The 72,089-nt window shown below is 44.4% G+C and overlaps 1 protein-coding gene across 2 annotated transcripts; it reads left to right on the forward strand.

Annotated features, from left to right (window-relative positions):
- The first annotated feature begins 4,083 nt into the window (after positions 1–4,083).
- Positions 4,084–35,907, forward strand: LOC122919684 (ankyrin repeat and SOCS box protein 12-like). Of its 2 annotated transcripts, none has more exons than XM_044268858.1 (3): positions 4,084–4,858; positions 26,531–26,712; positions 35,803–35,907. In XM_044268858.1, the coding sequence occupies exons 1-3, from the start codon at positions 4,240–4,242 to the stop codon at positions 35,812–35,814; spliced, it is 813 nt and encodes a 270-aa protein (XP_044124793.1). In that variant the 5' UTR covers positions 4,084–4,239; the 3' UTR covers positions 35,815–35,907. The 2 variants fall into 2 exon arrangements, with proteins under 2 accessions (XP_044124793.1, XP_044124792.1); XM_044268857.1 differs by lacking the exon at positions 35,803–35,907 and adding an exon at positions 26,801–27,521.
- Positions 35,908–72,089: the final 36,182 nt, after the last annotated feature.

The following is a 72,089-nucleotide window of genomic DNA, read 5'->3' on the forward strand; positions in this document are numbered from 1 at the left end:
CTGGGAGCCGGATCAAGGTGCTGAGGAGGAGTCAAAATCAGAGCAGGAGGCTGAAGGTGGCAGCAAGAAAAAGCCACGTACCTCCCAAAGAACAGCCAGGGCCATGTCTGCTTCAGGATCTGGTGATGCTGCTGACAATATGGGGGGGTTTCAAAATGTGCCAGATCTAAGCCGAGCTTGGGGACCTCTAGTTCTTTGTGAGCAACTCCTGTATGAAATGTTTTTGCTCCACAAGGCAGGCACACAACACAGCCACGTACAACATCTGCAGGACTAAAATAAACCATGGGCATTCCAATGCAATTATAGGTACAAGAGCTCTATTGCAGCACATGAGGCAGCATCATCAATTCCTCTGGGAAAATACAACTGGCCAGCATTTCCAATCAGAACAAGTCTCTCCTTCCTCTCCTGGTCCCCTTTGTGGTAGCCAATCCCCAAGCAATACAGTGCTCTTGTCATTATCATCATCACCTTCTTCTTCTCCTGCTAAGGCCCCTCCTTGTCCTCCGCTACATCATGTGACATCTATAACGGAACATTTGGCCATGAAAAAAAACATTTCTCCAACAGCAATTAACTTGTTTATAAGCTCAACCCCCACCTGGTTACATTGCTGGTGGTCCAGCTGCTATCATACCATTATAGTAGTGACTTGTACTCTCACATGGCGAAGAAGGGTCACTCCTTGCAATTCTCACTGTGCAGCAACTTGCACTTCACAGTGGACACCTGGAGCAGCTGTCTCGGGCAGGGACAGTACTTGTCTTTCACTGCCCATTAGGTCAAAGTTTTGTGAGGCAGCACCCCAGCAGCATGGCCAGGTCCTTTTGAACCCCCTCCTTCACCACAATTTTATTGGGCTGGCTCCCACAGAAGGCACTTATCTGCCTCCTCCTCCCTAGACACTCTCCTGTCTCCAACAGCAGCAGGGCACAGCGTCACTCCAACTCCCTCTTCTTCCTTTCACATGTGTGGAGTTAAGTGTTGCCATGCCATGTTGGAGCTGATCAGCATAGGCGAAAGAAGCCACACAGGCGAGCAGTACATCAAGCAGCCAACATCCCACTGGCTGTCACCCCGCCAACTCCAACTGGGCAAGGTGTTCAGAGTCAACGGCCACAGCATCGTGGCCACCCTGACCTGCGGGAACTAACACAAGCGATCTGCATGGCTTTTTAAAAAGAGTACATTGGGTTCCGCAAGGTGCTGTCAATGTCCAAGAGACTGTCCTTCTTTTCAGCCATTCTCACATGGCAAGGAACGCTCTCCTGGACTTGCAGTAACAGTATGGTCTGCAGCTACACTACATAATCTGCAAAGTTTCAACTCATTGGAATTCAAGACTGCACATGCTAGAGCATCTGTATGGAGTGCGGAAAGCCGTTAACGATTCTATTATGCACCAGATTGCCTCAGCATAGAGCAATTGTCCCTCACCCCCCTCTTATGTATCTTAGAAGAGACTTTGATGCTTATGCAACAGGTGGCGACAGAGGAGAAAGAACAGCTAACGCATCTTGCAGTGCCCCTTTTAACTGATGGTGACCCACATTGAGAAAATCCCATAGGGAGGATGAAGATGAGGTGCTACCACTGGAGGAGGAGGAGGTAGAGAAGTCGGAGTTGGAGTAGCAAGTGGATCATGATGATGACAGTGACACCGGCCACGAAACCTAATCGCCTCAGTGGGAGCGGAGTTGGAAATAACTGGTTCCTCTGGCACGCTGGCCAGAATGGCGACATGTATGTTCACTTGTTTACTACCATAACAGGTGTATCATTGACATCAAGCAGTCTGATGATTACTGGATAGTCATGCTTTTAGACCCTCACTTTTAAAGCAAAATGAGGGAACGTTTTCCTCACTGCAAAAGGGAGGCCAAATTACGTTATAACCAGGAAACACTGTGTAGGTAGCTTGTCGCACCTTTCGGCGATCATACACCTGCCACCAGTGTGTCTCAAGAAAGGGAGGCCCATCTCCATCCCCTGCAGAGTCACCCCCCTACCCCTGCCACAAGCAGAAGAAGCCTTAGCAGCAGTCAATTCAGTCTCCTCAACATAGGCTTTTTCATACGCCATCCCAGGATGAGACCAATCAGCAAACCAATGCCTTCCATCTCAGCACTCAAGTTCAGGCTTACCTACACTCTGGCTATAAAATACATTAAATCCCTAAGGGACACATGACCCAGCGGCGACGTACCACTTGGGAACATCTCACCACTGAGGACAGTGAATGGCTGCCGTGGTGCACATAACCCCATCCAGAAGATAAACTGTAGAAACAAGAAGCAGCAGAGACTGGAGCCGCAATGCTAGAACCAGTAGGCTCCGACAAAGTAAGTACAGTTATTTTTTTTCAGCCCATGCCTAGACTCCTCTAAAGTTTTTTAGATCTTGGAAAACCCCTTTATGACTATCACTTTATGCAATGGAGATACCCTCCACTTTGATACCATATACAGTACCTTACTTGGTGTTTGGAAAGGGATTGTCCAAAATGATCTGTCAATTTTGACATTGTATTTGTATGTTTCACTCTCAGATCAGTTTGCTTATACTTACAAAGTTGAGCGAACCTGCCTTTTTCCAGGTTCAAGTTCGGGATCTGGGTTTAAGTGAAATACGTAATGCATTCCGTTTTCGTGAAATCCATAAAGTAATTCAATGCCTTTAGAGGCATTCCGTTTTGCATGCTGTCATAATACAAGCCCTCCGTTCTATTGCAGGCTAGCAGCAGTGGCCTCTGCGTGCTATGCGGCGGGGGGAGGTAATGCAGACTGCTGCAGGCTCCGGGCCTAGCGTTGTGTGATGAAGGGCAGGCGCAAGGTGAATGCCTGCACAGGATGGATGATGTCTGTGAGCTAGGCAGGCTCACTCCTGGCTACTACAGCTCCAGAGATCCAAATGCCCCATATAAAAGGCGTTTGGGTGAGCGAAACCTTGAGGCACAGAATGGACATGGTGTGCCATTGACTTCAGCCCTGCAAAATAACACACCAGGTTATGGGCAGGATTCCTCTTCGAAGGCTCCAAGACATTGCCTCTATGATGGATCTAGACGGCTTGAATGGATCACATGATATGGAAAGACCAGAGCCAAGTTCTCAATCTTACTTTTATAATACAAGTGTTGGGATTCGAACCCATGACCAGCCACATCCCAGGCAGTAGCCCTGCTTACTAGGCTACCATCCTCTCTGGACATTCCTCCCTGAAACCTATTATGTAACCTCAGTCTTGCCAAGCCTTGCTCATCACCCTTGATTCCCCACACCTGGTACTTCCCTATATAAGTCCAGCCCCTTGCACTCTAGCTTGCTGATTATTGAGCTCCTGAGCCTTGATCAAGCTTCTCCTCATCTGTTGCTGTTACTACTGGTGGAAGTCCACTGCTGACCAGGAATTGCCTACCGACTACTCTTCTGCCTTATCCCTACCAACTGAACTGCTACCACCGTTGCCATCCGGATTGTCTGACCACGCTTACTACCTGCCTGCGGTCCTTGCCACTGGGCTCCACTCCTACCTCCAGCCAGCGGTCCTCTGACACAGGTGAGCCTGTAGGACTGTTACAACAAGTGTATGGCCAGCAGAACAAAACCCTCTGGGCTTGTGTATTATGCGACATGGCGGCATTGAATTACGTGATGGATTCCACGAGAACAGATTCCATTACGTAATTCACTTAAACCTTGAACCCGAAGTCGAACCTGCCAAAAGACAGGTTCGCTCAACTCTACTTATACTATATGAAACATAATAATTCTTTAAATTCTTATTTTTATATTACAGTCATAATATATTTGACTGCTACATTGACCCATTGAATGAGATTTAGACTCACTGCAGTTTTCTTGATATAGCTTTACCCCCATAGCATGCCCTACCTCTCAAAAACTAAAATAAATATTACAAATATTTTGTCTATTTCGTTCCAAAGAAATTCTAAGGCCATAGACAGCAGCTGCTTTTGCAACTGCTCTTTTGCTTCTGCCCAGCCCATTAGTTCGTGTCTGTCACGTGGCTGTGATGTCACCTAAGGTCCTTTCAGCTGTAAGAATCAGACAGCGCAGGGTAAACACTCAGGAAATAACTCAGAGGATTGCTGGAAGGAATGAAGGAGACTATGCTTTCATCTGACGAGCACACAGACTTGTAACCTATGTTATTTTGTATCGTGCATATATAATATTTCGTCATTTACATTCTGTCTCTATATAAAGAGTCACCATGTTAGATTTTTTCAGATCTAGAAAGGAGAAGGCGCTGCGTCATAAAGTCCAGGAAGCTATTAAAGGAAATAATCGAGAAGAACTCTGTATGTTATTGTCTGAGAATAAAGCTTGCAAACTAATCAGGAAAACTGATGGGATTTTCCTACATGGATGTCTACTTAATGCTGTAGGAGCAAATCGTTCTGAATGTATTGAAGAGTTGTTAAAAGCTGGAGTCAAACCATGTTATGAACAAAGGCGTAACACTCTAATGCATGCAATTTTTACAGAGCAGGTCAGTATCCTCAGGCTGCTGTTAGAGTATGGAGCAAATCCTGATGCTGGCCTCAGACTGAAACAACCTTTGTACTATGCAGCAAATTTTGCAGATCTGACTTGTTTTCGAATGTTGCTACTTTATGGCGCTGATCCAGATTACAACTGTTCACATCGTGATTTCTTAAACAGTTATCCAGATTTCCCATCACTATTAGGGATGTGTCTTGCCAACAACTATGAGGTCCAATTTGTGGAGCTGCTCATCCAGTTTGGTGCTAATATGTACTTACCTGATATACAGAAAACCCGGATCCAAGTTGATAATGATGCAGCAAAACTTCTGGACAGAGAAATGGGTAAAGACATCTCCTTCTTCTAAACAATTGATATTATGAAGTCCTGTATTTCTTTTCTATAAATATCTTCACTTTGCTTTATTCTTACCATTTCTTCCGATGGGTGCCAATCTCTCAGATAATCAAAATCCTTTCTACAAAATCATTAATTTTCTCTAAGGCTGGGTCCACATCACGTTTTTGCCATTCATTTAACGTATGCAAAAAACATATACGTTAACGGATGCCCCAGACGGATGCCCTACAGTGGCATCCGTACACCATTAGAAAAAAAAACAGTATACGTTAAAAAAAATGTTTTTTTACTGGAGTCTGCAGGATAGAAAAGAGTGGTGTGCTACACTTTTGTATCCTATTTTTCCCTGACATACACGTTAAACAGATGGCAAAAATGTGATGTGGACCCACCCTAAGAGCAACCTCTGCAAGCTCCTTCTTTTTCAGCTGTAAGATGGAAACAATTACACTATACTGCACACCTGGACAATGTCTCAATAATGTACAAAGTATATATGAGCTGAAGTAGAAATTGGAGAACTATCCCAACTAGGGATGGGCGAGTGTGTACTAAACTAATCATATTTGTCACAAATATCACAACATTTCTTCTGCCCAACCAATCTGAAGTTTTGGTGATTTGCTTTGGATGAATTGAGTGAAGCAACACCTCCTATTTTACTATTAAAATTCAGTACACTAGCGAGGAAACAGGGCATGTAGGATGAAGACAGGGGATCAGATGATCCTTACCAGCGGGCTTGTCCACAGTGCTTGGCAGTCAGCCTGGCAGCCTTTCAGAGGGCAGGATATTGGCTGATCTATTAAGCTGTGTGCTAGGTGTGAAGTGCAAACGCCATTGTGAGCACAACCACTGATGTGAGAGGATATGTCTGCCATGTTTCTGACTGACACCAATTACAGACACAAGCCAGACATGTTAGTGTCTTTCTGTGATAGTGTAGGGATTGAAAAGAAGATATATTTAGATAGTTAGATTTTTTTTGGGGTAGAAAGTCAGGTTTTATCATTAGGAGAGCATAGGAACAGTTAGTGTAATGGGACTGATTGTCTTAAGTTGTTTGTCTTGCATTACCTGAACAAAGATCCTGCCCGAAGATCATTTTTTCTGTGCATGAACCAACCTTTTAGTACAATAACCTGTTACAATCCTTCTACAGTTCATAAGTGTATTATAGGCATATTCTAAGCACCACCAGGAGCTGTTTATCATTGAGCACAGAGAGGCTGACATTATGGACTGGATGGCTCACTCATGTTGTCCATGTTCATACATCCTAACTTTTGAAATGCACAAAGAGGGACAATATGTGCAATGTGCTATACACTCCGATTCAAATATTTTAATAATAGGCCACACCTCTAACCCTGCCCAAAACATATCTTTACACATCCAATCCCACCCAGTTGCCCCCACATAGGAATCATTCCCCCTTTATGCCCCATCACAGTAGTTATGCCCACATGTGCGCCTTCACAGGTAATGCCCAGATATGCCTTCTTCATAGTAGTTATGACTAGATATGCCTCCTTCACAGTAGTTATGCCCAGATGTGTGCCCCCTTCATAGGAAAAAAATAAAAATAAACTGTAAATATTCACCTAGTTTCTCCGATGATCTATACTTCCCAGCAGCAGGCAGGATACACATCGCGCTGCTGGCCATGTAGGAGTAGTCCACAAGATGACTCCTGGCCTCCCCTGCCCCTCCTACACAGACCAGCAGTGTGGAGTGCCAGCTGCTGAAAGGAATGGTGAAGTGGGGAATGGATAGCTCTCAGCTTGAACATTAAAATCAGCTGTCGGGGGCGTGGCCGGATGCCGGGAGGAGAGGTCGCATAGTGCCTGAGCTCCGGCTGTGGAACTCCGACAGCGGCACAAAGCAGCTATATTTCTAAGATTTGAAGATACTTACCTACCCCAGAACGGACCTCGCTCCAGTACCCCTTCCGATGATGACCAGAGGAAGGAAGAAAGGTTCGCAGCCTCAGAAAATGACGGCATTCTTCCATCCAGCTCCTGGGTCTTCACAAGATGGCGCCGGTTCCCGCCACACGGAGGGAGCGCCCTGCCCGTCCTCTGCAGCGGCGCTCAGTCAGCGTTCACCAGGGTCTCCCTCTTCAGCAGGATCCGACTCTCCTTCCTCACAGGAACCTAAAAAACAAAAGAGGGTGAGTGAACAGCAGCCATACAGTCCTCCCCTTGATACTTACCCTGCGTCACCAGGCATAGATCCTGGATTAACAGTCAATGCAATGCAGGACATGCTGTCAGATCTAAAACGATCTATTCATGGCGACTTTAAAGAGACAATCTCTGTTATTCATGCAGACATAGTCGCTATAGGAGAAAGAACTGCACATTTGGAAGAAAAAATGGAGGAATTTGTCTCAGCGCATAACTCACTAGTTGATAATCATAATGCGGTTGAAGATGACATAGCCACCATGAAACTTAAAATCGCTGATCTGGAGGATCGCTCCAGAAGAAACAACATTAGATTCAGAGGCATTCCTGAAAGTGTTCTGGACTCTCAGTTGCAGGACTTTATTGCGGACCTCATAGTGGCATATCTGCCAGACACTCCAGGGCCAGAGTTGATAATAGACCGGGTTCACCGGGTTCCCAAACCCAAAGCTCTTCCAGCCTCTATTCCCAGAGATGTTCTTGCCAGAATACACTTTTATCACCTAAAAGACTCCCTAATGAGAGAAGCTCAAAAAAAGAGGACGGATATCCCTGAAAGATTTTGTAATGTCCTCCTATTCACTGACTTATCACCAGCGACACTGAGCAGGAGACGCGAGTTCCAAGTGTACACCAAAGCATTAAGGGACAACAATATTCCTTACAAATGGGGTTTCCCTGTCAAGCTGATTGTGAGATACCAAAATTCATCAAATGTCCTAGTTTCTCCACAGGAAGCGTCAGTAGCTTTTGCCAAATGGAACATCTCTGTGCCACCGGAGGGCGCCAAAGCCAAAGATAAAGACAAAGAAAGAGACAAAGCAATGAACTCTCCTTCTAATAGACCTTCCTCTGACAGAAGCCACCTTAACCTGACTCCAGAATGGACCAAAGTGGGAAGAAATCCTCCGTGAAACTTGTGCGGGACACTTTCTTTGATACCATAAGTATCCTTCCATGTTATATTTGTTTGGCTATACTACTATTATGCTATTCTTATGGGGTTCCACACCCTGATGCTCTACCTCTGAGAACACATATTACATCTCTGTGTTCACATTCCCTAATCCACTGTTTTCCTAACGCCTCCCATACTAAGTGAGATACATCACTACTTGTGGTCACTGTTAGACCATTGTTATGTTTCTGTTATTTATTAATCCTTTTTTTTTTCCATGTTTTATCTTATTGTTTTATAAGGTTACACAAAAAAGGTCTACCTCAAACAAAGGAAGTCAAAGATTCAAATCTACGTTCCCCTCAATTTCTTTACGGTAACATAAGTGTACTTCACTATTTCACTCACACACTAATTATTAATCATCTCAGGTTAGAAATATTAGCATATTGTATGAGAAATCAATATGGCTAGCAAAGGTATAAAAATCTTCTCTGCAAATGTTAAAGGTCTTAATAGCCCATTTAAGCGGTCAGCATGTTGGAATGAGGTGAGGAAACAAGGAGCTGACATCATCTGTATTCAAGAGTCCCACCTTAATAAGGAAGACTCCTACAGATTTTCTCACCCCTCCTTTCCACACATCTTTTTCTCATCAGCTTCAAATAAAAGAAAAGGTGTGATTATAGGTTTCAAAAATTCTGTTGCCTTCCAGTGTCATAATACAATAATTGATGAAGAGGGCAGATACATCATCATTATATGCGATATAAACAACTCTAGATACACAATAGTTAATTTATATGCCCCTAATGCTGATCAGATCAATTTTATCAAACGTACTGTCAAAATAGCTCAGGATTCTAAGCAAGGCTCTCTATTGATTTGTGGCGACTTCAATATGTGTCCTGACTCCTCAATTGATAGGCTGCCTTCTCCTCTTCCCTCTCAAAAGAATTCACACCTCAGAGATTTCTTATTCCAAGAGGGTCTTCTGGATATATGGAGGGTTCACCATGCTAATGAAAAAGATTTTACTTTCTTCTCACACCCACACAATACTTACTCTAGAATTGACCTCTTTGTATCAGATAAATGGCTCCTTCAAAAAGTGTTAGAAGTGTCAATCTCTAATATAACGTGGTCTGACCATGCGTTTATCACTCTTATTCTGGATGATAAATATAGTAATAGAATATATTCCCCATGGAGACTCAATAACTCCTTACTCCAAAATTCTTCTATTCGTACAGAAGTAGAAAATTCATTAAAAGAATATTTTAAATCCAATGACAATAAGCTGGTTTCAGATATTACATTATGGAGTGCGCACAAGGCATTTATAAGGGGTGTTCTGTTGAAACATGCGGCTATCCAAAAGAGGAATAGACGGAAAACTCTTGATAAATTACTAGCTGATATCAAAAACCTAGAGGATTCTTCTAAGATTTCGTTAGACCCTAAAATTATCAGCAAATTAAAAACAGCCAGACACCATTTATATCTCCATTTACACGAAAAACATGAATTCCATTTGCGTAAAGTCAATTCAGACCACTACTCTCAAGGTAATAAAGCGTCAAAGATTTTAGCTAATAGAATTAAAAAAAGAGAAATTAAATCAAGAATCCCCTTCTTATATGACAGTCAAGACCAAAAATTATATAATCCCAAGCATATAGCAGAGGAATTCGCCAAATATTATGAAAATTTATATAATCTGGAGAAAGCGCCTGACATTGTCCAACCGACTACTGAATATATTAATGATTTCCTTACTAGTATATCACTTCCTTCCATAACTCCAGCCCAAAATCATTCCCTTAACTCTAAAATCACACATCAGGAAATTTCTGAAGCAATACACTCCCTAAAAAACAATAAATCTCCTGGTCCGGACGGACTTACAAATGAATACTATAAAATTTTCTCGCACATCCTAAACCCCTTTCTGAATAGATCCTTCAACTTAATAGCAGAACAGGAGTCGATCCCCAAAGATATGTTAAACGCACTGATAATTACGCTCCCCAAACCTGGTAAATCTGCAGACAAGCCGGCTAACTTCAGGCCTATATCGCTACTAAACTCAGATATAAAGATTTTTGCGAAAATTCTGGCAAAAAGATTATCTGGTATCCTTCCTACATTAATAGCTAATGACCAAATTGGTTTTGTCCCCAACAGGCAATCATCAGATGGCACTAGGAGATTCATAGATCTTTTAGATATAGCACACTCTACACGGACGCCTTCTTTGCTCCTCTCCTTGGACGCGGAGAAGGCGTTTGATAGGATACATTGGAAATACATTCATGCAACCTTGAAAAAATTTGGATTTGGTGATTTTTTCCTGTCTGCGGTAATGTCCTTATACTCCAACCCTAGCGCCTCTATTTACTCATCTAGTTTCTTATCTGCTCCATTCAATATTAAGAATGGAACTAGACAAGGGTGCCCCATGTCCCCTTTAATATTTGCCCTTGCAATGGAACCCTTTGCGCAACATATCAGATCCTCCCCTCTCATTAAAGGGTTAACGGTGGGGAACACAGATCATCGCATAGGTCTTTTTGCAGATGATGTGCTAATCTTAACATCAAACCCTGCAACTGCATTAAATGCTATTAACAATATAATTACTAAATTTGGCAAAGCGTCTTTCTATAAAGTTAATATCAACAAGTCCCAAATTCTTGACCTGGGTTTATCCAGAACTACCAAAAACTTAATCTCCAACTCATACAAATACCCCTGGGCTGCAGAATCATTGACATACCTAGGCATCCAGCTTGCATTCCCTACTAGTAAACTATTCAAAGTTAATTTTTGGCCACTATATAATAAGATAAGTGACTCCTTAAACAACCTAAGAATGGACTCTCTTTCATGGTTAGGGAGAATAGCAGCAATTAAAATGATATTACCCAAAATTATTTATATGTTTCGTAATATACCAATTGCCATTCCCAAAGGATACTTATCAAAACTACAAACCTTACTCAACCGACATATATGGGGGAAATTTAAACCCAGAGTGAAAGGTCTCATCCTTCAAAGATCACTTAAAACAGGCGGACTTAACACCCCTTCTATTAAACACTACTATGCCTCTTCCATACTTGATCAAATGAGATACTTGATTAAAAATGATACCTCTAAAAGATGGGTTGTACTGGAGAAAAATATAATGGGTGCCCATGACTTAAACTTATGGCTCTCAGCCACAGCGGTCTTTGGTATTAAACATGCCTCTTCACTATCAACCCTGAATGCAATCTTTAGCATCTGGTATGTCATTGCTAGAACAGAAAAATTAGTTACTTCCTCAATCTCTTCCCTACCTCTAGAAATATGTGAATTAGCCATACCAGACCTTCGGATTGGTAACTGGATATCCTCCGGTATTACAGATATTGGTCAATTGAGAATTAATGAAGTTTTTGTTGACTTTGCTTATCTTCATAGAGAATTCAGCATTCCCAACTCAGATTTCTATAAATACCTTAGAATAAGACATCTACTTCAATCCCCAAGAAATTTTCAATTTACCTCACAAAACCATTCGCTAATGGACTGGATCAATATGACACATAGACTGGATAAAGGTATCACGAAAGGATATCAATTACTGAAAGATTCTAGCACAAATCCATTACAACACATCATGGACTTGTGGAACTCTGAGTTGGGCTCTGTTCTCACAGAAGCGGAATGGGGGGAAACCTTCACCTCTGTATCTAAGCTCTCCAAATGCTCAGACCATTTAGAAGGAGCGAGGAAAATTCTATACAGATGGTACAGAACCCCAATGTACTTGAATAAAATATTTCCTGAAATGTCGCAAGCATGTTGGAGATGCGGTAATGCCCCTGGTACATACCTACACATGTGGTGGGACTGCCCAGCAGTTAAGTGTTTATGGATCTCAATTTTTGAATTAATATCTCATCTAGCAGGCTCCCAAATCACTCTCTCTCCTAAGATGGCTCTTTTATCTGTAGGCCTAATTGAACTCCCTCAACATTATAGATCCATTGTTAGTCATCTAATATTTGTTACCCGCCTAAAAATTGCTGCCTGCTGGAAAGCCGGTGATCTCCCCAATATCAAGAGAATTCTTAGATCACTAGACAATTGCTGTTTATACGAAGGAATTTGGGCTTCCTCTAGGAATTCGAAACTTACCTTTCTTAAAAACTGGGATATGTGGCTGAATGATAATAAGTGCAAGATACCCCCCAATGCGTCTATTAGGCTATAACGCTCTAATCGTGTTGTGTTACTTGTATTCTAATATTCTGTTATGTGAAGTACCTGCGATGTCATTTCTTATTGCTGGTATCAGTTTATCTGTCTTATGAAGTGTAATTTCTAATTTTCTAAAAGAAGTTTCACAAGTGCCTAAAAATACCTCTGCTAAGAATGTATTCATGTGATTGTATTCATGCAATTGTAACCTATTTTTGTTATTTTATGTAAACCTTAATAAAAATCTATTGTTCAAAAAAAAAAAATCAGCTGTCTCTGCGTCCTATGGACACAGAGACAGCTGAGAGCTGGACATACCTTAGCCATTTTGGAAACACGGGACAGCCACCAAATCCGGGACTGTCCCATCAGATCTGCGTAATTTGAGAGGTATGGGTGTTACCTCTGAGTCTGACACTGTACCTTAAAGTCAGGGTTCAGCACATTCCGCCATCTTCTCCTTCTTGCAGTCCCAGAGAAGCTTTTCACTTGCATTATCTCAGTCTTCACTGGCCTCTTCTAGTGGAGCAGCCAGTAATAAAATTGGTGATGATGATTGTGGGTTGGACAGGACTTGGAAGCCGGATCAGAGGAGAAGGTACAATTAAAACCTCCCAAAAAACTGCAGGGCCAGATATGCTTTTATTGTGGTCATCTTGGGAACTGTTGATGTTGGTGATATGTAACATCCGTGAGTTTTGCTACAGAAACTCCCAGGCTTCGGACCAGCCAGCAATGCAGACGGCAATTGGACCCCGTGATGACCACCAGGAGGCACCGGAACCGGCCGCGACATCAGGTAGGAGCAGCTGAGCTCCCTGAGGCCCAGGCCCGGTCCGTACCTGCCCCTGCACCGCTCCCTGAGGGTCCCGATACCCCAAACAGGCCTAGGCCTGCTCCGCCAAGGACACCTACTGGTACGGCGGAGGCGACTGGAACTTCCACTCCGCCGCCCAGAACCAATACCGCCAGAGCGGGACGCTTGAACCCGGAGGTCCCCACAGTGATCCCTGAACTCCGTGCGGCCTCAAATCTACAGGTGGGGCAAATAAATAACTTAGTAATGACTTTCAATCTCAGAGTACAGGGGCACATCTTACCCAGAGAGGTCCGTAAGGTGTCCCTCATCATGCCGGTTGGCACGGCAGAGGCAGCCAAAGCTCCCACTCCGCTGCCCAGAGAGAGCGCTCCTTCCCTGCCATCACCACCACTGGCGATACTGTTGCCAGAGCCACTACAGCCAGGAGTTCTGAGTCCTTCTGCCCGGGCAGGAGTTCCCGATGTACAGCAGCTCACCGTAGCTTTGACCAGCCTCACTACCCAAACAGTACCAGAAACAGTACCCACAAGAGGTCAGTGCAGCTCCATCACAGCAGCCAGCCTGAGCTACAAGATTCAGGAGCGCGTTCTTGTGTTCCTCAACAGTTCCTGCAGTGATGAAGAAATCACCTGGCAGGATAACCTTGCCCAATGGAAAGCCCGCAGGTGGAGTAAATTACAGGACTTTCTAAAAAGAAAAGAAGAACAGAAAAAGGTACAGAGGATGGTTAGTGATGAAGCCTCCAAGTCTTCTTCTCAGCCGCCTGCTGAAGACAGCACACCTGATATGACTCTATCAGAACCAGCGCCGAATCCGGAGCTCTTTGCTATGAAAAACCAAGGGTCGCTCCTTTATTGCTGTCCAGGAAACCTGACACCTACGAGGAAAAAGCCAAGGGTTACAGAGGATTTTCCAGAGAAAGGTGATCCTGCAATTCCAAGTTCTGCCACAGAAAGCCACCAGGAGATTGCAGAAGAAGTTTCTGCTCGAGTTACAGCTGCCAAAAGCACCAGACAGTCTAAAGAAGAACTTTTGCGTCCTCAAATATGGGACCCAGGAGGATGTTTTCCAGACTTTCCTGTGAGGAAAACTACCCACTGTAGCAATTACCCACTACCTTGTGTGGATTACAATTAACTCTATTGTTGCCCATTGGATTACAAGTGACTTTTGTTTATTTCCTGTGGATTACAAGTGACTTATGGACTTATTGTTCCTGTCCGCAGTTAAGCACTTCAAGGAAAAAGACTCATATTTGAGTGTATTATTGCATTGACATTTGCATAATATTTTTGCACTAATTGTACCAGTTTACAAGTTATGCAACGTTCAAGTAACATGCCCATTGTGTGTATTCTCTCCTAGGTGCCGCAATGTGACCTTCCTGCACTATTTGTGACAATTGCACTTAACATTGCACTTAACCTAAAATGTAGCAACTTACTCTTGTATGCCTTATTTGACAGCTCATGTTTTTTAAACGGACTGCCTTTATGCAGACACTTAATACTAATGGCCTATACCTGGATTCATATATCCCGGGTACCCAGGGTAGGACCAAGTGGTAAGTCCCGGCAGGTCCAGTAACTACACGAGTAACCCCGCTGCATGGGAATGGCTAGGGTAATAAGGTACCCCTCCTTCCCGTTTGTTTTATGTTCAGGATTGCTCCCATCCTGAGGTGTTTTATTTCCAGGAGTTCCATAGGATCACTATGTCCTCCTACTGTGACATTGCCAGAAGTGCATGGAGACGCTAAATACCTCCCCTTCTGAGCCTTTGCCTAAGGTACGGGACCTCAAACCTTAGAGCCACAATTTAGCTATCCTTAGTCACCATAGTGATCGTGCTATAAGCCAAATTTCTCAGGCTTTGGTGCAGGAAAGGGAATACAGGATAAAACCACCCTTTCATTTGCGGGCATTCCATTACACCATGGTGGGATTACGGAGTAAAGACATCCCCATGCTTTCTTTGGTGTTTACAGCGCTTAGAACACTTGAAAGTCAGTCAGTAATGTTTGCTTAGTGCAGTATTTGGTTCACTGGTTATACCCAGAGAGGGAAACTGTGTGTTGGACACCCAACTCATGTGGGCAGGAACCTGGGGATAGCCGTTTTATGTTTGTCTATGTATGTCATATGTGTAATTCATGCAGCACTTTGTACTTTATTGGGTACCCCAGAGCTGATTCCTCTCCCTCCTAAGCATAAGCCGAGGGCGGCTTAACTCGAAGTAAGGGGGAATGTAACATCCCAGAGTTATGTTATGAAACTCTTTTACCCCACTACAACCTGTTAGATGTATCTGCATTGTCATCCTGTGTAATTTAACGTCACATCCTCACTAATGTGCATTAAAACCCTTGTTAAATGTAAATTGCTATAATTTTCATGTACACCAGCAGGTGGCAGCAATGTGTTAGCAGGGCCTTAGTAACAGTTTAGCATATCTAGACTGGAATAGTGCATTCCAGTTTAGCACCCCCTCTGTGAGGAGGTGTGGAATGTTCTCACATCCTGCCTCATCGGGAGGAAAGGAAGTTAGAGTTAGTGTGCCAGCCACCCCGGCTAGGGGAAGGCTGTGCTGGTAGGAGCTCCCAGTTCTAGGGATCCCAACCCAGGATACCAGGTTGAGCCTCAGCTGGTTGACAAGCAAGCAGCCACTTCTAGAACTCCAGGAAGAGCCATTCCCTGTGAGCGAACTGTGACTACTATCCAGAGACCAGGAGAAGCCAAATTCCTCCTCAGCTAGTCAGTCCCCAACACAGCAGAAGATAGACAGAGCAGAAGACAGATTCCTGCCATATTCTCCAGGCACATGATAGGAGCAGAAGAGATATTGATCCCGGCCATACATTGCCAATACCTGCTGGGACCCAAGGCTATTGCTGAATCTCATATGGATTCAAGCTGCATCCAGTAAAGGCAAGTTGAATTATATTACAAGTCTGGATCTCATTTACTGCTACTAAATCCCTCAACTACTCCTACTAGCAACACACTCATTTATTGCAAGTGAGCCAGGATCCAGGAGTCCAGCCATACCAAGGTAGGAGACACCGTTGACACTATACCTACTACTACACAGAGACATTATACCACTCTGGCATTCCTCACCTGGTACGTGAGTTGCAATACCTTAAAGGGCCCTGTGACAGTACCCTGCACACGCTGCAATTGGCGTCACAAATGAAAACTATAGTCTTTTATACCCATATCCGGACTCACTGCATATTTTGTCGTCCGCGTAACCGTACCACGGTCCTGCTCATTGCAGACACTATGGGCAAAGTCTTGAATTGTGCTGGTGTGGAAAGGCTCACCTACCTTAAAGGTGCCACTTTCTTCCAGATTCTGAGTGTCATGGCTGCTTCAGGCTACATTGCAATGAGTATGAGGTGTTTTCTCTGCTCATAAATGTTCATGGTCTGTAGCAGTAAGATCTGGCCACTAGGAGGGCTCGGGAGGGCCAAAGAGCTTGGGCCCACTGGGAAATTTCCCAGTAGGGTTTATTGTGAGTCCACCCATGGCTACTAGAACCAAATGCTGTGCTCATTCTGCAGCTGGGGTTTTGGTAAAATAAGCCTGAGTTGCAAATTGGCCTTACAGCAACGGGCCAAGCATGGAAGCTTAAAATTGAGTGCCTGGCTATGGTCCAGTAGCAGCCGTCACCGTGGCTATGATGATCAGAAGGCGGCCACAAGAGAAGGAGACATAGTCCATAGTGCAGCTGAGGATCCAGCAGATGAGATGACTGCATTAGCGACTGGCTGCAGTGACTCAGAGTGCAAGGTCCAAGTATGGCAACAGGTGCTTACCCACTTATATAGAATAAAAATCGGACTGCACTCCAAATGAATCTTCAATGAAACAGTGTGTTCTTATTCACCCATATGGTGGCAAAGAGCAGTTGAGTCCATAAATATTGGGACATCGACAGAATTCTAACAATTTTGGCTCTATACACCACCACAATGGATTTCAAAATGAAACAAACAAGATGTGCTTTAACTGCAGACTGTCAGCTTTAATTTGAGTGTATGTACATCAAAATCAGGTGAACGGTGTAGGAATCACAACAGTTTGCATATGTGCCTCCCACTTGTTAAGGAACCAAAAGTAATGGGACAATTGGCTTCTCATCTGTTAAATGGCCAGGTGTGTGTTATTCCCTCATTATCCCAATTACAATGAGCAGATAAAAGGTCTAGAGTTCATTTCAAGTGTGCTATTTGCATTTGGAATCTGTTGCTGTCAACTCTCAAGATGAGATCCAAAGAGCTGTCACTATGAGTGAAGCAAGCCATCATTAGGGTGAAAAAACAAACCCATTAGAGAGATATCAAAAACATTAAGCCTGGCCAAAACAACTGTTTGGAACATTCTTAAAAAGAAGGAACGCACCAGTGAGCTCAGCAACACCAAAAGACCCAGAAGACCACGGAAAACAACTGTGGTGGATGACCGAAGAATTCTTCTCCTGGTGGAGAAAACACCCTTCACAACAGTTGGCCAGATCAAGAACACTCTCCAAGAGGTAGGTGTATGTGTCTCAAAGTCAACAATCAAGAGAAGACTTCACCAGAGTGAATACAGTGGGTTCACCACAAGATGTAAACCATTGGTGAGCCTCAAAAACAGGAAGGTCAGATTAGAGTTTGCCAAACGACATCTAAAAAAGCCTTCAGTTCTGGAACAACATCCTATGGACAGATGAGACCAAGATCAACTTGTACCAGAGTGATGGGAAGAGAAGAGTATGGAGAAGGAAAGGAACTGCTCATGATCCTAAGCATACCACCTCATCAGTGAAGCCTGGTGGTGGCAGTGTCATGGCGTGGGCATGTAAGGCTGCCAATGGAACAGGTTCTCTTGTATTTATTGATGATGTGACTGCTTACAAAAGCAGCAGGATGAATTCTGAAGTGTTTTGGGCAATATTATCTGCTCATATTTAGCCAAATGCTTCAGAACTCATTGGACGGCGCTTCACAGTGCAGATGGACCATGACCCAAAGCATACGGCAAAAGCAACCAAAGAGCTTTTTAAGGGAAAGAAGAGGAATGTTATGCAATGGCCAAGTCAATCACCTGGCCTGAATCCGATTGAGCATGCATTTCACTTGCTGAAGACTGAACTGAAGGGAAAATGCCCCAAGAACAAGCAGGAACTGAAGACAGTTTCAGTAGAGGCCTGGCAGAGCATGGTGATGGTCTGGTGATGTCTATGCGTTCCAGACTTCATGCTGTAATTGACTGCAAAGGATTTGCAACCAAGTATTAAAAATTGAAAGTTTGATTTATGATTATTATTCTGTCCCATTACTTTTGGTCCCTTAACAAGTGGGAGGCACATATGCAAACTGTTGTAATTCCTACACCGTTCACCTGATTTGGATGTAAATACCCTCAAATTAAAGCTGACAGTCTGCAGTTAAAGCACATCTTGTTCGTTTCATTTCAAATCCATTGTGGTGGTGTATAGAGCCAAAAATGTTACAATTGTGTCGATGTCCCAATATTTATGGACCTGACTGCTCTTTGCCACCATATGGGTGAATAAAAACACATTGTTTCATTGAAGATTCATTTGGAGTGCAGTCCGATTTTTATTTTATATAAGTGGGTAAGCACCTGTTGCCATACTTGGACCTTGCACCCGCTTTTTCCCATTTACCTTTTTTTTGGGTGGTGCTGCTGGTGTTTTTTTTTCTATATATATTATATATATATATATATATATATATATATATAAATGAGTTTCTGTCTGTCTGTCCCAACATCTGTCTGTCTGTTCTTTATGCGTGACCAAACGACAGAAACGATCTTCACCAAATCCAGGTGTCCAGGAAGGTTTTAGACCGGGTCTTAGCTCTCTAGGACGTACTGTTCCTGAAATATTCCCAAAAAATGACCTGCATTAGCCAATACAAGCCTGCAAGTCTTTTACTCATATCCCAACTGCCATACACATGGTCACATGTCCCTTATCAACCAATAGAAGCTCGCAGGACCTTAGTCTCTACACACACACAATTTTAGGGTCCATTCACACATCCGCAATTCTGTTCCGCATTTTGCGGAATGGAATTGCAGACCTATTCATTTCTATGGGGCCGCACGATGTGCGGCCCGGATCCGGAAATGTGGATCCGAACTGTGGAGATGTCTGTGCAGGGAGCGGTCAGACATTCACTGCGCCTGCGCCGAATACAGACGCGCACGGCGCGAGAATTCGTCCGCTGGCTGAGATGGAGGATGGCATTCTAGAGGAGATGGGCGGGCTTGACGGACGAGCGGGGCGGCATACAGTGTGAGTAGACCGAGCCTCTAAGTGCTGAAAAGACGCTTATATAGCACCTAGAGGCTCATTAGCATATCAATAAAAGTTCGTATTTTAGTGAAACGGATCCACACAAAGGTCTGAAAATAGCATTGTTAGGTAGATCAGACACTAGCAGATCGCTAGTGTCTGAGAGCTAATTAGGTCAAAATGAGGTGGTAAAAACCCTTTAAAGGGGCAGGCACTGTGAAAGGGGGGGCACTGTGAAGGTCATTGTTAAAGGGGGGCCCTGTGGAGGTCATTGTTAAAGGGGGGCCCTGTGGAGGTCAATGTTAAAGGGGCGGTCACTGTGGAGGTCAATGTTAGAGGGGCAGGCACTGTAGAGGTCACTATTATGGGGGAAACTGTCGATATCTTTTTATAACACACGGAAACATAAAATGAAATAGATGAAATATACCCGTGCGAAGCCGGGTCCTTCTGCTAGTCTGTCTCTTTTTTTATATGCAAACAAATGACTTAACCTATCTTCACCAAACTTGGCACACAGGTATATCAGGTGTCCAGGAAGGTTTCCCTGTACCGTTCCTGAGATATTCCCAAAAAATGACATGCATTAGTCAATACAAGCCTGCAAGTGTTTCTCTTCATATGCCAACTGCCATACACACAGTCACATGTCCCTTATCAGCCAATAGAAGCTCGCAGGTCCTACTCCAGGTTTCCATAACAACTGATCACAGGTTTTAGCAGTTCGCAGGTCCTTAAATAATCAATAATATGACGTGTACCAGCCAGTAAAAGTTCACATTTAATTTACCAGGTTTTCACACAGGATAGGATATTAGATACACAGCTCAGCAGACAGTATCACACAGGATAGGATATTAGATACACAGCTCAGCAGACAGTATCACACAGGATAGGATTAGATACACAGCTCAGCAGACAGTATCACACAGGATAGGATTAGATACACGGCTCAGCAGACAGTATCACACAGGATAGGATTAGATACACAGCTCAGCAGACAGTATCACACAGGATAGGATTAGATACACAGCTCAGCAGACAGTATCACACAACATAAGATTAGATACATAGTTCGGTTCAGACCCGAATCGGTTTGGACACAATTAAATTGGCCCCAATTGCCCTGGTTATTGGTATATAACACCATCTAAGTCTCTTATGAATATTTAGGAAAACTTTATTTCTTTTCGTAAATGTTTTATGTATTTTTGCTTTTTCCCTCCCCCTAACCCAAGCTCTTGAATGCAATGACATCAATAGTAAATCATGTCTGAGTGACATTGACATACATAGCCATGGGTAAACCCACATTTAACATACAGCGTGTTTAAAAACACACAATGCTATCACGTATTATACTTTTCCATATTCCAGGAGTTTAAACACACACAGTGTTATGGAATAAAAACATTTATTAAGTAGTTTGTTGAGGGAGCAAGTGTCCAAAAATTATGCCTTGGCAGGGCCAGAATGCCGGCCCATAAGACATGCACAAGTATTAATTTTTAGTAGAAAAATTGGCTTGTTTTGAATGAGCCTAAAAAAATTATCTCTTTTAATTGGGAGCAGTACAGTGTAGATGTGGAAAGGGTATGGTATTAGAGAGACATGACTGCAATAGTAGTGGCAGCATAAGCAGCAAAGCATAGAATATACAAGGCAGTAGATCGGCTGCCTATGGGTTGTAGTAATTGTAGTGGTTGCACTAGTAGTAGTAATAGTAGTAATAATGGTAATGTTGCAGAAGCATAGCAATAATAGAGGTGGCAGTTGGGGAAAAGCAGCATGGAGCAGCAGCTGAGGTGGCAGCAGCATGATAGAGGCAGCAGCAGCCTTACAGAACATGATGGTAGGTAGGCAGTAGTATTAGCATGATGGAGGCAGCGGCACCTACTGTAAAGAACATGATGGTAGGCAGACATGATTGCAGATCTATTAATCGGCCTCATTCAGAGAAGTGTAAAAATCCTCCCCAATCCAGACTTGGTTAATTTTGACTCTTAGTGATGTTTTGGACACTGACAGTCAATGGGGACACAATATGGCTCAATCTTCAAACGGATCCGTCCCCCATTGACTTTCAATGTAAAGTCTGGACGGATCCGTTCAGGCTACTTTCACACTTAGAATTTTTTTTACAATATAATGCAGACGGATCCGTTCTGAACGGATCCACCGTCTGCATTATATGAGCGAATCCGTCTCAGACGGATCCGCTCTGAACGCAAGTGTGAAAGTAGCCTTAACCCTTGATGTGCCGCGGTCATCGCTGATCGCAGCACATGCGATGTCCTCGCGGGTATCGGAGCTGCCATCGGGTCCCCGTGCTGCATTACACTGTATTACACATACCGCCAATGCATTCCAATAGAGAAGTATTGGAATGCATTGTAAAGGGGATCAGAGCCCCAAAAGTTGAAGTCCCAGAGTGGGACAAAACACAAAGTGAAATTTAAAAAAAAAAAATAAAGTTTTCCCTAAACAATTTAAAGTTTCAAGTAAAAAAATTATAAAACTATCCTTTTGCCAAAATAAAGGGAAAAAAATTGTTAAAAATAGGGGGAAAAAGAAAAGTACACATATTAGGTATCGCCGTGTCTGTATCGACCGGCTCTATAAAACTAACACATGGCCTAAACCCTAAGGTGAACACTGTGCTAAATAAACCATTTTTTGGTCATCTTACATCATTAAAACTGCAACACCAAGCGATCAAAAAGGCGTATACCACCCAAAATAGTACCAATCTAACCATCACCTCATCCCGAAAAAATTTGCCTCTACCAAGGACAAGGGTTAAACCACTCACTGTCTCATTTGATTTGTACTGTGCATCCGGTCTGGTTGGACAGGCTTTTGTCTTTTGACTACTCTCTCGTTTTGGTACTGTGTTGTCCGCCTGGTTCTGATCCTTTTTTGTACAACTATCCCTTTGTGTTCTTTTGTCTTTTGGTGTCTGTCTGTCTCTGCGCCTTAGTACTGTAGCATAGGGACCATGGAACAGTTGTGGTCTTGCTACCTAGGACTAGAACTGTAAGGCCCCTTTCACACAGGCGAGTATTCCATGCGGATGCGATGCGTGAGCTGAACGCATTGCACCCGCACTGAATACCGACCCATTCATTTCTATGGGGCTGTTCACATGAGCGGTGATTTTCACGCATCACTTATGCGGTGCGTGAAAATCGCAGCATGCTCTATTTTGTGCGTTTTTCACGTAACGCAGGCCCCATAGAAATGAATGGGATGCGGTGCGATTTTCACGCACGGTTGCTAGGAGACAATCGGGATGGAGACCCGATCAATATTATTTTCCCTTATAACATGGTTATAAGGGAAAATAATACAATCTACAGAACACTGATCCCAAGCCCGAACTTCTGTGAAGAAGTTCGGGTTTGGGTACCAAACATGCGCGATTTTTTCCACGCGAGTGCAAAACGCATTACAATGTTTTGCACTCGTGCAGAAAAATCGCGGGTGTTCCCGCAACGCCCGTGTGAAAGGGGCCTAAGTAGGTAGGGAAAGCGGACTGGGTTCCAGGTGCACTGGTTATGTCTGTCCCTATCTACAAATGTTACACCAGTATATGCATGCCTAGGGGTTATTGTACATTGTGGTTTTGTTGCAGTTATTGCCATGAATTGCAGTAAAACTGCAGTAAAGCCACAATGTACAATAACCCCCCCCCACCCCCCCGCTATCCTAGCACGGCATTGATGTTACCACCTAACATTGCCTAATTAGAGATGCACCCCTGCTCCTCCTTCTGCCCTACCCGCCCCTACTATTACCCCTACACAGCCACACAGCTACTACCTTGCGACTACTACTACTACCCCTGCACAGCCTCATATTTACTGCCTTGTCTGTTCCATGATGTTCTTCTACTATTGCTGTCACTATTCCCCGTATGCAGCTTACTCCTTCCACATCCATGTTGTACTGCTGCTGCTGCTGCTTCCAAAAAAGGAATATTTTTTGGTAGCTTGTTTACAACAAGCTACTGCTTTTTTTTATACTACAGTGTGTGTGAATAAACAAGGGCAGGCATCTACCCCTGTTAAAGCATACATTTTTTTCATTCAAAACAAGCCGATGTTTTTGTCCGATAACACTGTGTGTGTTTAAATGCCATCTGCTCCCAATAAGGGAAATTTTTTTAAATGTTTCATAAAAAGGTTTTCCAGGATTTTTTAACTGTATAGGTCATCATCAGAATATGACTGGTGGGGGTCCGACAACCTGGAGCAGCTGTTTGAGAGGCACCGCTGCCCCTGTGAGCATCATGGATTTCTCCTTGCTTATTGTTACGGCGATACCTAATATATATCCTTTTTTTATTCATTTCACTTTAGCACAATAATAGCAGTTTTGAAGCAAAAAATAATCATACTTTAGTGTCTCCATTGTCTGAGAGTGATAGCTTTTAATATATTTTGACTGATTCTCTTAGGTAGGATCTCATTTTTTGCGGGATGAGGTGACTGTTTGATTGGTACTATTTTGGGGGGCATACGCCTTTTTGATCACTTGCTGTTGCAATTTTTGTTATGTAATGTGACAAAAATGGCTTTTTTTTACACCGTTTTTATTTAATTTTTTTCACGGTGTTCACCTGAGGAGTTAGCTCATGTGATATTTTTTAATAGAGCCGGTTGTTACGGACGTGGCGATACCTAATATGCATTTTTTGATGAGGTGATGGTTTTATTGATACCATTCTGTGGGACATATACCTTTTTGATCGCTTGGTGTAAGGTGACCAAAATAGCTATTTTTTTTTTACAACTTTTTTTTTTATGGTGTTTATCGGACAGGGTGGATCATGTGATATATTTATAGATCCGTCATTACGGACGCGGCTATACCTAATATGTCTGGTTTTTGTTTTTTATTATTATAAAATAAGGGGAAAGGGGTGTTTTTTTTCTTTTTGTACTTTATTAATTTTATTACTTTGTAAATTTAATTAAAACATTTTTTTTCTTTACTTTATTTCTGATGTTTACTTTTAGCGGTCTGATCCCCTCTACAATGCATTACAATACATCTGCATTGCCTGTTCGTGTACTACAGTGAGTAGTACACAAACAGGTTGCCTAGGAGACCCAGCCTGAGGCTGGATCTCCTTGGCACCCGTAGAAGGCAGGCTCCGATGCCGTGTAAGGCATTGGGCAGCCTCTGCATGGCATCGGGCTGCCTTTTGACATCGAGTCCCCGCCACAGCAGCTCGGGGACTCGATGAGCTTCCTCACCCAACACAACCCCTTCTACAGTCCTGATCAAAAGTTTAAGACCACTTGAAAAATGGCATCATATTTAGCATGGTTGGATCTTAACAAGGTTCCAAGTAGAGCTTAAACATGCAACAACAAGAAATGGGAGTGAGACAAAACATTTTTTGAGCATTCAATTTAATGAAAACAACGAATAAACTGAAACAGGCTGTTTTTTAGCTGATAAAAAGTTTGGGACCACACCTCAAAAAAAAATATTAAACCCCCCCAAAACAGAAATCCAACCTCCAAACATGAACTCAGTAATGAGTAGCTCCGCCGTTATTGTTTATCACTTCCAAAATTCGTTTTGGCATGCTTGATGCAAGAGTTTCCATGAGATGAGTGGGAACATTTCTCCAAGTGGTGAAGACGGCCGCACGAAGGCCATCTACTGTCTGGAACTGTTGTCCATTTTTGTAAACTTTCCTTGCCATCCATCCCCAAAGGTTCTCAGTTGGATTTAGATATGGGGAACACGCATGATGGGCCAAAAGAGTGATGTTATTCTCCTGGGAGAAGTCCCTTGTCCTGGGGACATTGCGTACTGTAGCATTGTCCAGTTTAAAAACCCAGTCGTTAACACACAGACGAGGGCCCTCAGTCATGAGGAATGCTCTCTGCAACATCTGGACATAGCCAGCGGCCGTTTGACACCCCTGAACTTCCTGAAGCTCCATTGTTCCACTGAAGGAAAAAGCACCCTTATGTTTGGTGCTCTCTTGCAAAGTCCAAACTAACAGTTCTGTAGCGTTCAAGGAGACGAGGTCTTCGAAGAAGTTTTTTGTTTTTGAAGCCCTTCAGTCTCAGATCCCGTCTGATGGTTATGGGGCTGCAGTCAGCACCAGTAAGGGCATTAATTTGGGTCGAGGATCGTCCAGTGTCTTGACGGACAGCCAATTGGATCCTCCGGCTCAGTGCTGATGCCATTTTCTTGGGTCTTCCACTTGACTTTTTTGTTCCATAACCCTCAGGATCATTTAAGAAATGCCAAATGACTGTCCTTACTGTGTCCCACCTCAGCAGCGATGGCGCGCTGTGACAGACCCTGCTTATGCAGTTCAACAACCCAACCACGTTCAAAATGGGAGAGTTTTTTTGCCATCACAACGTGTGACTACCTGACAGAAAATGACAATGAATCCACATCATTGCACAGATTTGGCCTTTTAAATGAATGTGGTCCTAAAATTTGGATCAGCTGAAAAACAGCCTGTTTCAGTTTAATCGTTATTTTCAATTCATTAAATGCTCAAAAAATGTTTTGTCTCGCTCTCATTTCTTCTTGTTGCATGTTGAAGCTTTACTTGGAACCTTGTTAAGATCCAGCAATGTAAAATATGATTTTTTGCCATTTTTCAAGTGGTCCTAAACTTTTGATCAGGACTGTATGTTGCGGTCAGTGCGGACTGCGCCATAGAAGGGGTTAATCCGCCAGCATCGGCTTTTACAGCGATACCAGAGACTGCCATGCCCCTGCAGTGATCGCGCGCGCACCACTCCAGTGCCCGCCCAATCACCATGACGTACTATTACGTCAAATTGCGGGAACGCAGTGACTTCCATGACTTAATAATTTGTCATGTGTCAGGAAGGGGTTAACCCCAGAAATCCCCAACTGTAGCAACAGATGCCTCGATCAGCAATGACGGGGGTGTCACGATCACAGTTCCCCTTTATTGCACCCACTAAATACAAAGGAATGCACTTTGTTAAAAAGTAATTTGTCACAAATCGAATTTCTTTGTGAAATTCGGCAAAGCAGCTAAATCGAATTTATCATAACTTCACTCATCACTAATTACCTTATATTGAGGTCATTTTTTTTTCTTTAGACTAGTTATAATTTTTATCCAGTTTTTATAGATTGTCAAACTACAATCTTCTTATCTTCTGTGCAGTTCACCCAAGATCCCTGATGTCTCAGTGTCGTATCGCTATAAGAAGGTCAATGAAACAAGTGGGGAAGCTCGGTCTCATTGATCAGCTAGAAATCCCCAAGAGGCTTTTGAGATACTTACAGTACCACGATGAGCTGGATAACACAGAGAAGCTGCCACGATATTATGCAGAAAGAAACAAGGTAGTTTTTAATGTGGATCTTTAGTTTTAGGAACATTTAGGGTCTTCCAGTTATCACTAAATAACTGTCTGTTTTTGCTCCTCTACAGGTATACTGTTGTTTTCCGGAGCACAATTTAGTATGAAACCAATGAGATCAGGGAATGCTCAGTGACGGCCCACAGTGACCATTCTGGAAGGAGGGGATGTTGAGGATGACTTTGCTATCAAAGAATCGATAACCTACTGATGAGTTATAATGTCTCTGCACTATTCCAATTAACTCTTTTGGATCATATACTACTGTTATAAGGAATTGCACAAATATGACATAATAATATGTTGCTACCTGTATTCTCCCAATTATCCCCTTTACAAGCTAGAACTGTTGAAGGCTACTTTCACATCAGCATTTTGGCTTTCTGGTTTTGAAATAGGGCAAAAAGGTTCAGTTTTGTCCCCATTCATTGTCAATTGGGACAAAACTGATCGGGATGCATTAGTATGCAGCAGTTCTGTTTTGTGAACAGTCTGCGAAATAGAACAAACTGGATCCAGCATGAAAATCAATGTAAGTCAATGGTGCCGGATCAGTTTTTTAGTTATAAAAAAAAACGGATCCATCATCCATTTACATAGAGATTTTAATGTCAGATCCAGTTTCTTCTGTCTCGATTTAATGGCATACAAACGGAACAGATGCATAGTGTTGTATTAAATGAAACTGATCTGTTTATTCAGGTTTTGAGATCCTTTGCCGACTATCAAAACCTGAATAAAAAAAGCAGATGTGAAAGTAGACTAAGGCTACATGCACACGACCGTATTTTGTTTCAGTGTCCGATCCGTTTTTTTTGCGGATAGGATGCGGACCCATTCATTTCAATGGGTCCGCAAAAAACAAGGACAGCACACAGTGTGCTGTCCGCATCAGTATGTCCGCTCCGTTTCTCCGCTAAAAAAATAGTGCATGTCCTATTTTTTTCTAGTTTGCGGACAAGTATAGGCATTATTACAATGGATCCGCAAAAAAAACGGATCCGCAAAAAGAACGGATGCCATACGGAATGTCATCCGTTTTTTTTGCAGAACCGCAATTTGCGGACCGCAAAACACACACGGTCGTGTGCATGTAGCCTAAGGCTGAGTTCACACGGGCGAGTATTCCGCGTGGGTGCAATGCGGGAGGTGAACGCATTGCACCCGCACTGAATCCGGACCCATTCACTTAAATGGGGCTGTTCAGATGAGCGGTGATTTTCATGCATCACTGAAAATCGCATGTTATAAGGGAAAATAATAGAATTTACCCAGCACCTAACCCAAACCCGAACTTCTGTGAAGAAGTTCGGGTTTGGATACCAAACATGCCGATTTTTCTCACGCGAGTGCAAAACGCATTACAATGTTTTGCACTCGCGCTGAAAAATTGCGCATGTCCCCACAACGCATCGCACCTTTTCCCGCAACGCCTGTGTGAACTCAGCCTAACACTGCACCTTCTCTTTCAGTCCATTCTCAGATACAGGACACCTTACAACCCCTCGTGTCTTCTGAATCAAACACTGTACACACTTGTCTTCTGCTGACAGATTCTCAGGGAAACAGCTGAGTGTTTGAACTGCCCAAACCCTGCAATTTTAACCCCTTCAGGACCAGTGCCTCTTTTGAAATGACGTTTTACTTTTTTTCATCTTGCTTTCCAAGGGCCATAACCTTTTTTTTTTCTGATGATATAGCCATAGGAGGCTTGGTTTTGTGGGATTTATGGGTTTTCATGGCTCAGTTTAATGTTTCATATATAATGTATTGCAAAACTGTAAAAAATGTGTAGAGTAGAAAAATACCTACAACCCTGCCTTTGATGTTTAGTTTGATTTATGTGGTGTTCACTATGTATTAAAAAGGTCATGATAACATTAGGGCTCATGCACAGGAACGTATATTCTTTCCGTGCACGTTCTATTTTTATTTTTTTTGCGGACTGTATACGGAACCATTCAGTTCAATGGGTCCGCAAAAAAAACTGAAGTTACGCCGTGTGCATTCCATTTCCGTATGTCCATATTTCTGTTCTGCAAAAAAATAGAACAGGTCCTATTATTGTCCGCATTATGGCCAAGGATACTGCTGTTCTATTAAGGGTCAGCTGTTCCGTTCCACAAAATACGGAATGTACACAGACGTCGTCCAAATTTTTGGTGGATCTGTTTTTTGCAGACCGCAAAATACATACGATCGTGTGCATGAGCCCTTAGGCCTCATGCACACTGCCGTTGTGCAGCCATTCTGTGTATTGGGGACCGCAATTTGCACGGGCAACATCTGTGTGGCCGCCTGGACGGATCGAGACTAGTGTTGATTGAGTACTTTCCATCATTGGGATGCTCGAGTGCTCGGTAGAGCACCCGAGCACAATGAAAGTCAATGGGAGAACCCAAGCATTAAACCAGGCACCCCCTGCTCTGAAGAGAAGAGGGTATCTGGTTCACAGGAAAAGGTCAGAAATTGATGGAAATACCACTGAAATCGTTCAGGAATAGTGATGAAAAGTGTTGAGCGCAACAAATTTTTATTTTACCTATCATTAATAAACTTATTATAAGTATTATTTTACCTACCATTAATATTAACTTTTTATAGATGCTATATTTATTACCTATAACATACAATAGACAACATATAAACACACAAATGCTGTATGCCAAAAGCTGGGTATGTGCAAGCCAATAATCTATTTAATAAGACAGGTAGTCAGCATACCTTACAATGGCAACCTTGTGTGTAATGAGATATTCAAGCCTATTTCTCATCTGACTGAGAGTTGGTAAGCTTTAAAGATGCTTGATCTGATTTGGATGGCTTGGGGGACCGGCACACCTAGACCATTATAATTATGGTGAGAAAAATTGTATTTTTTATTTTTTTTATGCCAGCCAACTCTTCTCTCACTGCATAGAAGGACTGCAGAAACATTTTCAGTTTTCTAACAGTTCTAACAGTATATTCAATTACCTTTCTATACTGTACGGCATACATATTAGGACATCCTCAGACATCATCCACAACTCCCTCCTCCGTCAGGCAAAACTCCATCAGTCCTCCTCCCTCAGGCTACTTTCACACTTGCGTTTTTCTTTTCCGGCATAGAGTTCCGTCCTAGGGGCTCTATACCGCAAAAGAACTGATCAGGCATATCCCCATGCATTCTGAATGTAGAGCAATCCGTTCAGGATGCATCAGGATGTCTTCAGTTCAGTCATTTTGACTGATCAGGCAAAAGAGAAAACCGTAGCATTCTACGGTTTTATCTCCGGCGAAAAAAACTGAAGACTTGCCTGAATGCCGGATCCGGCATTTTTTTCCATAGGAATGCATTAGTGCCGGATCCAGCATTTAAAATACCGGAATGCCGGATCCGTCCTTCCGGTCTGCGCATGCACAGACCTTTAAAAATTAGAAGAAGAAAAAAAACGGATCCGTTTTGCCTGATGACACCGGAAAAACGGATCCGGTATTGCAATGCATTTTTCTGACTGATCAGGCATTTTTCTGACTTACATCTGTTTGCATACAGTTTGCCTGATCAGGCAGTCAGTTCAGGCAACGGAACTGCCTGCCGGAATCAAACAACGCAAGTGTGAAAGTACCCTCAGACCAAACTCCCTCTTCCGTCAGACAAAACTCCCTCCTCTGTCAGCCAAAACTCCCTCCTCCAAGAGTTTTATTGCAATCACACAACACGTTTCGGGGAAAGGGTCCCCTTCATCAGAAGAATATTGCATGATGCAATATTCTTCACCTGATGAAGGGGACCCTTTCCCCGAAACGCGTTGTGTGATTGCAATAAAACTCTTGAAGATTCACCGTCCACCTCTGGTTGGTTCCTTGCGCCGAGGGATGTTCCTTTTCTTCCTGTCATTTTAATCCTCCGTGTGGGCCTAGGCACGCTTATCCGAGGACATCTACATCCGTGGCTGCATACCAACCTTCATATTGGGGATTAAATCATCTCCCACATGCCTACAATAGCGTTGTGCCTATAATTGCGCAACCCTGTAAGGTGAGCCTCCCAAGTTGGGATTTAATCCGAATTTCCAAGCGTTTTTACCCTATGGTGCGCCCTCTCTCTTTTGTTTACACAGTAAACAACTTGCCTTTATACGTAAAACTCCCTCCTCCGTCAGCCAAAACTCCCTCCTACCTTAGACGTCAGGCAAAACTCCCTCCTCCGTCAGGCAAAACTCCCTCCTCCGTCAGGCAAAACTCCATCAGTCCTCCTCCCTCAGACCAAACTCCTTCCTCCGTCAGCCAAAACTCCCTCATCCAAAACTCCCTCCTCCTTCAGACGTCAGCCAAAATCCCTCCCCCTAACTCAAAAATCCCTCGTCCCTCAGACATCAGTCAACCCTCCTCCATTAGCCCTCAGCCCAAACTCCATCAGCCATCAGAGGTCAGACATCAGGTGTCAGCCCTCAGCCTAAACTCCATCAGCCATAGTAATAGAATGTAAAATATGTTTACAGAAAGCGCTGGCACCACAGACCATTGTCTTCACACATTATATATATATATATATATATATATATAATTATGGACACTAATACCAGGCACCAGTACTGGATACAAGTTTCCTTGGTGTTTAATGGAGGTACGCCGTGTTCAGCCGCTGACATACACAGGCTTCTCTCCAGCATACGTTACATCAGAAGCCGCTAGAGACTGGTTCTCCTACAAGTGACTGAGATTCATACCAGCAGATGGCTCTATAGTTCAGGGGATAGAGTGCTGGTCTTGTAAACCAGGGGTCTTGAGTTCAAATCTCACTGGCAACTTCACCATTTTTTGGTCTGTTAATATTTGTACTATTACTTATTCCGTTTAGTAAGCAAAGAACATTTTAGTGCAATTTATCATATGAAATATGCTTTCCGTTATCATATAAATATGACAGGTCTGCCTACACATAATTCAGGATAGATAGAGAGATGAATGATAAATGAGATGATGGGGGTAGATTTATGATGGGTGGATGATGGCATATATGTCATGATTTGGTTCTTTTACTGTTCTGGGGGCACAAATGAATCTCATTTCAGGTGTAGGCGAACCAGTCTTTAGTGGCTGCTGATGTAACGTGTGCTGGAGAGAAGCCCGTTTATTTCAGCGGCTGAACACGGCGTGCCTCCATTATACACCAAGGAAACTACTGGTGCCTGGTATTAGTGTCCATAATATATATATAATGTGTGAAGGCAATGGTCTGTGGTGCCAGCGCTTGCTGTAAACACCATCATTACATTCTATTACATCATTTTACATTCCATTACTACGGCTGATGGAGTTTAGGCTGAGGGCTGACACCTGATGTCTGACCCCTGACGGCTGATGGAGTTTAGGCTGAGGGATGACAACTGATCTCTGACCCCTGACGGCTGATGGAGTTTGGGCTGAGGGCTGATGTAGGAGGTATTTTTTGACTGACTTTTGAGGGACGAGGGAGTTTAGGCTGACGGAGGAGGGAGTTTAGCCTGACGGAGGAGGGAGTTTGGTCTGAGGGAGGAGGACTGATGGAGTTTTGCCTGACGGAGGAGGGAGTTTTGGATGAGGTCGGAGGGAGTTTTGGCTGACGTCTGAGGTAGGAAGGAGTTTGGGCTGACGGAGGAGGGAGTTGTGGATGATGTCTGAGGATGTCCTAATATGTATGCCGTAATACTGTTTTGTCATGTAAGCTTATTTGCATAAACATGGACATATGGGAAAGACATGCAAATATTATTTCAGCTGAAAAACTGATTCTGCTAATTTGTATGTCTTTCCCATATGCCCATGTTTATACAAATGAGCTTACATAACAAACCAGTATAGAAAGGTCATGAATATATTGTTAGGACAATCAGAAAACTGAAAATCAGCGAGAGAAGAGTTAGCTGGCATCCAAAAAATAGTTACAATTTTTGTAACCATAATCATAATGGTCTAGGTGTGCAGGTCCCCCAAGCCACCTAAATCAGATCAAGCATCTTTGAAGCTTACCAGCTCTCAGTCAGATGAGAGATGGGCTTGAATGTCTTACTGCACATAAGGCTTGCCATTGTAAGCTATGCTGACTACCTGTCTTATGGATAGATTGTTGGTTTGCACATACTTGGGTTTTGGCATACAGCATTTGTGTGATTATATGTTGTAGTTAATGATATAGCATCTATAAAAATACATTATTAATGGTATGTAAAATAATACTTATAATAAGTTTACTAATGATAGGTAAAATAAAAAACTATTTAAAAAAGTACAGATGATAGATAGCATAATAAGGATGCCCTGCACTGCATGTTTATCACATGTGTGTGTGGGGAGGAGACTTGCGTGCTCAAACACATGCGCTGTTCGGCCGAGCATGCTCGCCCAACATTAATCGAGACCCATTCAACTTGAATAGGATTGTGATCCATCTGCACCGTAAAAAAATAGAACATGTTCTATATTTTTTTTTTTTGCGTGCGGACGCACATACAGAAGCACCACAGAAGCACTCCGTTCAAGTGAATAGGTCTGCATCCATGATGCGGGGTGCATATGGCTGGTGCCCGTGTATTGCGGGCCGCAATACGGCCATGGCCGGGCAATGGCCGTGTGCATGAGCCCTCACTCTGTCGGTCAGTATGATTATAGTGACACCAAACTTACTGTATATATAGTTTTTTGCATATTTTACTCATTTTAAAAAACAAAACCTTTTGTCACCATATTCTGACATCCATAACTTATTTACTTTACCGTCCATGCAAGTGTGTGAGGCCTTTTTTGCAGGGTGAACTGTAGATTTTTATTGGTATCATTTTGGGGCACATGCGACTTTAATAATGTTAGTTTATTTATTTATTTTTTCTATTTTTTATTCTTCTAATTTTTTTTTGTCTCATTAGTTGAATACTTGAATTTGATATCATTAGGTTGCATGTAGCATTCACAGCAACACATATGTAGTACCCCAGAGTGAGCACTACCATTCCTACACCCTACTACTGTCTCTAATGGCTAACAAATAATGTCATCTGTGTATTTGATTCCAGGTCCATTAATACAGTCCTGATCAAAAGTTTAAGACCACTTGAAAAATGGCAAAAAATCATATTTAGCATGGTTGGATCTTAACAAGGTTCCAAGTAGAGCTTCAACATGCAACAAGAAGAAATGGGAGTGAGACAAAACATTTTTCAGCTGATCAAAAGTTTAGTACAACACCTCCCCCAAAAAACTAAACTCCCCAAAACAGAAATCCAACTTCCAAACATGAACTCAGTAATGAGTAGCTCCGCCGTTATTGTTTATCACTTCCAAAATTCATTTCGGCATGCTTGATGCAAGTGTTTCCATGAGGTGAGTGGGAACATTTCTCCAAGTGGTGAAGACGGCCGCACGAAGGCCATCTATTGTCTGGAACTGTTGTCCATTTTTGTAAACTTCCCTTGCCATCCATCCCCAAAGGTTCTCAATTGGATTTAGATCAGGGGAACACGCAGGATGAGCCAAAATAGTGATGGTATTCTCCTGGAAGAAGTCCCTTGTCCTGAGGGCATTGTGTACTGTAGCATTGTCCTGTTGAAAAACCCAGTCGTTACCACACAGACAAGGGCCCTCAGTCATAATGAATGGTCTCTGCAACATCTGGACATAGCCAGCGGCCGTTTGACACCCCTGCACTTCCTGAAGCTCCATTGTTCCACTGAAGGAAAAAGCACCCCAGACCATTATGGCGCCCCCTCCACTGTGGCGTGTAGAAAACATCTCAGGTGGGATCTGCTTGTCAAGCCGGTAACGTTGGAAACCATCAGGACCATCAAGGTAAAACATTTTCTCATCAAAGAAAAAAACTTTCTTTCACCTTTGAATGTCCCATGTTTGGTGCTCTCTTGCAAAGTCCAAACTAGCAGTTCTGTAGCGTTCAAGGAGACGAGGTCTTTGAAGACGTTTTTTGTTTTTGAAGCCCTTCAGTCTCAGATGCCGTCTGATGGGTATGGGGCTGCAGTCAGCCCCAGTAAGGGCATTAATTTGGGTCGAGGATTGTTCAGTGTCTTGAAGGACAGCCAATTGGATCCTCCGGCTCAGTGCTGATGACATTTTTTTTCTTCCACTTGACGTTTTTGTTCCATAACCCTCAGGATCATTTAAGAAATTCCAAATGACTGTCTTACTGCGTCCCACCTCAGCAGCGATGGCGCGCTGTGAGAGACCCTGCTTATGCAGTTCAACAACCCAACCACGTTCAAAAAGGGAGAGTTTTTTTGCCTTTGCCATCATAACGTGTGACTACCTGACAGAAAATGACAATGAATCCACATCTTTGCACAGATTTGGCCTTTTAAAGGCATGTGGTCCTAAAATTTGGATCAGCTGAAAAACAGCCTGTTTCAGTTTAATCGTTATTTTCAATTAATTGAATGTTCAAAAAATGTTTTGTGTCACTCTCATTTCTTCTTGTTGCATGTTGAAGCTCTACTTGGAACCTTGTTAAGATCCAACAATGTAAAATATGATTTGCCATTTTTCAAGTGGTCTTAAACCTTTGATCAGGACTGTATTGTGCCTTAATAATATTGTTATGTAACTGTTATGTATTGTATTTCATGCACTGTGCCTGGTTGTCCAGTAGGTGGCAGTGGATCTGGTAGATATCTTTAGATAGAATGGAACTTACCAATCCATTCCCCCCCTTTTGGGCAGAAGTGGGCTAATCCTGCTTCCTACAAAGGGAGAGGTTGCAGGACGCTATAGTGAGTCGTGAGTGAAATTGAGAGTTGGAAGGAGATGAGAATCACCTTGACTCCTTATAGTTTACAGACAGAGTATCACGAGGGGGTCAACAGCCAAATATACCCCACTCAAAAGGTACCAGAACTGTCAGAAAGTCCAGCTACCAGACCAAAGTCAGGAATTAGCACAGCAGAGAAAGGCAAATCAAGGTATCCAAGATTGCCTGCCAGCTAACCCCAAAACCAGCTGGAGCAAATATTGTCTGAATACAAGTTTATTCAAGTAAAGCTGTTGAACTATTACCAAGTCTGGACTCTTACTCCACTAACTTTCACTCTCCCCTTTATTGCTGCAGAACCCCTGGTGAGCAACGGTACCTAGGTAGGAGCACTGTGAAACAGACAAAACGGATAAGGCCGCATCCCACTCAGCAATTCCTAAAAACCTGGGACACGATCAGCCCTGGGGGGGGGGGGGGGGTGGCACATTGCAATTGGTGTCACAAAGAGGATATATATTTCTGTGCCTTACTATTGAAGGCCCACATCTGTAGCTTGTCCAGTTTTGTACCCATTTATGTGCAGCAGAATAGAGTGAATCTGCGTCAGTTGCAGCACTGTGGCAAAACAGGGGTTAATCAGCCATCTTGGCTTTGTGCCTTGTGTATTAAGAGGAAAGACCGTTCCACACAGCAGAGGGGCGGGATACAAGCAACCCGCCTCCACAGAGGAAGCATCCTTAAAGTGCTGAGTTCAAGTTTCTAGGAGGACAAAGAAACCAACTGTACCCTTACAGGAAGTAAAAGCAGCAATCTCAGAGAAGCGAAAATACAGTTCCAGCTTCCCTGCATCCTGAGAATCAATGTTAAGAGGTCTGAGTGAGTACTGTTGGAAAAACTAACCTTGCTAGAGACTGTTTAGAGCCATAATCTGCCTGCCAGAGCATCATAGTTCTCAAAATTGAGCGTTTGCAGATTCTTAAAGAGGCCATGTACAAATTCTGCTGCTGTTGCCCATAGCAACATGCACCTAAATTGCATTATTGCTTTCTGCTGACCTACTTGGTTAAGAGAACACATATAAAGCTATGTCTGACTGTGAGGGCCAGCCCTAGAGAGGGAAGAGACCGATTCATCTAGAATTCTGGACTCTACCACTAGGTAAGATGGGTGCAATAAAAAATATGTGCGACTTGTCTGCAACTTGCTGTCACCCAACAAGAGATGAGCGAACTTCTATTTTACAAGTTGGGGTCAGGTGACCACGGACCATAAGGACAATTTCTGCGGTAAGCGGAACCCGGACTTCTAAAACAGAAGTTTGCTCATCGCTATATGTAACTATTTTAGAATTGTGATTTAGATGTAAAAATGCAGTGTGCACTTGCCGTCTCCCTTCTCATCCACTGCTGTATGTCTATGGCAAAGCAGCACCGAACAGTAAGAGAGGCAGGAGACCACACGTGCACACCGTCTCCTCATACAGCTGATCGGCAGGGGTGCAGGGTGTTGGATCCTCGTCAATCTGATATTAATGAAGATAGGTCTCAATATTAAGAGCTCGAACAACCCCTTTAAATGTTAATCATCTTACCATATGTGTGGCTTGGACTGTGAGAGACACAAGCAGTTTTTCTTGTGGTTATATTCATAAACTCATAGATTTCTAGTAACTAATGTTAGTATATTGTGTCTCGTTAGAACTGAAGACAACCTCTAGGATGATTTTCCAGAAGAGGGGAATGCTGGACCATTTCAAACCAGTAGAAAGGAATCTTCGGCTGAGAGAGGAGACATAGATTGGAATACTGGCAGCACAGGAGCTACGGAAGTTCCCTCTAAGGTGCCCACACCTTCTCCTGCAAGGCCACCTCGCCAAACAGGCTCCTCCAGGTGTAACTGTCAAACTAATGTGCCAGCCCACGTTGACCAAAGAGTCCTTGATTATTTAAGCCACGCTACTCGGGAGGATAACAATGTTTGCTTTTTAAAAAGTGTGGCCCCTCAACTCCGGGAAGTACCAGTTCATCTTCAAAATCACATTTGCGGAGCATTTCATATAGTCCTAGATGCATGTACATCCCCAAATATTCCTGAGGAGTGGTTTAAAGCTTAGGAGCAATGGTGTTTATTTGGTCATATTTCCCCACAGCCTATTCCGCCTACACCTTATCGCTCATACTATAGGCCAATGTCCTATGATGTACCTCCCAGTCCTTATGAAGCCAATGTTCCTTACCATGGCTCTCATTGCTGGCCTCAGGATCCATATGCTCCCCATGCACTGGGACTAGGGTGGCCACTGGCTCGACCCCATAAAGCTGGACATCACATGCCATGCCCCCGGACTGCTAAACCACACCTCTGACTTTGCTAAACCACGCCCCTTTTGCCGGCAAAAGGGAAAAAAAGAACTGGAAGACAGGAAGGTAAGCTGGGGGCAGCCCAGGGTGCTTCTCTCACCCTCAGTGAGTCACAGGTAGCCATGTCCACGGGCTCTACTAACTGACTGGGGGTTAGAGAAGCCTCAGTAAGACAGTTTGTAGCTGCAGCACACGTTCAGATAGCACAATGCTGCTGTCCGAGCATGAGCTACTGAGAAAGGAGCACATCCCTGCGTCCGTCCAGGTCCTGCACCGGATGGAGGTCAGAAAGCCAGAAAACCTTACTGTCCAGCCCAAAACCAGATGTCTGGCCACCCTAACCCAGACCCCACTACTCAGGGCCAAATGTTAATCCTCCAGTTTCAGCCCTAACCCAGAGCCAAAGTAGTCAACAGTCAATCAGCACTGCTCCCCATGCCACTGGTGGTGGAAGTGGCACAGAAGAGTTATTTGAATAAAAGCCATAATTATGTTATTTTTGTGATCCATTTTTCCAGGACCTTGCTTATTTCGGATAAAGTATTTTTAAGCTTGCAACTCAAAAAAAACAAAATCCCAAAAACTTTTAAAATAAAAAGGACACTCAGATTTTGAGTTAAATTAATGGCCACCTGAAAGACATTGTCGCTGCCAGGAAACAGCTCCCTGAGTAGACATTAAATAGTCTGCAAACAAATATCTGTTCAGACTGAGGGAATGGGGGCACTTGACAACGCACATTCTTCATCAAGGTCTATTGGCACATCATAGCTCCTTTCAGAATTATGTAACACAACACATGCTTTAAGCACAGCCTGCACATTTTGAGGCGCCAATTGCATGGTTGTGAAAAGCACTCTCCATTTGGATGTCAGAATGCCAAAAGAACATTTGACATAACGCTGTGCTCTAGAAAGTCTATAATTAAAGATTCTTCTCCTTGTGTCTAAGCTCCATCCATTGGTGTAACACATTCTGGCTCATCCCAAAGCCCTCATCAGCAACAAAAACATAGGGTGCAGGTGAGTCAGAAGATCCAGGAAGTTGGCAGGGTTCTGGAGGCTCCAGCTGGTTGTTCAGAAACCGCCAACCCATTCTGGAAGCACTGAAGATGTGAGCATCAGCAGCACTTCCATGGGCCCTGATCTACAATTAAAAAGCGGTATCAGGTGTCTGCAACAGCCAACACTACAGAAAAAACTGTTTGTAATTGTAATATCAGGACCCTGAATTTGGTGTCTTCTTCACATGAACACGTTTCCTATCCAGGGTATATATGCAGTTGGGACGCTGTGCCGCTTCCTAAAACCCCTGTGCAATCTCTAGCCACTGCTGAGGTTTAGGGGGTGGCATTACTGTTGATTGGAGTGTGTCCCAAATATGCTCACAGGTCTCAACAATTAGCTTAGCAATTGTCGACTTCCCAAGTAAAAATTCTAAGTGAAACAAGGAGTTTCCGGTGGCCAGAAGTCTGAGTTGGAGATAAAAATATTTATGACAAAACTGAAAAAAAACACATATTCAATTGTGGAATGGCAAAACCAAAATGAAACAACAACACAGCTCAAATTCATCTGGCCAAAATATGCAATAACGAAAACACAACTTTACAGCTAATGTAATACACCCACACTGCAACCAGTCCAGTGTTTATGAATCGAATACCCTTGTGCCTCCCAACATTTAAGGGGTGGTCTAACAGCAAATGGTATCTATCATGTTGACAAAGTTCATACAAGACACTTTCTAATGCTTTGTGATTGCCCATATAGTCTCCATAGCTGCCTTGATTCATTTTACAATGACCTTATACCCTGCTCTTTTTCAGGTCGTCCAAAAAACCTGTTAGCCAGCAGCAGTGGCCGGCCTAAGACACTATAGAAATATGCACTGGCCTATGTGGTGGTTCAGACTGTGAGTCTGCATACGGTGGTCCGGCACATTTTACTATAGTGTATAAGCATGACAAGCGCTGGTGTATTGCAGGGTAGTCTTAACCCCAGGATACGATCAGTCTATAATGTGGCTGAAAAATGAAGATAGCCAGAAAAGGAGGCAATATAGACAATCACAATACATTAGGAAGTGCCTTGTATTAACTTTTGCTACATGATAAATGAGACCGCACCTTTACAAGACAAGAAATGTTACACAAGGTTTTTAAGCTCAAAAGTATTTGACTGTCCACAGTAAAGATAATACATTTCAGATAGGTGGACACCAAAATAATGTTTACCATCCTTAGAGATGAGGTGGGCAATATCAGCACCCGCCTTTTCCGTAAGGAGACAGCTACCAACAGCCTTTCACACTTGGGTAGCTGTCATCACTACCCCCAAGGTAGGTCTCATCTACCCAATTAACAGTTTGATTAACTATTATATTTCCCTGTGACGGTGGCAAGTAAAGTTTATTTCACCACAAAGAATAGGTAGGGGTCACCGACCCAATTAACAGGCTGATTAACTATTATATTTCCCTGTGACGGTGGAAAAAACATTTTTTTTAACCCCAAAAATTAGGTAGGTCTCACCGACCCAATTAACAGGCTAATTAACTATTATAGTTCCCTGTGATGGTAGCAAGTAAAGTTTTTTTCACCACAAAAAATTAGGTAGGTGTCAGCGACCTAATTAACAATCTGATTAACTATTATATTTCCCTGTGACTGTGTTTTTTGTTTTTTTTTTACCCCAAAAATAGGTAGGTCTCACCGACCCAATTAACAGGCTGATTAACTATTATATTTCCCTGTGACTGTGGCAAGTACATTTTTTTTCCCCACAAAGATTAGGTAGGTCTCAACGACTCAACAGACTGATTACCTATTATATTTCCCTGTCACTGATGCAAAGGAGTAGGATTGCACCAAACAAAAATGCCAACAGGTCACCTTCAGACTGAACAGCACGATTAAGTATGGTATTTCTGTCTCACTGGTGCAAAGGAGCTGTATTGCACTGATCAATAATGCCTACAGGTCACCAGCAAGGACCTGACACTCTCCTTGCCTGCAGCAGCGTCCTGTCCCTACACTAGTTAGCACCATGTGATCTGGCATTTTTGCATCCATGGTCACATGGTGCGCCTGCCAATCACAGCCATGCCAATACTAGGCATGAATGTGATGTTTCCAAGTGCCCACAGATTAAACACTTTATGATTGGCTGTGCTGCAACCTTTCAACAAGCTTTATTTAAACTACGAACAACAGACACAAACTTTGGCACCAAAATCCGTGTTCGGGTTCGGCACCCAGACACCATATGTCCGGTACGGTCCCGAACGTGGCGGTCCGGGTTCACTCCTCACTACTCCTGGACAGCCCATCTAATGCAAATGTAGTGTACGGGAGAGTAATACCCCGTCACTACAGAAGGGTCACTTGGGTATTGTCGTTTCCCCCTGTATTTATGGGGAGGTTGGTATAGAATATCTTGTCAATGTACTGCTATGTATTTTCCTGTTACTGTGAAACGTGCATGTGCAGGCCGGCTAGGGTGTCATTCCAGCTCTGAGTCACTAGAGGGAGCTAGGGAGCCCTAGGTTATATAAGGCCCAGTCAGGAAGTAGTGGCAGGAGACAGACAGTGGGAGCAGAGGTCAGAAATGATCCTGTGTCTGAGTGAAGGCCAGGCTATGGGCCTGTGAGAGCATAGCAGGCCTGAAGCCTGCCGGCTAGGAGAGGGTAGTAAAGGCCCTGTAACCGGGTTCCGGATCCAAGGAAAAGGTTCCCCTCCTGAGTCATCATCAGTTTAGCTGAAGCAGCATAAGCAAGAACACCAGCCAAGACACAGAATACCACAGAGGCCGATCAGATAAAGCAAGAGGTACTCAAGATAACAGAGGAGGTACTAGATAAGGACAGCTTCAAGGGTACGCCAGATAAAGGGCATTAGACCTTGGAGAGAAAGTCACATGTGTCAGGACCAGTCAGGAATAGTGTGCAAGCCGCCTGTACTGCATCTCCTGCAATCAACACTCTGTATAAAACATTGCTAAGACCGGCCATTCTGTACTTCCAAGAACCACCTGTATTCTTATGGAAAACCAACTGTCTTTCATGGAACTGCGCTTCCAACTGCGTCCATGTATTATTATCGCTGATATTCAGTAAAGTTCCAGTTTTTGTTGGCTACCCTATGCTTGCTTCATTCTTCCACCATACCATACACGGCGTGTCACCGTTTAATTGACACTGGCGTCACAAACTCTTAAATACCTGCCTGTTCCAGTATTTGCCCCAATTGAAGACGACAGTGGATCCCAGGTTAGTGAGTCAATCTGCACTACAAAGCCCAGCATACACTACTGACCCCCTGGGACACTGCATCGCTCTTTTTGGCGTCACGAACAGGATCCGCATACTTCTACAGTGCAGAGAAGTGTGAACTGTGTGCTTTAACTATTCCACCACCGTTTTACAAAGACTGTAGCCTTTATTTCTAAACCTGTGGATTACAATTGTGCCTGGGAGGAATCAGAGACGCTGTACTGTGTTGCGCTACCCCCAGAGAGAAAATCGCATTTGTGGACTGTGTTTTATTGGACTTTTCATCATCCTGCTTGCTGTCAGTGAATTGCAGCAGCAGGACATCTAAAATGGCCGCCGACGCCATGAGGCTTTTTACTGCGCCATCAGGATGTGCGGAGGCGCGAATATTTGGCGCCAGAACCCTCCAAAAAGAAGGAGGAGATTGTCCTGGAGCGCCACCCACCTTGAGAAGTGATGATGCGGCTGACTTCCCTGAAGAGTTACGCCTGGGAGGCGGGCCTCAGATGGAGGTAGACCGGCCCAGTGTGTGGGAGGAGCCAGCGACGACTCTGCACCCAGTGAGGCGAGAAGAGGAGAAAGAGCGGCAGGACAGCTGCCGGCGGGCGGAAGAATGTGCGGAGGCCCGACGTCAAGCAGCAGCTGCCACCGTTACCCCAGAGGCCACTGTCACCGGACCTCCGGTAGCTCCGACGACCTGCACCAAGGCTGACCTAGAGGCCCTACGCAAGAGAGTGTATTGGGTGGCGGACCTCGGGTGCGCAGGAGGCGTGCGGTGGTTCCCGTTTCCTAGGACGGATGCCGAAATGGAGGCAATGAAGGACAAGCCTCCCCCTCTAAAGATTGTCAGAGGAGATGGTTTCCAGATGTGGCCGGCCTTGCCAGAGCAGTTGCTGCAAGTTCCGTTCATCGACTCCTCATCAGAGGAAGAATATGACACTCGCCTGTGAGTACTCCTTTCCTCATGTCCGTCTCCCTAATGGCCGTTTTGTCCCTCCAGTTGGCAGAGCTGGTGAAGCTCGCTGCCAGTTACACACGGCCGGTGGCATTCTAACTGAATAATGGTGCCACTGAATACCACTGCTTCCAGCTGCCCATGTTATGTTTGGGACATCCGGTTTGCTGCTAAAATCCCAGTTGTGCCTTAAAGTTTTTGCACAAATTTTCCCTTTTTACCCCCATTTCAGGTTGAAAAGACATTTTTATGTCAGCACTATTTTAAAGGGTAAGCAGGACTTGCCAGGATAACATGGCCCTGGTATTGTTAGAGTCCTGTATTGTCATTTTATATATGTGCTGCTGACTGTATTTAGTAACCGGTTTTTTATTCACGTCTATGTGCCCAGAGATGGACTTCCTATGTGCAAGCCTCTGAGAGGTTAATTCTATTATGGACTTATTTATTGTCATGGACTATCCTGGTTCTTTCAACATCCGCTGTGCCAGGTCAGCGCCCCCGTTCCACTCACTATCCTGTGAAAAAGAGAACGACGCCCCTTGTCACCAGACTTCACCTTTGCCAATTGGGTCTGATATGAGTGTAATTGACATATATGTATGCATGCATGTGTCTTTCTCTATTTCAGGTAATGATTCCAGTTGGGCGGGCCCTGATGGAGTACGAGGTCGTACTCAGCTTAAAGCAGCGGGGTATGTAGTGTACGGGAGAGTAATACCCCGTCACTACAGAAGGGTCACTTGGGTATTGTCGTTTCCCCCTGTATTTATGGGGAGGTTGGTATAGAATATCTTGTCAATGTACTGCTATGTATTTTCCTGTTACTGTGAAACGTGCATGTGCAGGCCGGCTAGGGTGTCATTCCAGCTCTGAGTCACTAGAGGGAGCTAGGGAGCCCTAGGTTATATAAGGCCCAGTCAGGAAGTAGTGGCAGGAGACAGACAGTGGGAGCAGAGGTCAGAAATGATCCTGTGTCTGAGTGAAGGCTAGGCTATGGGCCTGTGAGAGCATAGCAGGCCTGAAGCCTGCCGGCTAGGAGAGGGTAGTAAAGGCCCTGTAACCGGGTTCCGGATCCAAGGAAAAGGTTCCCCTCCTGAGTCATCATCAGTTTAGCTGAAGCAGCATAAGCAAGAACACCAGCCAAGACACAGAATACCACAGAGGCCGATCAGATAAAGCAAGAGGTACTCAAGATAACAGAGGAGGTACTAGATAAGGACAGCTTCAAGGGTACGCCAGATAAAGGGCATTAGACCTTGGAGAGAAAGTCACATGTGTCAGGACCAGTCAGGAATAGTGTGCAAGCCGCCTGTACTGCATCTCCTGCAATCAACACTCTGTATAAAACATTGCTAAGACCGGCCATTCTGTACTTCCAAGAACCACCTGTATTCTTATGGAAAACCAACTGTCTTTCATGGAACTGCGCTTCCAACTGCGTCCATGTATTATTATCGCTGATATTCAGTAAAGTTCCAGTTTTTGTTGGCTACCCTATGCTTGCTTCATTCTTCCACCATACCATACACGGCGTGTCACCGTTTAATTGACACTGGCGTCACGAACTCTTAAATACCTGCCTGTTCCAGTATTTGCCCCAATTGAAGACGACAGTGGATCCCAGGTTAGTGAGTCAATCTGCACTACAAAGCCCAGCATACACTACTGACCCCCTGGGACACTGCACAAACCCCTTCCTCAGAGCCTTGTGCAGCGTCCATATATACTGAATAAGAACAAAATACTGAGGATTACACACAGTAACAGGACAATGGAACTGGTATTGTTTAGTGTCCATATACCGTATACAGAATAAGAGCAGATAATGCCCCTGTATACAGGACAAGAGAAGTAATACTGTGCAGTGTCTATATATACAGAATAAGAGCAGATACTGACCCGGTATACAGTACAAGAGAAGAGATACTGTGCAGTGTCTATATATACTGAATAGGAGCAGATACTGAAAAGTACACCCAACATACAGGACAAGAGAAGTGGTACTGTGCAGTGTCTACATATACTGAATAAGAGCAGATACTGAAAAGTACACCCAGCATACAGGACAAGAGAAGTGGTACTGTGCAGTGTCTACATATACTGAATAAGAGCAGATACTGAAAAGTACACCCAGCATACAGGACAAGAGAAGTGGTACTGTGCAGTGTCTACATATACTGAATAAGAGCAGATACTGAAAAGTACACCCAGCATACAGGACAAGAGAAGTGGTACTGTGCAGTGTCTACATATACTGAATATGAGCAGATACTGAGAATTAGGGCTCGTTCACACGAACGTTTTTTGCGTTCCGTATACGGGCCATATTTCGATTCCGTATATGGAACCAGTCATTTTAATGGGTCCGCAAAAGATGCGGACAGCACTCTGTGTGCTGTCCACATCTGTTGCTCCGTTCCATGGCACTGCAAAAATTATGAATCATGTCCTATTCTTCTCCATTTTGCAGACAAGAATTGGCATTTCTATAATGGGCCTCCTGTTCCCTTCCGCAAATTGCGGAAGGCACACTGATGGCATCCGTTTTTTTTGCGGATCCGCAATTTGCAGACCGCAAAAAACGGCACGGTCATGTGCATGAGCCCTTACATAGAGCATATAGGACAGGAGAAGTGGTACTGCACATTTCCTTATATACAGAAAAAGAGCAAATACTGAGAATTACAGTATACTGGACAGGAGAAGTAGTACTGTGCAAGGTCCATATGTACTGAATAAGATCAGATACTAAGAATTACACACAACATACAAGACAGGAGAATGGTTCTGTGCAGTGTCCATACATACAGAATAAGAATTAAGCCTCATTCACACGTCAGTCGGTGAATGACGGTCGTGTTTAGTCAGTGATTTCCATCAATGATTGTGAGCCAAAACCAGGATTGGAGCCTCAAAAAAGATAAGGTAGGAAGAAAGATCTGCTCCTGTTCTGTGTTTAGAGACGCACCTGGTTTTGGCTAAAAATCACTGATGGAAATCACTGACCAAACACCGACGTGTGCATGTGCAGCATACGGGTAGGCTACCCGACACTGCTAGATTGGAATGTGTATTTCCCTTTAAGCCAGTCAGGCCGGTTACCGGCAATCCTTGTTACAACCAGCAGAGGGAGCCCCCAGTTCAGTATAAATAGGCTAGGGCCTAGCTCAGGAAGGCAGAAGTTTCTAGACTCAGTGCTGAGAGGGTAGAGTAAGCCCTGTAACTGGATTCCAGATCTGAGGAGAAGGTTCCCCTCCTGAGTCCGTATTCGTAGAAGCAAGAAGGGCATAGTTAAACAGCCTGAAGACCCAGAATAAAACAGAAGGCGAGTCTAATCAGCGAGAGGTACTCAAGGTAACAGAGGAGGTACTTGATAAAGACAGATTCAAGGATACGCCAGAGCTAGGGCATCAGACCTTGGAGAATAAGTCACATGTTTCAGGAATCAGTCAGGAATAGAGTGCAAGCCTCCTGTACTACAAGTCCTGTGTTTAACCCTCTGAAAATCACCTTGCTAATTCCGGCCTGTCTGTAACTTATGCAAACCCACTGTCTTCATATGCAAATCAACTGTCTTCAATGGAACTGCGTTTCCACCTATGTCCATGCATGATTACTACTGAAAACCAGTAAAGTTCCAGTTTTGGTTGGCTATCACGTGGTTACTCCATTATTCCACATAGCATTACACGGCGTGTCACCGTTCAATTGACACTGGCGTCACGAACATTTATGAACTGCCTGTTCCAGTCGCTGCCCAGATTGAAGACGACAGTGAATCCCAGGTTAGTGGGTTGCCCTGCACTACAAAGCCCAGCATATCTAAGGCTACACTACTGACCCCCTGGGACACTGCACATGAGGCATTAGCCAGGGAAAAGTCGGTCCAGCCCACCACCCTACCAATTAACAGTTTATTACTCATACATGGCCTTTATGGATCACATAATGCATAGACAGTGTTGCAGGAAACATCCTAATAACTTTAAGAGGAGCCATAACATATTGTAGCATTAACCTTTTAGCAGTGAACCAGCAGTGAGTGTCAGCTGTAACATACAGCCAGTAGCATATCTATAATTTCTTAGTGATATTCCTAGAAAGGTCACCAGCGTCAAAAATGGCCACCCATAAATGGCCGGTTCCAGGATGGGTTTGAGGGTGTTTTGGGGGTGGGGGTTATATGCCCTGAATTTACCAACTGAGATGTTGGTAAGTATGGCATATCTATCATGCAAGTAGACCACACTATGTTGTCCGGGGGAGAGGATAGTGCACTGAACTGCTTCTCCTGCGCCCAACATAGATCAATAGCGTTTCTGCAGTTGCCTCTAGGGAGGGCTCACTGTATAGAGATTTTACAGCTTCCATTGAGTGAAAATGTAACTATACATTCCTGTGCACTGAGCTCCCCCTTGTGGAAGCTGCAGGCATCCAGATTTGTAAGAGGAAGCAGTATTGTAGTCGTAGGACGACAATAGAATTCTATGGCAAATAAAGGCCTAACAAAGGCCCCCCAAGTCTGGCATCTTGGAAATCTTAATAGGCCTTAATTTTAACCATACTGGGTATAATAATAATAATTTTTACTTCCCTCCATGAGTTCTACTTCCTGCCCTTACTTTTTAACTTCCTCCTTTTTTGCTTTAAGTGTACTTGTCAAAATAGGTCATCAACATCGGACTGCTGATCCAGCTCCCAGCACACCGACCGTTAACCTATTACCTGCAGGTAGAACTTCCACTGAGAAGAAAGCTGGAAGCACAGCTCCATACAAAGTGTAGTGGCTGTGCCGGGTTCCGTCACCTTGATGCACATTCCATTCAATTGGAGCTGAACTGCAATAAACTGCCAGTACACTTTGAGCAGAGCTGTGCTTCCAGCTCTATTCTTAGTGTTGGTTCCAGAGCACCTGTAAGTAGAAGCTGATCGGTGGGGATGCCGGGTGCTGGACTCCCACAGATCTGAGGATGGGTAATACATTTTTTTAGCTTAGAAAACTCCTTTAACCCCACTTTATGTAACTTTAAGTCACTTTATGTGGTAATAACTTTGGAACACTTTTACTTATCCAAGCCATTCTGAGATTGTTTTCTCGTGACACATTGTACTTCATGATAGTCATAAACTTGAGTCAATATATTTCACCTTTATTTGTGAAAAAATCCCAAATTTACCAAAAATTTTGAAAAATTCCCAAATTTTCAAATTTACATTTCTCTACTTTTATAATAAATAGTGATACCTCATATAATAGTTATTACTTTACATTTCCCATATGTCTACTTCATGTTTGGATCATTTTGAAAATTACATTTTTGGGGGGGGGGGCGTTAGAAGGCTTAGAAGTTTGGAAGCAAATCTTGAAATTTTTGGGAAAATTTCCAAAACCCACTTTTTAAGGACCAGTTCAGGTCTGAAGTCACTTTGTGAGGCTTACAGAATAGAAACCACCCAAAAATGACCCCATTTTAAAAACTACACCCTCAAGGTATACAAAACTGTTCTGTCCCCAGATTCAGTTCCAGTTGTTTCTGTCTCTTTATCAGTTGACATGGCATTTTAACTGTTGTAATTCATTTGCATTACATTGTGTCGTAACAGCACCATCTATTGATGAGTTTAGGTATTTCACCCAGCCTGTTTTTCTCTATGCATTATGGGAGTCCCAGTGCATTGTGGGTAGTTCCTGGTTCTTGCTAGTCTTGTGCTGGTACAGCAAGCAGCCACCATCTTATGTCTCAGCAATCATGCTCTCTCACTGGTTTTCCTGTCACATCATCTGTTATTCAGCCTGTTTTTGAGCATAGTCGGTAAGAGCACTATCTATGTGTCATTTACTGCATTGTATTAAGTTTCTTGTATTGATAGCTCATTGTATTATATCATATACTGAATGTATAGCAGGTTAATCTGTGTTTTATGCCATATACCATGGTATTTATGTTCTAAAATACTATTGTTTTATTCTGTAGTTTCACCTTTCCTGTCAGTCTACGAGCAATAAAGAGAACCTTAAAGCGGAACAGTCTCTTTTCTCTCAGAGGACAAAAAGGTTTAGCTACATGTCAGATTACACACCGTGCTAACGTGTATGAGGACAGTATAGTGAAACGACTGCTGAGAACAAGCTCAGTGAATAATTGCCAAAGACAGCAGTGAAACGACTGCTGAGAACAAGCTCAGTGAATAATTGCCAAAGACAGCAGTGAAACGACTGCTGAGAACAAGCTCAGTGAATAATTGCCAAAGACAGCAGTGAGATGACTGCTGAGAACAAGCTCTGAAGATCAGACTGACGGAGCCGCCATTATCCACGTGGAGCCTGCATACGGATATCGCAACAGTCTTCTAACAGTCGCACCGAATATCTGACTATACGGAGCCCGCCATTATCCACGCAGAGCCTACTTACGGATATCGCAGCAGTCTCCTAACAGTCGCAACATGTCTATTAGTCGAGCATCTTCCATTAAGACAAGGTCTCAGATAAGTGGCTCAAATAGGACATCGATCAGAGAAGCTGCCGCCATTGCCCGCGCCAAAGCAGAAGCAGCAAAGGCAAAAGCCAGCTTCATAGAACAAGAGGTGCAGATAAAGCTAGAGAAAGCGCAACTTGAAGCTTCTCTGAATAGGGAGAAAGCGCAACTTGAAGCCACTCTAGAAAAACTGGCCGCAGATAAAGAGACAGCAGCTGCCATAGCGGAAGCAGAGTATCTAGAAGCCACGGAACTTCAGGAAACCAAGAGTCATCGCAGCAATGTCCATCCAGAAGTTGAATACCAAGATCCAGAACAGCGTACCTTACAATATGTCTATCAACATCCCAAGTCGGACGACGACCCAGATCCACAGCTTAATACAAAGCGGTTTGTTGACAAGCCAAGCCTACCTGCTTATTTGGATCATCAGAAAGTCGACTATCGGTCTCCTTGCAGCAGACTAGAGAATACACATCAGAGTGAAACTGCCTACAACAACTTCTCTCCAGAACAGAGAATCAGAAATCCGCCCCTGCTAAGAGAGATGCCCTTTGCTTCAGAACGGTATTACACAGACAGGATTAAACCAGAGACTTCCAACAGGTATGGCCAAGCACCACACATTCACTCTGACAACACACCACCAGCCGGTTCCAGCGCCAATCAAGCCACAATGGACTTTGCCAGGTTCCTTGCTCGACGTGAGCTGGTCAACAAGGGACTTGTAAAGTTCAGCGACCGTGCTGAGAACTATAGAGCTTGGCGAGCTTCCTTCCAAAATGCCATCAGAGACTTAGGTCTGTCTTGTAGTGAAGAACTGGATCTCCTGGTAAAATGGCTGGGAAGTGAGTCCGCCGAACACGCTAGAAGGATTAGAGACATCAATGTAAATTATCCAGACATTGGTCTAAAAAGGGTCTGGGAGAGACTTAATGAGGTTTATGGCGCAGCAGAGGTCATAGAAAGCGCCTTATTTAAGAGAATTGAGGACTTTCCTAAAATAGTGAACAAAGGCTATTCAAAGCTTAGAGAGTTAAGTGACTTATTAATGGAACTGAGTGTAGCAAAGGCAGAAGGGGATCTGGTGGGATTGACATTTCTTGACACTGCTAGAGGTGTGAATCCCATAGTTCAGAAGCTTCCATACAACTTGCAAGAGAAGTGGGTCATGTATGGTTCTCGGTATAAACAGGCTTACAATGTACCATTTCCTCCATTTAATGTGTTTGTAGATTTTGTCTCTGAACAAGCAAAAATCAGAAATGATCCTAGCTTTGATTTCATGATGTCATGTGCCACCACCTCACTCAGTAAACCTCGTAGAGCAACGGTGGAGGTCCACAAAACTAACGTTTCTTCCACAGGCGCAGTCCATAAAGAGTTCAGCTCCTATCAAGGAGGAGACAAACCCAAGGACCCGACCAGACAGTGTCCCTTACACAGGAAGCCTCATTCTCTACTTAAGTGAAGAACCTTCAGAGAAAAGTCAGTGGAAGACTGCAAGACCTTCCTCAAGGAGAACAACATCTGTTTTAAATGCTGCTCGTCAACTTCGCACTTCGCCAGGGACTGTGAGGTTAGTGCAAAGTGTGCCGAATGTGACAGCTCAAACCATAACACAGCTCTACACCCTGGGCCACCATCGTGGGCTTCATCCAAAACCCAAGAGCAAAGCGGGGAGCTGAAGGACACAAATACTGACACTTTGGCAGTTACTTCTAAATGTACGGAGGTTTGCAGAGACCTCAGAGGAGGCAGATCCTGCTCTAAAATCTCCCTAGTGAAGGTTTACCCAGCAGACGACCGAAGCAAAGCCATCAAAGTGTATGCAATTCTAGACGATCAAAGCAACAGGTCGTTAGCGAAGTCTGCCTTCTTTGATAGCTTCGACATCAAAGGACCCGGTGCCCCCTACTCTCTAAGAACTTGTGCTGGTACTGTGGAAACAGCCGGAAGAAGGGCAAGCGGCTACATAGTTGAGTCCAGCGATGGTCAAGTGCATCTGCCTTTACCAACTATACTGGAATGTAACCAGATTCCTGACAACAGGTCCGAGATACCCACGCCAGAAGTAGCAGCGCATCAGCCTCACCTGAAGCGTATAAGACACCTGATCCCGAACCTTGATCCTGAAGCTCAGATAGTATTACTCCTCGGGAGGGATATCCTACAGGTCCACAAGGTTAGAGAGCAGATTAATGGACCTCACAATGCTCCATACGCCCAGAGACTAGACCTAGGATGGGTCATTGTAGGAGAAGTCTGTTTGGGAGGTGTACACAAACCAACAACTGTCTACAGCATGCTTACCAGTACACTTGAGAATGGACGCCCATCTCTTCTCCAACCATGCGAAAATCACTTCTTCATCAAGGAACTGCCTCAAAGCACTTCATCACCAGGTACCTTTGCAGGTCCCACCTACGATGACTTCGTCTGGGATGCCAATCAAGACCACCTGGGATCCACAGTCTTCCGCAAGACTAAAGAAGACAATCGTATAGCGATGTCATTCGAAGATAGACTGTTCCTAGATATAATGGAGCAGGGAATGGTGCAGGACGAAACAAGAAGCTGGGTTGCACCTCTACCCTTTAAACCTCAAAGACAACGTTTACCCAACAATAGAGAGCAAGTTTTCAAGCGATTTGTCTCTCTCAGGCACAACCTAAGAAGCAAACCTGAGATGAGAGATCACTTCTTTACCTTCATGGAAAAGATATTCCGGAATGGTCATGCAGAGCTAGCACCTGCACTTCGAGACTCGGAAGAGCGCTGGTACCTGCCCATGTTTGAACTAGTAGACCCCCATGCTGATGTTGAGATACGTCCTCAGGTATCTGTGTTACATACGGAGACTCTGGACCACCACCTGAAATCCCACAGATTCAGTAGGTTCTCTACTTGGAGATCTCTTGTCCGTGCCATCACTTGCCTGACCCACATTGCTCGGTCGTACAAAGCAACCTCATCGTCAGATAAAGATATCTGTAGAGGTTGGCATCATTGTAAACATGTCTACACAGCTCTCGATCTAGAGCGGTCAAAAAATGTAATTATCCAGGCTGTACAGCATGAAACCTATGCTACGGAAATCGACTGTGTCGTCAGCCAAAGACCCGTGCCTAAAGGTAGTGTTTTAAGGAAACTAGACCCAGTGATCGATGAAGATGGGCTCTTAAGGGTAGGTGGACGCCTTATGGAAGCCGATGTAGGCCTAGCAGAGAAACATCCTGTGATAGTTCCTGGACAGCATCATATAGCTACTCTGCTCATGCAACATTACCACGAACAGACAAAGCACCAAGGTCGTCTGTTTACTGAAGGAGCTCTAAGAGCAGCCGGAATGTGGATAGTTGGAGCTAAAAGATGTGTATGCAGATTCATATTTAAATGTGTTACCTGTCGGAAACTCCGTGGTATGTCACAGGCACCGAAGATGGCAAACCTCCCGTATGACCGACTAAGTATGGATCCACCCTTCACCAATGTTGGCCTAGACGTGTTTGGACCTTGGCCTGTGGTTGTCCGACAAACCAGGGGAGGCCGTGCGCACGGGAAACGTTGGGCGATTATGTTCACCTGTCTGTCCATCAGAGCTGTCCATATTGAAGTAATTGAATCTATGGATACTTCCTGTTTAATTAATGCTTTCCAACGTTTCATTGCCATTAGAGGACCTGTCAAACACATTCGTTCTGACCGAGGCACAAACTTTGTCGGAGCAGCAAGAGAACTACAACTCTCTTCCAACTTGGATGTTAACAACATAGAAAGATACCTCAGTGAACGAGGATGCACTTGGACCTTCAACCCACCACACTCTTCTCACATGGGAGGTGCTTGGGAGAGGATGATAGGCATCGCACGGAGAATCCTCGACTCCATCTTCTTACAAGAAGGATCTTCAAAGCTGACTCATGAAAGCCTGACTACCTTCATGGCAGAAGTATAGGCTATCATAAATGCCAGACCGCTAACCCCGATTTCTAGCGATCCTGATGACCCAACAGTTCTCACACCCGCCACACTGCTTACCCAAAAGACTGAACAAATTTGTGCTCCACCTGGAGAATTCAATTCCAAAGATCTTTACAAAAATCGATGGAGACAAGTACAGAGTCTCTCAAACTCGTTCTGGGAAAGGTGGAAAAAGCAATACATTCCCACTCTGCAACCGAGGAGAAAGTGGCAAACCAACAAGCCTAACCTCCAGACTGGCGATGTAGTCCTAATGAAAGACTGCCAGTCACGGAGAAACGAGTGGCCGTTAGGACTTGTGACTAGAGTTGAGCGAACACCTGGATGTTCGGGTTCGAGAAGTTCGGCCGAACATCCCGGAAATGTTCGGGTTCGGGATCCGAACCCGATCCGAACTTCGTCCCGAACCCGAACCCCATTGAAGTCAATGGGGACCCGAACTTTTCGGCACTAAAACGGCTCTAAAACAGCCCAGGAAAGGGCTAGAGGGCTGCAAAAGGCAGCAACATGTAGGTAAATCCCCTGCAAACAAATGTGGATAGGGAAATGAATTAAAATAAAAATTAAATAAATAAAAATTAACCAAAATCAATTGGAGAGAGGTTCCATAGCAGAGAATCTGGCTTCCCGTCACCCACCACTGGAACAGTCCATTCTCAGATATTTAGGCCCCGGCACCCAGGCAGAGGAGAGAGGTCCCGTAACAGACAATCTGGCTTCATGTCAGCAGAGAATCAGTCTTCATGTCATAGCAGAGAATCAGGCTTCACGTCAGCCACCACTGCAACAGTCCATTGTCATAAATTTAGGCCCAGCACCCAGGCAGAGGAGAGAGGTCCCGTAACAGAGGATCTGGCTTCATGTCAGCAGAGAATCAGTCTGCATGTCATAGCAGAGAATCAGGCTTCACGTCAGCCACCACTGCAACAGTCCATTGGCATATATTTAGGCCTAGCACCCAGGCAGAGGAGAGAGGTCCCGTAACAGACAATCTGGCTTCATGTCAGCAGAGAATCAGTCTGCATGTCATAGCAGAGAATCAGGCTTCACGTCAGCCACCACTGCAACAATCCATTGGCATATATTTAGGCCTAGCACACAGGCAGAGGAGAGAGGTCCCGTAACAGACAATCTGGCTTCATGTCAGCAGAGAATTAGTCTGCATGTCATAGCAGAGAATGAGGCTTCACGTCAGCCACCACTGCAACAGTCCATTGGCATATATTTAGGCCTAGCACACAGGCAGAGGAGAGAGGTCCCGTAACAGACAATCTGGCTTCATGTCAGCAGAGAATCAGTCTGCATGTCATAGCAGAGAATCAGGCTTCACGTCAGCCACCACTGCAACAGTCCATTGTCATAAATTTAGGCCCAGCACCCAGGCAGAGGAGAGAGGTCCCGTAACAGACAATCTGGCTTCATGTCAGCAGAGAATTAGTCTGCATGTCATAGCAGAGAATGAGGCTTCACGTCAGCCACCACTGCAACAGTCCATTGGCATATATTTAGGCCTAGCACACAGGCAGAGGAGAGGTTCATTCAACTTTGGGTAGCCTCGCAATATAATGGTAAAATGAAAATAAAAATAGGATTGAATGAGGAAGTGCCCTGGAGTCCAATAATATATGGTTATGGGGAGGTAGTTAATGTCTAATCTGGACAAGGGACGGACAGGTCCTGTGGGATCCATGCCTGGTTCATTTTTATGAACGTCAGCTTGTCCACATTGGCTGTAGACAGGCGGCTGCGTTTGTCTGTAATGACGCCCCCTGCCGTGCTGAATACACGTTCAGACAAAACGCTGGCTGCCGGGCAGGCCAGCACCTCCAAGGCATAAAAGGCTAGCTCTGGCCACGTGGACAATTTAGAGACCCAGAAGTTGAATGGGGCCGAACCATCAGTCAGTACGTGGAGGGGTGTGCACACGTACTGTTCCACCATGTTAGTGAAATGTTGCCTCCTGCTAACACGTTGCGTATCAGGTGGTGGTGCAGTTAGCTGTGGCGTGTTGACAAAAGTTTTCCACATCTCTGCCATGCTAACCCTGCCCTCAGAGGAGCTGGCCGTGACACAGCTGCCTTGGCGACCTCTTGCTCCTCCTCTGCCTTGGCCTTGGGCTTCCACTTGTTCCCCTGTGACATTTGGGAATGCTCTCAGTAGCGCGTCTACCAACGTGCGCTTGTACTCGCGCATCTTCCTATCACGCTCCAGTGCAGGAAGTAAGGTGGGCACATTGTCTTTGTAGCGTGGATCCAGCAGGGTGGCAACCCAGTAGTCCGCACAGGTTAAAATGTGGGCAACTCTGCTGTCGTTGCGCAGGCACTGCAGCATGTAGTCGCTCATGTGTGCCAGGCTGCCCAGGGGTAAGGACAAGCTGTCCTCTGTGGGAGGCGTATCGTCATCGTCCTGCCTTTCCCCCCAGCCACGCACCAGTGATGGACCCGAGCTGCGTTGGGTGCCACCCCGCTGTGACCATGCTTCATCCTCATCCTCCTCCACCTCCTCCTCATCCTCGTCCTCCTCGTCCTCCAGTAGTGGGCCCTGGCTGGCCACATTTGTACCTGGCCTCTGCTGTTGCCAAAAACCTCCCTCTGAGTCACTTCGAAGAGACTGGCCTGAAAGTGCTAAAAATGACCCCTCTTCCTCCTCCTCCTCCTCCTCCTCCTGGGCCACCTCCTCTTCCATCATCGCCCTAAGTGTTTTCTCAAGGAGACATAGAAGTGGTATTGTAACGCTGATAACGGTGTCATCGCCACTGGCCATGTTGGTGGAGTACTCGAAACAGCGCAACAGGGCACACAGGTCTCGCATGGAGGCCCAGTCATTGGTGGTGAAGTGGTGCTGTTCTGTAGTGCGACTGACCCGTGCGTGCTGCAGCTGAAACTCCACTATGGCCTGCTGCTGCTCGCACAGTCTGTCCAGCATGTGCAAGGTGGAGTTCCACCTGGTGGGCACGTCGCATATGAGGCGGTGAGCGGGAAGGCCGAAGTTACGCTGTAGCGCAGACAGGCGAGCAGCAGCAGGATGTGAACGCCGGAAGCGCGAACAGACGGCCCGCACTTTATGCAGCAGCTCTGACATGTCGGGGTAGTTGTGAATGAACTTCTGCACCACCAAATTCAGCACATGCGCCAAGCAAGGGATGTGCGTCAAATTGGCTAGTCCCAGAGCTGCAACGAGATTTCGCCCATTATCACACACCACCAGGCCGGGCTTGAGGCTCACCGGCAGCAACCACTCGTCGGTCTGTTGTTCAATACCCCGCCACAACTCCTGTGCGGTGTGGGGCCTGTCCCCCAAACATATGAGTTTCAGAATGGCCTGCTGACGTTTACCCCGGGCTGTGCTGAAGTTGGTGGTGAAGGTGTGTGGCTGACTGGATGAGCAGGTGGAAGAAGAGGAGGAGGAAGCCGAGAAGGAGGAGGTGGCAACAGGAGGCAAAGAATGTTGCCCTGCGATCCTTGGCGGCGGAAGGACGTGCGCCAAACAGCTCTCCGCCTGGGGCCCAGCTGCCACTACATTTACCCAGTGTGCAGTTAGGGAGATATAGCGTCCCTGGCCGTGCTTACTGGTCCACGTATCTGTGGTTAGGTGGACCTTGCTACAGATGGCGTTGCGCAGTGCACACTTGATTTTATCGGATACTTGGTTGTGCAGGGAAGGCACGGCTCTCTTGGAGAAGTAGTGCCGGCTGGGAACAACATACTGTGGGACAGCAAGCGACATGAGCTGTTTGAAGCTGTCTGTGTCCACCAGCCTAAATGACAGCATTTCATAGGCCAGTAGTTTAGAAATGCTGGCATTCAGGGCCAGGGATCGAGGGTGGCTAGGTGGGAATTTACGCTTTCTATCAAATGTTTGTGAGATGGAGAGCTGAACGCTGGCGTGTGACATGGTTGAGACGCTTGGTGACGGAGGTGGTGGTGGTGGTGTTGGTGGTACATCCCCTGTTTGCTGGGCGGCAGGTGCCAACGTTCCTCCAGAGGCGGAGGAAGAGGCCGAGGCGGCAGCAGCAGAATAGGCCGAGGCGGCAGCAGCAGAAGAGGTAGCAGGGGGAGCCTGAGTGACTTCCTTGGTTTTAAGGTGTTTACTCCACTGCAGTTCATGCTTTGCATGCAGGTGCCTGGTCATGCAGGTTGTGCTCAGGTTCAGAACGTTAATGCCTCGCTTCAGGCTCTGATGGCACAGCGTGCAAACCACTCGGGTCTTGTCGTCAGCACATTGTTTGAAGAAGTGCCATGCCAGGGAACTCCTTGAAGCTGCCTTTGGGGTGCTCGGTCCCAGATGGCGGCGGTCAGTAGCAGGCGGAGTCTCTTGGCGGCGGGTGTTCTGCTTTTGCCCACTGCTCCCTCTTTTGCTACGCTGTTGGCTCGGTCTCACCACTGCCTCTTCCTCCGAACTGTGAAAGTCAGTGGCACGACCTTCATTCCATGTGGGGTCTAGGACCTCATCGTCTCCTGCATCGTCTTCCACCCAGTCTTGATCCCTGACCTCCTGTTCAGTCTGCACACTGCAGAAAGACGCAGCAGTTGGCACCTGTGTTTCGTCATCATCAGAGACATGCTGAGGTGGTATTCCCATGTCCTCATCATCAGGAAACATAAGTGGTTGTGCGTCAGTGCATTCTATGTCTTTCACCGCTGGGGAAGGGCTAGGTGGATGCCCTTGGGAAACCCTGCCAGCGGAGTCTTCAAACAGCATAAGAGACTGCTGCATAACTTGAGGCTGAGACAGTTTCCCTGGTATGCATGGGGGTGATGTGACAGACTGATGGGGTTGGTTTTCAGGCGCCATCTGTGCGCTTTCTGCAGAAGACTGGGTGGGAGATAATGTGAACGTGCTGGATCCACTGTCGGCCACCCAATTGACTAATGCCTGTACCTGCTCAGGCCTTACCATCCTTAGAACGGCATTGGGCCCCACCATATATCGCTGTAAATTCTGGCGGCTACTGGGACCTGAGGTAGTTGGTACACTAGGACGTGTGGATGTGGCAGAACGGCCACGTCCTCTCCCAGCACCAGAGGGTCCACTAACACCACCACGACCATGTCCACGTCCGCGTCCCTTACTAGATGTTTTTCTCATTGTTATGGTTCACCACAACAACAAATATATTATTTGGCCCAATGTATTGTATTCAAATTCAGCGGAATATAAATTTGAGGCCTAGTATTTAGGCGCTGGGTGACCGGTATGGATTTAGTGACAGAATTAGACTTGGAAATGCACAGAAGCGTGTGTGTGAAGTTATTCTGAATGACCCTATGTGAACCTTGAATATTATATACCCTTTTAGGGATAGATTTCAAATAGCTCTGATATAGCAGGAACCACTAAATTATGAAATTGCTAAATTGGGAATTGTACTTCAACCCAGAACAAAAAATGTGCTTTGACGGACACTAAATAACTTTCCCAGCTACAACAGGACAGCGGTAACGAGAGATTTAGCGGGATATAAATTTGAGGCCTAGTATTTAGGCGCTGGGTGACCGGTATGGATTTAGTGACAGAATTAGACTTGGAAATGCACAGAAGCGTGTGTGTGAAGTTATTCTGAATGACCCTATGTGCACCTTGAATATTATATACCCTTTTAGGGATAGATTTCAAATAGCTCTGATATAGCAGGAACCACTAAATTATGAAATTGCTAAATTGGGAATTGTACTTCAACCCAGAACAAAAAATGTGCTTTGACGGACACTAAATAACTTTCCCAGCTACAACAGGACAGCGGTAACGAGAGATTTAGCGGGATATAAATTTGAGGCCTAGTATTTAGGCGCTGGGTGACCGGTATGGATTTAGTGACAGAATTAGACTTGGAAATGCACAGAAGCGTGTGTGTGAAGTTATTCTGAATGACCCTATGTGCACCTTGAATATTATATACCCTTTTAGGGATAGATTTCAAATAGCTCTGATATAGCAGGAACCACTAAATTATGAAATTGCTAAATTGGGAATTGTACTTCAACCCAGAACAAAAAATGTGCTTTGACGGACACTAAATAACTTTCCCAGCCACAACAGGACAGCGGTAACGAGAGATTTAGCGGGATATAAATTTGAGGCCTAGTATTTAGGCGCTGGGTGACCGGTATGGATTTAGTGACAGAATTAGACTTGGAAATGCACAGAAGCGTGTGTGTGAAGTTATTCTGAATGACCCTATGTGCACCTTGAATATTATATACCCTTTTAGGGATAGATTTTAAATAGCTCTGATATAGCAGGAACCACTAAATTATGAAATTGCTAAATTGGGAATTGTACTTCAACCCAGAACAAAAAATGTGCTTTGACGGACACTAAATAACTTTCCCAGCTACAACAGGACAGCGGTAACGAGAGATTTAGCGGGATATAAATTTGAGGCCTAGTATTTAGGCGCTGGGTGACCGGTATGGATTTAGTGACAGAATTAGACTTGGAAATGCACAGAAGCGTGTGTGTGAAGTTATTCTGAATGACCCTATGTGCACCTTGAATATTATATACCCTTTTAGGGATAGATTTCAAATAGCTCTGATATAGCAGGAACCACTAAATTATGAAATTGCTAAATTGGGAATTGTACTTCAACCCAGAACAAAAAATGTGCTTTGACGGACACTAAATAACTTTCCCAGCTACAACAGGACAGCGGTAACGAGAGATTTAGCGGGATATAAATTTGAGGCCTAGTATTTAGGCGCTGGGTGACCGGTATGGATTTAGTGACAGAATTAGACTTGGAAATGCACAGTAGCGTGTGTGTGAAGTTATTCTGAATGACCCTATGTGCACCTTGAATATTATATACCCTTTTAGGGATAGATTTCAAATAGCTCTGATATAGCAGGAACCACTAAATTATGAAATTGCTAAATTGGGAATTGTACTTCAACCCAGAACAAAAAATGTGCTTTGACGGACACTAAATAACTTTCCCAGCTACAACAGGACAGCGGTAACGAGAGATTTAGCGGGATATAAATTTGAGGCCTAGTATTTAGGCGCTGGGTGACCGGTATGGATTTAGTGACAGAATTAGACTTGGAAATGCACAGAAGCGTGTGTGTGAAGTTATTCTGAATGACCCTATGTGCACCTTGAATATTATATACCCTTTTAGGGATAGATTTCAAATAGCTCTGATATAGCAGGAACCACTAAATTATGAAATTGCTAAATTGGGAATTGTACTTCAACCCAGAACAAAAAATGTGCTTTGACGGACACTAAATAACTTTCCCAGCCACAACACTAGGGACAGATTTAGCGGGATATAAATTTGAGGCCTAGTATTTAGGCGCTGGGTGACCGGTATGGATTTAGTGACAGAATTAGACTGGGATATGGCCAAAAAATAACCACACTATTGCTGGTTAAATGCACTTGGTGACGGGCGCAGCTTGCCCCTGATGTAGTATATGGCCAAAAAATGAACAGACTATTGCTGGTTAAATGCACTTGGTGTCACAGCTTGACCAACCACACTACTGAGGGTTAAATGCACTTGGTGACGGGCGCAGCTTGCCCCTGATGTAGTATATGGCCAAAAAATGAACAGACTATTGCTGGTTAAATGCACTTGGTGTGACAGGTTCACCCTGATGTAGGCTTTAGCCAAAAAACAACCACACCATTGAGGGTTAAATGCACTTGGTGACAGGCGCAGCTTGCCCCTGATTTTGTATATGGCCAAAAAATGAACAGACTATTGCTGGTTAAATGCACTTGGTGTGACAGCTTCACCCTGATGTAGGCTTTAGCCAAAAAACAACCACACCATTGAGGGTTAAATGCACTTGGTCGCAGCTTGGATGCACTTGGTCGCAGCACCGCACAAGACACAAAATGGCCGCCGATCACCCCATAAAAAAGTGACTGACAAACGGTCTGGGCAGCCTAAAAACAGTGAGTGAGCATTTGAGTATCAGCAGCTCAATGATGCACAGCTGCAGATCGATCGATTAATCAAGTGAAGTCCTTTGGAGGAGTTAATCTGCCTAATCTCGCCCTACTGTCGCATCCGCAACCTCTCCCTACGCTAATCAGAGCAGAGTGACGGGCGGCGCTATGTGACTCCAGCTTAAATAGAGGCTGGGTCACATGGTGCTCTGGCCAATCACAGCCATGCCAATAGTAGGCATGGCTGTGACGGCCTCTTGGGGCAAGTAGTATGACGCTTGTTGATTGGCTGCTTTGCAGCCTTTCAAAAAGCGCCAAGAAAGCGTCACAAAAGCGCCAAGAAAGCGACGAACACCGAACCCGAACCCGGACTTTTACGAAAATGTCCGGGTTCGGGTCCGTGTCACGGACACCCCAAAATTCGGTACGAACCCGAACTATACAGTTCGAGTTCGCTCATCCCTACTTGTGACTAAGACATTCCCAAGTAAGGACGGAATTGTACGCAAAGTAGAATTGAAAATACGGAGACAGGGAGAGACCAAATTGTTCCTCAGACCAGTAGGAGAACTCGTTCTACTGTTTGCACCAAAAGAATACAATAGTGACGTCGGTTGACGTCAAGCGGGGAGTGTTCTGTCCCCAGATTCAGTTCCAGTTGTTTCTGTCTCTTTATCAGTTGACATGGCATTTTAACTGTTGTAATTCATTTGCATTACATTGTGTCGTAACAGCACCATCTATTGATGAGTTTAGGTATTTCACCCAGCCTGTTTTTCTCTATGCATTATGGGAGTCCCAGTGCATTGTGGGTAGTTCCTGGTTCTTGCTAGTCTTGTGCTGGTACAGCAAGCAGCCACCATCTTATGTCTCAGCAATCATGCTCTCTCACTGGTTTTCCTGTCACATCATCTGTTATTCAGCCTGTTTTTGAGCATAGTCGGTAAGAGCACTATCTATGTGTCATTTACTGCATTGTATTAAGTTTCTTGTATTGATAGCTCATTACTATCATTGTATTATATCATATACTGAATGTATAGCAGGTTATTCTGTGTTTTATGCCATATACCATGGTATTTATGTTCTAAAATACTACTGTTTTATTCTGTAGTTTCACCTTTCCTGTCAGTCTACGAGCAATAAAGAGAACCTTAAAGCGGAACAGTCTCTTTTCTCTCAGAGGACAAAAAGGTTTAGCTACATGTCAGATTACACACCGTGCTAACGTGTATGAGGACAGTATAAAAACGTTGTCAACCCTTTAGGTGTTCCACAAGAATTAATGGAGAATGGAGATGAAATTTCTGAGTTTCACTTTTTTGGCAGATTTTACATTTTAATCCATTTTTTACAGTAGCAAAACAAGGGTTAACAGCCAAATAAAACTTAATATTTATTACCCTGATTCTGCGGTTTACAGAAACACCCCACATGTGATCGTAAACTGCTGTATGGGCACACGGCAGGGCGTAGTAGGAAACGAACGCCATATGGTTTTTGGAAGGCAGATTTAGCTGAACTGGTTTTTAGATACCATGTCCCCTATGGTAGAAACTCAAAAAAGTGACCACATTTTGGAAACTACAGGATAAGATGCCAGTTTTATTGGTACTATTTTGGGGTACATATGATTTTTAATTGCTCTATATAAAGTTTTTTTTTTGGGAGGCAAGGTAACCGAAAAATGGATGTTTTGGCACCCATTTTTATTTTTAACAACGTTCATCTGACAGGTTAGATCATGCACTATTTTTATAGAGCAGGTTGTTACAGACACAATGATATCAAATATGTCTACTTTCTCCATTTTCTGAACACCCTATTTTTTTTATTTTTCTGCCGATCGTCTTGTGCAGGGGCTCGTTTTTTGCAGGTACCATTGACATTTTTATTGGTACAATTTTTGGGTACATATGATTTTTTGATCATTCATTATTACACTTTATGGGGCAAGGGGACAAAAATGGCATCTACCTGAGGGATTAGGTCATGTGACTTTTTTAATAGCATTTAATAATAGCATTTTTGAAACCGAAATAATGATATTTTAGTTTATACATAGTCTGAGAGCCATAGCTTTTTTGTATTTGACCAATTGTCTTAGGTAAAGACTCATTTTTTTGCGGGATGAGGTGACGGTTTGATTGGTACTATTTTGGGGATATATGCCTTTTTGATCGCTTGGTGTTGCAATTTTTGTGATGTAAGGTGACAAAAATGGTGACAGTTTTTATTTTTTACGGTGTTCACCTGAGGGGTTAGCTCATGTGATATTTTTATAAAGCTTGTTGTTACGGACGTGGCGATACCTAATATGTATACTTTTTTATTTATTTCACTTTAGCACAATAATAGCAGTTTTGAAGCAAAAAATAATCATATTTTAGTGTCTCCATTGTCTGAGAGTAATAGCTTTTTTAGTTTTTGACCGATTCTCTTACGTAGGGTCTAAGTTTTTGCAGGATAAGGTGACGGTCTGATTGGTACTATGTTGGGGGGCATATGCCTTTTTGATCACTTGCTCTTGCAATTTCTTTGATGTAATGTGACAAAAATGCATTTTTTTTTTTTTTTACAGTGTTCACCTGAGGAGGTAGGTCATGTGATATTTTTATAGAGCTGGTTGTTATGGATGTGGTGATACCTAATATGTATATATATATTTTTTTATGTATTTCACTTTAGCACAATAATAGCAGTTTTGAAACAACAAAATTATGTTTTAGTGTCTCCTTGTTCTGAGAGCTATAGTTTTTTTTGGGCGATTATCTTAGGTAGGGGCTAATTTTTTGTGGGATGAGGTGACTGTTTTATTGATACCATTTTGTGGGGCATACGCCTTTTTAGTCGCTTGATGTTGCAAAAATAGCTTTTTTTTTACATCTTTATTTTTTTTATGGTGTTTATCGGATAGGGTGGATCATGTGATATATTTATAGAGCCGGTCATTATGGATGCGGCAATACCTAATGTGTGTGTGTGTGTGTTTTTTTTTCTGTTTTTCATAATAAAGTAAGGGGAAAGGGGCGTTTTTTAACTTTTTTCTCTTTATTTCTAATGTTCACATTTGGGGGTCTTATCCCCTTTGCAATGCATTACAATGCATCTGTATTGTAATGCATTGCCTGTTTGTGTACTACAGTGAGTAGTACACAAACAGGTTGCCTAGGAGACCCTCACCTTCATCGGGCTGTTCTCGGAACTGCCTGCTCCCGGTGACCGCATGTGTTTCAGAGCGGCTTGCGGCGCAGGCACAGGTAAGGACTTACCTCTGCATCGCCGGGCTTGGAAATAAAGATGGCAGATCGCATGTGTTCGTGGGCGAACACTGCGAACTGGCCATCACTGCTCTTAAGCATCTACTTAACAAGACAGGGCCGTATTTACAATTAGGCATGTTAAGGCCCCTTTCACACGGGCGAGAATTCCGAGCGGGTGCAATGCGTGAGGTGAACGCATTGCACCCGCACTGAATCCGGACCCATTCACTTAAATGGGGCTGTTCAGATGAGCAGTGATTTTCACGCATCACTTGTGCATTGTGTGAAAATCGCAGCATGTTCTATATTCTGTGTTTTTCACGCAACGCAGGCCCCATAGAAATGAGTGGGGATGTGTGAAAATCGCAAGCATCCGCAAGCAAGTGCGGATGCAATGCGATTTTCATGGTTGCTAAGGAGATGAGGGATAAGTTACCCGGGACCCCATTTACTTTATTTACATGGTTATAAGGGAAAATAGCATTCTTTTTTTGTCATTTTAAGAAATAAACATTTAGAATAGTTCAAAGAACACGATTCACACAATTCAGTGAAACATGTTGGCACTTTAAACAGATGTCATACAAGTCTGGCAGTGCGATTCCCTCAGGGCTGCCTTTCTCACTGTTGCTTCATAATAATTATCTTATACATTTTAATATCATTCACTCTCTCATACACCCCCCCCCCCCCCGCAGCGCCGCCGGGCTCCCGCATTCCTTTAGACCACCGACGTTCTAGCAGTCAACTACAGTCCCCATATTTTGTCAAATCTCTCAGGATTATTTCTAGCCAAATATGTCATTTTATACATTGGTAAGGCTTCATCTATAAGTTGCACCCAATGTTGGATTGAGGGAGCTTTCGGGGCTTCCAATTCAATAGGATAGACTTCCTAGCATAGAACATTAGAAGTCAATATAGTTTTTTAGAGTATTTGGTTTGCAACAGATCATCCACAGGTCCTAACAGACTATTTTCAGGGGAGCATACCGCCGGCAATCCCAGTTTCAAGTTCAAAAACTCATGAATTGCTAACCAGAATTCCGCAATTTTTGAACATTCCCATCCAGCTGATTATTTAGTACTGCGTTAAAATCTCCTAGTATTATAAAAGGGGATTGCGGTAGATGTGATATCTGAGTCATAATCTCATCTAGAAGGGCCCTGCAGTAAGGAGGTGGGATATATAGTCCCACTACCATCAGTGGGCTCCCCCGGATCAAGCAATTTAAGATTATATACCTACCATGGGAGTCGGTCAGAACCGTCTGTAGCTGCAGTGGAGTTTTCTTGCTGACAAGAATGGACACTGCCCTTGCGTTATTCGTGTATGTCGCGTGATAAGTTTGTCCCACCCAAGGTTGACGGAGAGCCATTACCTTACGGTCCTGCAAATGAGTTTCCTGTAAAATTATCATATCAGGATTATAGGGTTTAAGATAATTAAAAACCAAAGCTCTTTTGATTTTACAGTTCAAGCCCCTCACGTTCCATGAGATTATCTTAAGCATTGCCATAATGATAGTGGGCACAGAAGGGATACTGAATGCCCACCATGGTGTCATTGAGCATCATGGTAAGGGTAATATTAATTCATAGTTCTCTCATTTTCCCGCTTTTGTATTTCTAATAAATGTTCATTTTACATTTTCTGAGGTGATTCTGACTCTGCGATTTGATTGGTACCTGGTTGCCTACCTGTCGCTGAGGTACCTATTTCTGCCTGTTTCCTGATTGGTGATTAAGATTGCTTGGGCGGGAAAATTGAATATTTAAGAAGGGTCGCAGCAGGTCCGGAGCTTGTCCGCCGCGGAGCCTGGAAGAAGAGGACGTCGTCCCGCCCACCCTCCCATTAGAATAGAAGTCGTGGTCCGATATTGAAGGGGGGTTAGTCACCCAGCTTTGCTGGGGGGACAATTGTGGACTCAATGAATTTTAAATGAGTATTTATTTATTGATTATTTATTTATTTAATTATTATGGTGATTTTATCATTAATATTATATTTATGTAACCCTTAATAAAAGACCACGGCCAATTTCTACCACGATATTGTTTTGTGTTTATTTTAACTAGTTGTGAGTTAGGTTGGTTTAATCAATACGTGTAATTGCTCATATGGCACCATGAAGACTGACATATATATCTTTTGATGTAGAGTCCAACGGCGCCACAGAACCATTCACACATCCATTCATACCATTTCAAACCTATCTTATAACTTCCCCATCCCCCACCCATCCCCAACCTGTCTGAGCCTCAGATCCCAAACAAAAATAAAGTACAAACGAAAACCTGACTGAAAAAGTTATCTCATCAACAGCTGAAACTGTCATTAGCTTGGGGCGGTTTCTTCCTCCCTCTTGCCACTGAGGTAAGGCCCTCAACCACTAGTTTGAGAAGGAGAAAACTATTAAGAAAAGCCGCTCACTGAAAAGTATTCACCCCAACTTCGTCCCTATATAACCTAACTTATTCAAACTGGTATGAGTGAGGATAAGGAGTAAAAGGAAATCTCCATTAAACCTTATACTTGTTCCAATCTCAAGGTATGTCCAGGGGCGGACTGAGAACCCTCAGGGCCCCCGTGCAAAATAAATCAAGGGACCCCCTTACAGGCCCCACCCATGTTCTGCTGCAAGCCCCACCCTTGTTCCGCCTACATGCCCCACCTCCAGCCACACCCTACACAATCTTTAATAAGATTTCAAAGTTAAAGTGACACAAAAGGCACCCAGACCACTTCAGCTCATTGAAGTGGTCTGGATACAGTGTCCCTTTTTCAAATCGAGCTGCAATGTTCTAGAGAAACTGCATTGTTTACGTTCCAGCAATAAGTCGGCCTCTAGTGGCCGGCAGCCTCCTGAGGGCTTCCTGGATTAAAACAGACCTTTGGTCTGGTATCTGACACTGGACGTCCTCACACCCTGCATCTGTCACAACCAGACAGCTGAGAAGCTCTGACAGAGGCCTTTCAGAACCTCCTCCTTGAGTTCTCTTTGTTGTACTGTTCAGTTCCTCATCTCGTTAGCCTCTCTCAGCTGTCATGGAGTTAGACTGATTGCTTCCCTTTAAATCCCTCCCCATGGTGCATTGCTGGGCGGCTTATACTTCCTCTTGGAGTGTGTGTGCATGCTGATCTTGTTTTCCTGTCTGCTACAAAGTTAAGTGCTGAACATTTATCTGTTATTTTCTGTTTGCTGGATCCCAGGTGACCCTGACTCCCTCCGTGTCTGGAGTAGGGAGCCGGTGGTCGTGTCCCCTCACTATTGTAGGGTGTTCAGGGGTATATAGCCAAGGTACGTGGATATGCAAACCTCCACCTTTCGGATCTTTGCATAGGCTGAGCAGCCAGGGATAGTCTCAGGTCTTGTGCAGGGGTCTCCCTTTTGGTTCCTTAGCTTTTGGATCCACTCAGTCATATATGCATGTTGCTTTGTCTTGTTTCCTGTACACCGTCCGTGACATTATAAGCCGCCAAAACCGTCTCAAGCATGGATCCGGTTTCACTTTTGGCTGAACGCTTTCAGGGTCTTTCATTGGAGGTAGCTGATCTCCGTAAGACTTTTTCTCAGCTTCAAGTGACCGGTTCAGCTTGCGTTCATGGAGTTTGTTCTGAGCCTAAGATCTCGCTCCCAGATACGTTCTCCGGGGGTAGTGAGAATTTTGTGCGTTTTAGAGAGGCTTGCAAACTCCATTTTCGCCTTCTTCCCCATTCCTCTGGTGATGAGGAACGGAGGGTGGGGATCATTATATCGCTGCCCAGAGGTAACGCTCAGTCCTGGGCCTTTTCGCTGCCGGAGGGGGCACGGCCTCTCCGTTCAGTGGATGAATTCTTTTTAGCCCTGGGTCAGATATATGATGATCCGGATCGTATTGTTCTGGCTGAGTCTAGACTACGTCTATTATGCCAGGGTAAACAATCCGCAGAAATATACTGCTCAGAATTTCGGAGATGGGCAGTTGATACTGGTTGGAATGATGCTGCACTCCAAAGTCAATTTTGCCATGGTCTTTCAGAGGGATTGAAAGATGCATTTGCCTTTCATGAGAGGCCTATTTCTTTGGACTCTGCTATGTCTCAGGCCGTTTGTATTGACAGGCGTCTTAGAGAGAGAGGAGAGATGTCCCCTTCCTGTCATACTCAGTCCCAGGACAGTGCAGCGGTCCCATTCTGTGCGCAGGGGTCTCAGTCGCTGTCAGCCCCTTCTGAGCAGGAGCCCATGCAGCTGGGGTTGATTGCCTCTGACAATAGAAGATTCAGCCCGCATGGGAGGGTTTGTTTTTGTTGTGGAGGTATAAATCATTTGGCAAATATTTGTCCCTCTAGGAGATTCAGGCAGTTTTCTGGGAGTAATAAAGAAACAAACAGGAAAAAATCTTTTAAAAATGTTCCGTCAGTTACTATTGGCAGGGTTGAGGCGGAAATTGAAGGTTTTCCGTTTGCTTGTAGTTCCCGTTTTGTCCTGCCGGCTACGGTGGCGCTAGAGAGCAATAACATTTTTTGTGAGATTTTTGTGGATAGTGGAGCAGCGGTCAATCTCATTGATAATCAATTTGCGATAACTCATGGTTTCCAGGTGCGCACTTTGGGAAAGAATATTCCTGTTTTTGCTATTGATTCCGCTCCACTTTCTCAGAAATCATTAAAGGGCATAGTTCACAATATCCGTTTAATTGTGAGTGATGCTCATGTTGAGGATGTGTCATGTTTCGTCCTTAGCGGATTACCTATCCCTCTAGTGTTGGGGCTACCCTGGCTCACTAAACATAACCCCACCATTGATTGGCAAGCGAGGCAAATAAATGGTTGGAGTGACTTTTGCAGAGAGAATTGCCTCACGACATCTTTTCTCTCTGAATTTTCGGATGTCTTCTCTGAGAGTGGAGTTCAGGATTTGCCCCCGCACAGGGAGTACGATTGCCCTATTAATCTCATCCCAGGCGCCAAACTGCCTAAATCTCGAGTCTGAGAAAAGGACACATACGACCCTCGAAGTCACCTGTTGCCGCTGGTTTTTTCTTTGTTAAGAAAAAAGATGGTTCTTTAAGACCTTGTCTGGATTTCAGGGAGCTGAACAGTATCACTATTCGGGACTCTTATCCGCTTCCTCAGATCCCGGACCTGTTTAACCAGGTTGTTGGGGCTAAAGTCTTTTCCAAATTAGATCTAAGAGGGGCATACAACCTGGTCAGGGTCAGAGAAGGAGACGAATGGAAGACGGCCTTCAATACTCCTGAGGGCCATTTTGAGAATTTGGTTATGCCTTTTGGTTTGATGAATGCCCCAGCCGTTTTTCAGCATTTCGTGAACAGCATTTTTTATCATTTGATGGGAAAATTTGTATTAGTGTATTTGGATGACATTTTGATTTTTTCTCCTGATTTCAAAACTCATAAGGAACATTTACGTCAGGTCTTGCTCATCCTGCGGGAGAATAAATTATATGCGAAACTGGAAAAATGTGTGTTTGCGGTTCCAGAAATTCAATTTCTGGGGTTTCTTCTCTCCACTTCTGGTTTTCGCATGGACCCCAAGAAGGTCCGCGCTGTGCTTGAGTGGGAGCTTCCTGAGAATCAGAAGGCGCTGATGCGTTTTTTGGGCTTTGCCAATTATTACAGGAAGTTTATTTTGAATTATTCCTCTATTGTTAAACCACTCACTGATATGACCAGAAAGGGGGTAGATTTTTCTTCTTGGTCAGTAGAGGCGCGTAAGGCTTTTTCTAATATCAAGGAGAGTTTTTCTTCCGCTCCCATCTTGGTGCAACCTGATATTTCTTTACCCTTCATAGTTGAGGTTGATGCTTCTGAGGTGGGTGTGGGGGCGGTCTTGTCTCAGGGTTCCTCTCCTGCCAAATGGCGACCGTGTGCCTTTTTCTCGAAAAAACTCTCCTCCGCAGAGAGAAATTACGATGTGGGAGATAGGGAATTGTTGGCCATCAAGTTGGCTTTTGAGGAATGGCGCCATTGGCTAGAGGGAGCCAGACACCCTATTACCGTATTTACTGACCATAAAAATCTGGCCTACTTGGAGTCAGCCAAGCGTCTGAACCTGAGACAGGCCAGATGGTGTTTGTTCTTTTCTAGGTTTAATTTTGTGGTCACGTTCCGCCCTGGAGTTAAGAATGTGAAGGCAGATGTCCTGTCACGTTGTTTTCCGGGAGGCGGGAATTTTGAAGACCCGGGTCCCATTTTGGCTGAAGGTGTGGTGGTCTCTGCTCTTTTTTCTGAATTGGAGGCAGAGGTGCAGGCAGCCCAGTCAGAGGCTCCTGATCTTTGTCCTCCTGGGAGGTTGTTTGTGCCTCTCACTTTAAGACACAAGATTTTTAAGGAACACCACGATACGGTCCTTGCTGGGCACCCGGGGGCAAGAGCCACACTGGATCTCATCACTCGGAGATTCTGGTGGCCTGCGCTTCGTAAGTCGGTTGAGGGTTTTGTGGCAGCCTGCGAGACTTGCGCTCGTGCTAAAGTCCCTCATTCACGGCCATCAGGTCCTCTCCTTCCCTTACCCATTCCTTCCCGTCCTTGGACACATCTGTCCATGGACTTTATCACGGACCTGCCTCGTTCCTCGGGGAAGACTGTGACTCTGGTGGTGGTGGACCGTTTTAGCAAAATGGTGCATTTCATCCCTTTTCCTGGTTTGCCCAATGCTAAGACGCTGGCGCAGGCATTTATTGATTACATTGTCAAATTGCACGGTATTCCTTCAGACATAGTCTCTGATAGGGGCACGCAGTTTGTTTCCAGATTCTGGAAGGCTTTCTGTTCTCGCTTGGGGGTTCGGTTGTCATTCTCTTCTGCTTTCCACCCGCAGTCGAATGGCCAGACAGAGCGCGTCAATCAGAATCTGGAGACATATCTGCGCTGTTTTGTGGCGGAGAATCAAGAGGATTGGTGTTCTTTTTTGTCCCTTGCTGAGTTTGCTTTAAATAACCGTCGTCAGGAGTCCTCTGATAAGTCACCATTTTTTGGTGCATATGGGTTTCATCCGCAGTTTGGGACTTTCTCGGGAGAGGGGTCTTCTGGTTTACCTGATGAGGACAGGTTCTCCTCGTCTTTGTCATGTATTTGGCAAAAGATTCAGGATAATCTAAAGAGCATGAGTGAGAGATATAAGCGTGTGGCAGATAAGAGACGTGTGCTTGGTCTGGACCTGAATGTTGGTGATCTGGTGTGGTTGTCTACCAAGAATATCAAATTGAAGGTTCCCTCCTGGAAGTTGGGTCCTAGGTTTATGGGGCCTTACAAAATCCTGTCTGTCATCAATCCTGTTGCCTACCGTCTTGATCTTGCTCAGACTTGGAAGATCCATAATGTTTTTCATAAGTCCTTATTGAAACCTTATGTTCAGCCCATTGTACCCTCGCCTTTGCCTCCTCCTCCGATTATGGTTGATGGGAATCTTGAATTT

Source organism: Bufo gargarizans, chromosome 9, assembly GCF_014858855.1.
Source record: "Bufo gargarizans isolate SCDJY-AF-19 chromosome 9, ASM1485885v1, whole genome shotgun sequence".
NCBI lineage: Eukaryota > Metazoa > Chordata > Amphibia > Anura > Bufonidae > Bufo > Bufo gargarizans.

Bases quoted from the DNA above. Each gene is read 5' to 3' on its own strand.
- LOC122919684 (XM_044268857.1), top strand. From the start codon at position 4,240: ATGTTAGATTTTTTCAGATCTAGAAAGGAGAAGGCGCTGCGTCATAAA. The intron at 4,859-26,530 runs GTAAAGACATCT...TCTTCTGTGCAG, and splicing joins ACTTCTGGACAGAGAAATGG to TTCACCCAAGATCCCTGATG. The intron at 26,713-26,800 runs GTAGTTTTTAAT...GCTCCTCTACAG, and splicing joins ATTATGCAGAAAGAAACAAG to GTATACTGTTGTTTTCCGGA.